The sequence below is a fragment of the Eulemur rufifrons genome, chromosome 2 (genome assembly GCF_041146395.1).
Source record: "Eulemur rufifrons isolate Redbay chromosome 2, OSU_ERuf_1, whole genome shotgun sequence".
Taxonomy (NCBI): Eukaryota; Metazoa; Chordata; class Mammalia; order Primates; family Lemuridae; genus Eulemur; species Eulemur rufifrons.
This window is the reverse complement of record NC_090984.1, coordinates 101,317,781-101,378,728: the sequence shown is the minus strand read 5'-3', so window position 1 is coordinate 101,378,728 and position 60,948 is coordinate 101,317,781. Positions and strand designations below refer to the sequence as shown.

At 47.4% G+C, this 60,948-nt stretch overlaps 3 protein-coding genes and 1 non-coding gene across 5 annotated transcripts; 2 read left to right on the top strand and 2 right to left on the bottom strand.

Moving 5' to 3' along the window:
- Window positions 1–993: 993 nt before the first annotated feature.
- RPS6KL1 (ribosomal protein S6 kinase like 1) lies at window positions 994–13,639 on the top strand. Of its 2 annotated transcripts, XM_069465121.1 has the most exons (10): window positions 994–1,258; window positions 2,651–2,775; window positions 3,550–3,642; window positions 8,837–8,884; window positions 9,295–9,427; window positions 10,265–10,876; window positions 11,279–11,368; window positions 11,533–11,615; window positions 12,872–12,967; window positions 13,291–13,639. In XM_069465121.1, exons 1-10 carry the CDS (start codon window positions 994–996, stop codon window positions 13,399–13,401), a joined length of 1,656 nt encoding a protein of 551 aa, XP_069321222.1. In that variant the 3' UTR covers window positions 13,402–13,639. The 2 variants fall into 2 exon arrangements, with proteins under 2 accessions (XP_069321222.1, XP_069321223.1); XM_069465122.1 differs by lacking the exons at window positions 10,265–10,876; window positions 11,279–11,368.
- A 2,373-nt stretch (window positions 13,640–16,012) lies between these two features.
- DLST (dihydrolipoamide S-succinyltransferase) lies at window positions 16,013–35,862 on the bottom strand. Its single transcript, XM_069465120.1, has 15 exons — window positions 35,776–35,862; window positions 35,171–35,204; window positions 32,489–32,537; window positions 29,672–29,727; window positions 29,468–29,542; window positions 29,226–29,281; window positions 28,561–28,672; window positions 27,124–27,276; window positions 26,676–26,752; window positions 25,685–25,782; window positions 21,930–22,060; window positions 20,422–20,495; window positions 19,766–19,849; window positions 19,175–19,342; window positions 16,013–17,584 (listed from the first exon to the last, which is right to left on the bottom strand). The coding sequence occupies exons 1-15, from the start codon at window positions 35,836–35,838 to the stop codon at window positions 17,450–17,452; spliced, it is 1,365 nt and encodes a 454-aa protein (XP_069321221.1). The 5' UTR covers window positions 35,839–35,862; the 3' UTR covers window positions 16,013–17,449.
- On the bottom strand, window positions 22,877–22,982 carry LOC138381063 (U6 spliceosomal RNA). The gene has a single exon (XR_011233012.1). It is a non-coding gene; the product is annotated as a U6 spliceosomal RNA (small nuclear RNA).
- A 12,947-nt stretch (window positions 35,863–48,809) lies between the features above and the next one.
- PROX2 (prospero homeobox 2) lies at window positions 48,810–57,595 on the top strand. Its single transcript, XM_069492980.1, has 4 exons — window positions 48,810–50,129; window positions 54,337–54,444; window positions 55,482–55,676; window positions 57,410–57,595. The coding sequence occupies exons 1-4, from the start codon at window positions 48,810–48,812 to the stop codon at window positions 57,593–57,595; spliced, it is 1,809 nt and encodes a 602-aa protein (XP_069349081.1).
- Window positions 57,596–60,948: the final 3,353 nt, after the last annotated feature.

Genomic DNA, 60,948 nt, shown 5'->3' with positions numbered 1-60,948 from the left:
AGCCCGCATCCTGTTCTCTCCTCGCTCTCTCCACAGAGGCTGAAATGGCCTGGGGTTGGAAGTTCCGGGCCCGGGCCCTGGCCCTTCCCAGTGGGACCTGAGAGAGCAGAGGTGGCCGCGAGCTGCAGTGAGGGCGGAGGCAGTTCTGCCAGCCTCTTTCGGCCCTTTCCTTTCCCACAGCCACTGCCCTTATCCCTCTGGCCATCTGTGTCACACATTGACCAGGGAGGAGACCACATGGCCTCCTGGTCTTCTCAAAGACAGGGCTGGGAGGACAGAGCCTTCCCCTCGCTGGGCCTGGGTCTCCCTGCCCTCTCTCATTTAACCCCATCCAGCGTGGCACCGAATCTGCCCCTCAGTCATTCTGTCAACAGGCCTGAAGGCCCAGCTCTGTGCCCAGCTTGCTGCTGGCTCCAAGGGGGGTCCTCACTCACTGACCACACTGACCTCAGGACCAAGGGAAACCAAACAAAGCAGGGACAATCCTTCCTGTCCAGGGAGAAGTGCCATTGAGCTGAACCCCGAAGGGTAAATGCAGTAGGAGCAGGGCAGGGAGAACAGGGAGAGTGAGGGGAACAGCATGGGGAACAGGCTTTGCGCCCAGAGCATGGCCTCCATGTGCTTAATGTGCACTACACACCAGCCTTGCTCTCTGGAGGCCCCGTGAAGGCGACTCTGGATCATAGACATCCTCAGCTCTCTCCAGTGCTCAACAGATAGTAGATGCTGAAGAGTTCCTGCTGAGCTGAATTTGAATGGAAAGGAAAACAGAGCCCTAAGCTGCCTTACTATTCTATCACTACCACCACTTAGGAAGGATCTGGATCAGTCAGTGAAGATACCTTTGGAAGCTCTGATCCCTCCAGCTTTTGGAGGTGAATATTAGTCTCCCCAGTATTCAGTGGAAGAAACTGGGTGCGGTTAGGGGTGCTGCTCCCAACTAGGTCCTCCCTAATGCATTTGCTCATTCCAGACCCCAGCCGCAGGGCAGCCATGAGCCTGGTCCTCTGCGAGCCGCTGCCCAGCCCCAGCCTGGAGGCTGAGCCCTGCTCACGAGCACGCTCCCAGGCCTGCGTGTACCTGGAGCAGATTCACAACCGGGTGGCTGTGGGGGCGCCTGACATGACCAAGCGTGACTACCTGGTGGATGCGGCCACACACATCCGGCTGGCCCTGGAGCGCGACGTTAGTGAGGACTATGAGGCGGCCTTCAATCACTACCAGAACGGCGTGGACATGCTGCTCCGTGGCGTACACGGTGAGGGCCAGGGCTGGGAAGGGACACGGCGAGTGGGGAAGGGCCACCATAGGGCTTGTCCTGTCATCCTTCTGTCCTGTCCTCTGTCCACCCATACTGGGTGAGCAGGGCACTGTGCTGGCCCTGCAGGGCCTCTGTGAAGGACAGTAATGACAGCTAGCATGTATTAAGCAGTTCCTATATGCCAGGCACCTCCCTAAGGGCTTTACCTAGATTAACTCATCTGAGCCTCATAGTAATAGAAGTTACTTGATATGGGTTGCATGTAGTTCCAAGTATATAGGAACCATTTTTTTGTCGTTGTTCTTTTTTTTTTTTTTTTAATATTTTTCTTTCTTTTTTTTTTCTTCTTAACAACAGTATTGTCTGATATAGGAACCATTTTTATTCCCGTTTTCTGGTTGAGAAAACTGAGGCCTGGGGCAGTTAAATAGCTTGCTCAAGGCTCCACAGCTGTCAAATGGCAGAGCTGGGCTTTAAACAGTTTTGTCTTCAAAGCCTGTGCACTTGGCCCTCTACACCTGAGTGTCCTTGGAGCTGGGCTGGGCTCCTGCCCTCGGGGGCTTGCATTCTAGTATCGGGGAGACCCATGAGTTGATGATAGATAACTATAGTCCCAGGTAGGAAGAGGAATGAGGGGAAAGTGAAGGGAGGGAAGAGGGAGACTGAGACCAGACTGGGCTGGCTAAAGGCATTTTCTAAAAGTTGCAACTGAAGAATGGTAGGCGTGTTGTCCAGCTGCAGGGCAGATGGCGTTCCAGAGAGAGAACAGCCAAGGCCTGGAGGTGAGAGCAGAGGCCTCTCCCAGGCACAGCGAGGCACTTCCATGCTGGAGGTGAGGCTGGTGCTGAGGCCAGTCTGAGACCCCTGAGGGCCTTGGTGGCCAGGCCAGGGGTAGGAGTGGGGCCCTGACTCACCCTTCCTACCATCCTGCTGGGCTTCCAGCCTACCCAGTGAATTCCTTTGCCCTCCGATGCTGGTCCCAACCCTGGCCTTTTTCACACTGGGTGTCCAAGAGGGAAGAAGCAGTGCTTTCTGGAACTTCTGTCTCCTCCTCTGAAAAAATGGACATGGAAATCCCCACCCTGTCCCTTCCCAGGGTGTGATGGTGACCAGTGAGGTGGTGGGTGCCAATTGTAAAGTACTGTTGGCTAAGGGGTGACCGTGGTTCCCAACCTTCCCCTGCCAGCTTCCTTCCTCCTCCCCTGCTGGTCTTCCACCCCCAGGAGGGGCTCGAGAACAGATCTGGGGGCAGAATCTGCTGAACTAGCCTCAGAAGCAGGAGCTCTCTGTTGCGGAGGCCAGAGGGCAGGCAATGGGAGCTGCAAGCCCAACCCCGCAAGGCCATGGTGGGGGGCAGGGGTGGGCCCTGGTGACCCTCATCCCCCACAGTCGACCCCAACAAGGAGCGATGTGAGGCTGTCAAGCTGAAAATTACCAAGTACCTGCGGCGGGCAGAGGAGATCTTCAACTGCCACCTTCAGCGGACGCTGGGCAGTGGAGCCAGCCCTGGCACGGTGAGGACACCCTCCCCAAAGGCCTGGTGGGGGGAAGGGGGAGAGGGCGGGCTGGACAGTAGAGAGTGCAAGTCGGGCTGGACAGTGCCAGGGCTGCCTACCCATCCTCCTCCTGGCCTCCTCTCTCCCACACCTCACGGTTCATTCACTTTCACACACGTACTGAGTCATCTCCTGTCCAGTCTGGCTCCTGCACAGAGCACTGGGCGTGTGTACGTACACATCTACCAACCTCCAAATGCAGGGAGCATTTGGAGCAGACGCCATCACCACGTGTGCACACGTGCATGCTTGCTGCACACAGGTGTCCAGAGACTCTCCCCACGTGGCTCTTGCTAAGCAAGTGAGCGCTCGGGAGGGGTTGAAAATGCCCGCACACTTCTCAGCCCACAGGCGGGCACAGGTGTCTCCTGTAAGGGCGCCTTTCCCGGAAGCAGGTGCTTGTCTTCAAGACAGGTTGTTTCCCTGCCCCCACCCCGTGGATGGGGCTTCGGAGAGGGGGCTTCTGGAGCCCTGAGAACTTCCCAGGCCTCGACAAGGGCTGAGAGGAGAGCTCGGCCTGGCCACCCTGGGGCCGTGTGGCCGCCTGCCAGTCAAGGCCAGCTCCTCTGCTCAGCCTGCCCCTGTGAGGTGGGGTCTGCTGTGCCGTCGGCCTGCCGTGGCCCCACTGCTCTGCTGGCAGCCAGAAGCCCCTGCCCTCGGCCTGGTGAGGGGGCCGTGGCTGAGGAGGGCTCGGCCCTGAGGCTGCAAGTGGCCTGTCTGCCTCCCCCGCAGGGTTTCAGCAGCCTGAGGCTCCGGCCCATCCGCACGCTGAGCTCTGCGCTGGAGCAGCTGAGGGGCTGCCGGGTGGTCGGGGTCCTTGAGAAGGTGAGTGAGTGGACCCCGTGCTGGGCGGGGGGGGGGGGGGCGTCGGGATGTGGTGGGAGCAGGTCTGCAGCCGCTGCCCTCGCTCCTTCGGTGGCTCCCACCTCTCCCCCACCCGTCACGCACTCCTGGAGAGGAAAACACGAGGCTAACAGACCCCTCGGCATAGCCCCCCCAGCTCAGACCCAGGAAACCTCCCCCTGGGAGAGTCCAGACAGAAACCACAGGCGGAGCTGTGCCCAGGGCGCCCTGCCAGCCCTCGCCACCCTGCCCACTCCCACTTCCCGCTTCCCACAGGCCCCCACCCACAGTCACTCCGCTCCCCAGGGCAGCAGCCAAGAGTCTCTCCCCACCGCGCACAGCTGGGAACCTCCTGCGGCTGGAATGCGCTCATCCCCAAAAACCTGTCTGGAGAGGGCCCACTCAGGCCTGCGCCTTGTCCAGGACCTTGGCCACCCTGCCTTTTCCTTCTCTCCTGTCCCAACTCTACCTTCACCCTGGTCCCGACCCCATTTTTACCCTTTCCCTTAATTCAGGGCAGACAGGAAGACAGGAGGTGGCATCCCACACTTACCCAGGGCACTGTTGTTAGAGGGGTCAGAAGAGCAAATGGCCAGGTCAAATGCCAGGAGCTGGTGTTAGAGCCCCTCTATCCCAACCCGGAGATACCCAAGTAGTTGCTAAAGCTGTTTATCAGAGTCTCCCAGGGCCGGGCGCGGTGGCTCACGCCTGTAATCCTTAGCACTCTGGGAGGCCAAGGCGGGCGGATCATTTGAGCTCAGGAGTTCGAGACCAGCCTGAGCAAGAGCAAGACCCCCGTCTCTACTAAAAAAAAAAAAAAAAAAAAAAATTAGCTGAACAACTAAAATATATAGAAAAAATTAGCCGGGCATGGTGGCACATGCCTATAGTCCCAACTACTCAGGAGACTGAGGCAGGAGGATTGCTTGAGCCCAGGAGTTTGAGGTTGCTGTGAGCTAGGCTGACGCCACGGCACTCTAGCCCAGGCAACAGAGTGAGACTCTGTCTCAGGAAAAAAAAATCGCCCAAGAAGCTCCCTAAAAATGCAGATGCCCAGGCCCTACCCCAGGCCCGTGGAATCAGAATTTCTAGAGCTGAGCTCAGGAATTTGTGACTCAAAATATTCAAGTCAGGTGATTTTGGCAGATTGAGGGGCCCATAGAGAAAAGGACACACGAGACAATGATGTGCCGCCTGGGGGGCCCGCCCTGTGCCTGGGCACTGCACAGGGCGGCCACAGGCAAGTCCCCTCAACCCCGAGCTTTGGCTTCGTCATCTGTAAAGTGATGTCAGAAATCTCCCCCACACGGTGATCTGGGAAGTAAAATGAGATAATTTTGGGAAAAGGCCTGGCACACACTAAGATGTTGAATACTTGTCTGATGGCTCTAAGTGCAAGTGACAAGAGTAAGTGGGGGGGGCACGCAGGCTCCCATCCCTGGGCCTTGCTCCAGCTGCTTCTCCTGGGCCCTGGAACGGGCCCCAGACTATCAGCTAAGGCCCAGCCAGCTCCCATCTGTGGCAGTCCCCTCCCACTGCGACAGTGTCAGTGGCCACAGCCTGCCTTTGGCCAAGCACAGCCGCTCCGTGGACAGGCTGGGGAGGTGACTGACACCGTTTCTCTGAGTGAGACTCCGCTGAACCACAGGTGTTACCATGAGAGGGGTTCCCAGTTGCATAGCTTTGGGAAACAGAGTTTCTTAATTATAGGAGTTCTGAGAGCTTTGAGGATGCAAATGTACACCAGGGGTCTCTAAAGAGGGTGATCTGTGACACACAATTCCCTGAATTTGTTTAGCCCCAGGAAAGCACTTTAGGAATCTAGTATTCCGAGGCCGTGCAGAACGAAAGCCCTTCTTTCCCTTGTCACCCTTTCTGGGGCACTCAACTATGGACTGCACCTCCCACCTGACACCCTGCTTCCTTCTCGTGTGACACCCACGCCAGGAACCGCACTCTCTCCTATTAGGAAAGGTGCTAGTTACAGCCACTGGGCCTGGACCCTGTGGCCAGCCCCAGTTCCAGTCCCCTGGCTCTGCCCAGGCAGATCCGGGCGGGAGGCAGTGCCGGCCAGCAGCTGCCCGCAGGCCCAGGGAGGGAGCAAAGGGCTTGCTCAGGATGATACCTGAGTGTCCCCAAAGGTGTCCAGCTGTTAGGGTTGACTGGGCTGGATAGGGGGTCTCCAGGGGCTGAAGACATGCTAGCAGGGGTGCAGGGTGGCAGGGAGCAGTGAGGTAGGTGGGGCAGGGACGAGGCAGGCAGCCGGAATGCCCAAGGGGCTGCTCTGGGGGGCTGGGGGGGGCGGGGCGGGAAGACATCCTGGGTGTTTGCTTGAGCCTTGTCAACGAGCCAGGCACTGAGTCCGTCCGGGATGGGAAGCAAAAGGTCATCCAAGTCACTTCTTGTTTTATTTGGCTGGAACACAGGGGTGTTTTAAAAAAAATTTTTTTACCAATATTTTTATAAAAGTCCAAATTTCCTGCTTCTCTTGAAAAATCAGATCTGGAGATGCTGGTTCACATTCCCATGTGGCCGCAGAGAGCGGGGGAGGGGCTGCCCGCTTTGCCCCCGTGGGCCCTGTGAGAACCTGTTTGAAGCTTTTGGACTTGTTTGTTCCATGAGAGATGCCTCCTGGGATTTTGATACTTTGTGCATCTTTAAAAAGAAAAGGTTTAACGATGTTTCGCCAAAGCTTTAATTGTTCCTGTGTCCCAAGAACTCCGTGGGTTTTAAAAAAAAAAAAAGATTTCCCTTTTTAAAAAGGCGAGAGCAGGCACCCGCTCTACCTGCCTTCCTCCCACAAGGAAGGCCCGCCTGACAGGTGAGGCGCGTTCCCGTTTACAGAGCTGTGGCGTTAAACCCTCACAGTCACCCTGGGTGCAAAAGCATTATCCTGTGCTGCCCAACACAGCAGGCAGTAGCCACACAGGACTGTGGACAGTACCGTTCATCAGAAGGAAGTCATGTGTGTCTCAGGTACACCAGCCACATCGCAAGGGTGCGGTGGCCTCATGTGGCTTGTGGCTTCCATATTAAATAGTGCGGATTTGTATTTCCATCATGACAGGAGGTTCTCTTGAACAGGGCTGCTCTTTAATAATTGTCCTACAGAGAATGAAACAGGTTTATTGAGGTCAAGTGACTAGACAGTGCTCTGTCCCCCAAACCACTGAGCAAAAGAACGAGGCTTTTTGTTTGATTGTATGGATGGGAAAATGCCCCCTCTGCTACCCTTCTGAGATAGAATAAAAGAGAAAGGAGTTTAAAACGGGGGGGGGGGGGGGAGGTCCCCTGCCATCCTACCGAACTCCAAGATAATCACTGTTGATACTTAGGTCTAATTCTTTCTAAATAAATAGATTGATTTTAATTATTTTTTAAAAACGCGGTTGTTTCCATGTACAGACCAGCTTTGATTTCTGGCCTCCTTGGGCTTCCCTGCTGGTTTTCTGGACTGTAGGTTCGAGGGCCCTGCCCAGGACAAGGCGAGGAATCCCACTTGGCAGGGGATGGTGGGGAATTATCTGGGGTGTCAGGGCTTGTGGGAAACTCTGCTCTCCTAAATGACTCCGGAGTTTTCTTCCTTTCTTATTCAAACGTTGCACAAGTGTGGCCAGGGAGCCAGGGCCAGGCCGGGCTTGGTCTCTGGCCACTGGAGGGAGCCCTCTGGCGGTCAGAAGGGACACCTCGCGCCTGCTGCAGAGAGGGCCCTGGGTGCTCATCTAGTCCGCAGCCTTCATTTTACTGATGATGGGGAAACTGAGGCCCAGAAGGGAAGGCACTTGCCAAGGTCACCGGGCTATGCCCTCGGTTGCAGTTAGGTCTGCAGGGCTCTGGCATCAGCCTGCCTGGATTCAAATCCTCACTCCACCACTTTTTAGCAAGTGGGAGCATCGGCAGCATAACCCCTCTGAACCCCAATATCCTCATCAATAAAATGGGTCGCTGATAACGCTCACCTGGTAGGGTTGTGGGAATAAAATCAAATAAGCTATGTAAGGGGCTTAGCACAGAGTAAGTGCTGTATCCCCAGCATGGGTTTCCCTGTGACAACACTGATGACAGTCACTGTGGGTTATTAGGTGATCGAGGGTGTGCTCTGCGGCAGGCGGCTGCTTCCGTACTTGAATTGTCGGCTTGTGTAGAATCTGCCTAGTGACCCTGTGAAGGAGGTGCTACTGTGACCCCGTTTTGCAGTTAAGAACAGCAAGGTTCCAAGAGGCGATGTGACTTGGCAGATGTTGTAACTGACGTTTTCACGGTCTTTACATTCACAGAGAGAGGCCTTTCCCACTTCTGGCTCAACAAACCGTGATGTAGGGAAGGTGGGCATTTGTAATTCCTCTTTGGTAGATGAGGAAATCAATTCACTTGCCTGAGATCTAAACCACGTGCCCTTGCCCCTACCCGGTCTAGGCTGCAGCCTTCACCATGGCCCACTTGCCTGGCCTCAGGCCTGGCTGCCCCACAACACCCCCCACGGTTGGCCAAGGCCCTCCCTGGGGAGTGTGTGCAGGGCAGGCTGAGGGCCAAGGAGTCCCAACATCAGGGTGCTGGTCTAGCCTCCCTGTGCCCCTCATCTGGGCCAAATCTTCCACGTTCCTGCCCTCAGTGTACCCGAGCGCCCCCTCCTACAGCTGAGGCCCAGGGTTTCCTCAACCCTCCCCTCAGGCTGCGTGGGGCCAGGCCCAGCCTGGGCAGGGAGAGAGAGGGGCATTCTTCCCAAATGCCCCCCAACTCGGGCTGAGCTGAGGCTCCGGGCCACTCCCCACACGTGTGTGAAGCACCTGCGACATCCCTGCGCTCTGCAGGGCTCTGGGAATGCAGAGCTGGACAGCGTGGCCCCTGTCCTCACGGAGCTCACAGGCCAGCGGGGAGACAGGAGATTAGACACGGTGTGCTAAGGCTCCCCTGAGGGTGAGCCCAGAGAGCACTGGACCCCACCCCCTAATCTTGGGAAGACTTCCTGGAGGAGGCAGCACCTGAGCTGAGACCTGCAGGTCTAGCAAGGGTACATGAGCAGGCAGGATGGCTCTCAGGTGGGGGAGGGGAATCTGCACCACCAAAGCCCACCCTGCACTGGGGTGAGTCTGCCTCGGTGAAGGAAACTGGGGGGCTAGAGCTGGGGTCATGGAACTAGTACATGCCTTGACCAGTGTCTCCTGGACTTTGGCAGGTGCAGCTGGTCCAGGACCCAGCAACTGGAGGGACCTTCGTGGTGAAGGCAGGTGCCACCCAGCCCCCTGCAGTTCTGCATTCCCCTTGGGACTTTCTCACAGCTCCTGGAAACCCCGACCCAGAACCCGCATCTGAAGCCTGTGTTCCCTCCAAATCCAAAAGCTGACTGCTCTGCCCAGAGCCTGCCCACTGCCTGCCAGACATCCTAGAGAGAGAGAGACAGACAGACACACACACACACACACACACACACACACACTCACACACTCACACACTGCCTCATCCTTGCCGGAGGGTGGAGGACCTGGATTCCAAGGGGGAAACAGGGGTGACGGCCAGGTCAGGAACTGGGGGAGGTGGCTGCTCCTCAGGGTGGCTCCCACCTCTCATCTAGACACCCCTGAAGCCAGGGCTAGGATGTCACCTAACAGCAGTCTCTGTCTTGTCCCCTCCCAGAGCCTCCCCAGGTGCCACGTGGTGAGCCGGGAGCGGCTGACCATCATCCCGCACGGAGTCCCCTACATGGCCAAGCTGCTGCGGTACTTCGTGAGCGAGGACTCCATCTTCCTGCACCTGGAGCATGTGCAAGGTGAGGGGGCCTGAGGGGCCCCTGCCAGGTCCTCAGGCCTTTGGGGTATTGTCATCACCTACCCCCTTAAAATGCTGAGCCTGGGGAGGGGCGTAGCTTGCACCAGACGTGCAGCAGAGCCCAGGGGACCCAGCCTTTCTGGAGGCCGGTGGCAGGTCAGGCTGTCATGAGCCTGTGTGTGGTGCTAAGGGGAAAGGCCACATCCTGGGGAGGATGTCCACACCCTAGGCGGGCCTGAGGGCATATATGCAGCTGTCTCCCCTGTCACCTGTTTCCTCTAGTCTTTTTTCATTTTTCTGGGTTGTGCCCATCCCTCAGGAGTGGCCGCATGGGACAGTGGTGACTGAAGCTATAAAGACAGGAACTGGGTCATGTAGCAGATATTTATTGATGATTATAGTGATTTTTTTAATGAGGTACAATATACATCCTTGGTCATGACATATAGTCATCACAGGTCTGTGCCTGGCCTTTAAATTTCATCATACCTGTCTCCCTTAAAAAAAAAAAAAAGGTATAATATGTTGAACACTGGTGAACCCACCACCCAAACCAAGGACATCGACAATACTTTACGCCTACTTGGGGTTAAGCATCTATGATGTGCCAGGTCGTGAGGCTGGGCCCACTTTAGGTGGGTGGAGAGGAGGAGAGAGAGGACATGCTAGGCTGAGGGGTGGCAGGGAGTGTAGGTGAGGAGACTGGACTAGGTCAAGACCCCCAGAAGGTGGAGGGTCCGTGCCCAAGACAGAGGGGAGGCGGGAGTGGGCAGGGACCTGGTGTCCACGCTCTTCTTCTCCCCGTCCCCATGCTCGCCGCTCCCTCTGCATGGCCCAGGAGGCACTCTCTGGTCCCACCTGCTCTCCCAGGCGCACCCCGGGCACTCTGGGCTCAGGTCGGGCTCCACCCAGGAGAGGATGAAGGTTCAGCTCAACTCCCACCTCAGCCTCCTGACCCCAGCGCGGCTCCCCCGGGGCCACACCCCCAGGCAGGACAGAATCTCCCTGGAGCCTCCTCGGACTTCTCAGAGCCTTCCCCCAGCCAAGGAGGTCCCATCCATCAGACCCCAGAGAGAGGCTGAAGATGAATCCACAGCCAGGACTAGCACTTCCTGCTCCTCGGACCTTCCAAAGGCCCCAGGTGGCCACCCGCACCTTCAAGCCAGGCGGGTGGGGCAGAGCTCGAACCCTAGGCCCCCTCGGGGGCTCCCTTGGGTTCGTGAGGGGGCTGACCGGGTGCTGGGGGGCTGTGGCCAAGGCAGGGGTCAGAGCCACCTGTCAATGCCAGTGGATGGGGCCAGCCAGGGGTGTGGCAGGGCCGCCAGGACCGTGAGGGAGGAGCAGGTGAAGCAGTGGGCGGCGGAGATGCTGGTGGCTCTGGAGGCACTGCACGAGCAGGGGGTGCTGTGCCGGGACCTCAACCCCCGGAACCTGCTCCTGGACCAGGCAGGTAGGTGCCCTGCCCCACCCCTCAGGTGGGAGGCCCTCAAAGCCTCCAGACAGAGAAGGAAAGTTCCCCAAAGTCAAGGGCCCTCCTGGGTTGTCTGCTTCTCCCCTGTCCCCGTCCAGCCTTTCACCTGGGACTCTCTGCCTGAGCCTAGTGGCCAAGGTGGAGCTTGGGAACAAGCCCTTTCTCCCTCACAAGCCCAGGCCAGCAGCTCCTAGGAGTACCCTGTGGTCTCTGGGCCTTAGGGGACTGTGCCCAGAGGGAGGCTCTGCCCAGCATGACATGGCTTCTGCCAAGTAACTGCTGGGGGAGGCCCTGGAACCCCCTTCCCCTTGCCAGCTGCTCAGTAGTGGCGACCCTCAATCTTTGTCCCCCCTTATTCCTCCCTATATACTGGATGATAAGGACACATCCGGCTTACCTATTTTGGCCAGTGGTCGGAAGTGGAGCCCCAGTGCTGCAGGGAGGCTGCGGACAACCTGTACAGTGCCCCAGGCAAGCAGCAGCGTGGGCCGGGGTGGCCCTAGACCTTGGGTGCCTTTGTGTGGGTTGAGGCTGGGGGCTGAGGATGACAGAGGGAGTGGGTGGTGTCTGGGTAGGATGAGGAGGGAGAAGACCCTCTTGGGTGAGGCTGGGACGTGTGTGTTCTTGTTCCACAGAGGTGGGTGGGATTGCTGAGCTGACAGAAGCCTGTGACTGGTGGAGCTTTGGGTCTCTACTGTACGAACTGCTGACGGGAACGGTGAGTGGCTGGACCGGATGTAGAGCCCTGGCGGGTGCCACTGAGTGTGGGTTAGACACGGCTCAGTCCATCCGACCAGTGTCTGGGCAGAGGCTGCCTGGTTCTCCAAGACCTGGCCATTGGGCTGGCTGTCCTGCCAGCACAGCCACACCCCCAAGCCATGGACACACTTAGCACCCTCACCACACTGGTGGCTACAGCTAATGAGACTGTCAACTTAGGTGAATGACAGCTGAGTTGAGATGGTCAGGGAAGGTGTCTAGAAGAAAGAGCCTGGGCCCAGGGTTGCAGGGAGTGTAGAATTTGACACAGCCCTTCTTCCCTGGGAGGCCACTGGATCCTCCCCACTGCTCACTCCTCCCACCCACACCCTCTGGGGCTGTAACCCCCAGACCTTAGCTGGAGGGCGGGAGACAGGGGCTCTTTCATCTAGGCCAGCAGCCATCCTGTCCAGCCTGGGTCAGCCAAGAGCTCAAAGCGCCCCCTGCAAACACCCTTGCACAGGATGACAACCCTGCCCTGTCTTCCCTGCCTGTGCCTGGCACCCCCCACAGGCTCAGTTAGCATCTGAAGCCAGTTATGTTAGGCAGCAAGGGAGAGGCCAAACTGCATTTGAGCAGGAAACAGCCAGCATGGATGCAGTGTGACCTGAAGTCCAGATCTGACCTGACCATCCTGGCTCCCTCCTGTTTTTGTCCCACAGCCCAGGGCCTCGGAGAGCCCTGGCTGCCAGTAACCCCAGAATGGCTCTGTTCCTGGTCTTCCACCACCTCCCCAGCCCACAGCTCCTGGCCTTTCTGGGAGTTCCCTGAAGCCCATACTTACCTCCAGACGGACCCTCTCTCTCCAAAGCTGTACCTTTCTGGGGTGTGGAGAGGTCCTACTTTCTTTCCTTGCCACGCCCCTGCCTTGACCCTGATGGTAGCATGCCATGGCCTGCTGTCAAGAGAGTAACCCCTGGGGATATTTTTTGTATGGAGAAAGGTTCCAGTGCTGTTCCCGAGAGTACCCACCCTAACTGCAACCCAAGACTGATGCTTCTAGCAAGTTTGGAGCCAGAGGGGCCTAAGTTCAAACCCTGAACTCAGCACAAGTTCCTTTACCTCTCTGAGCCTGCTTCTTGTCTTTAATGGCTAACGTATGTCAGGCGCACAGTAAATGCAAAGCAAAAGGCAACTATCGCCATCATCCAGGGGAGGGGTGCACAGACTTTCCTGGGGATGCCTCTTCAGAGGCCCTTCCCTGTGTCCTCCCAGGCACTGTCCCAGAGCCACCCCTCAGGAATCCAGGCCCACACCCAGCTGCAGCTGCCCGAGTGGCTCAGTGGCCCAGCAGCCTCCCTGCTGACTGAGGTGAGACGGGGCCCAGCCTAGAGGGGACAGCTTCTCGGCCTAAGGGTGGGGGCTGGAGGGGAGAACCGTGTGTGAACTGTGAGTGCTTCCTACTCAGCACCTGATACAGGTGCAGGAAGGCAACAGGGACAACAGATTTCTATGTGGTGGTGGTCAAATGCCACCATGTCCCGCAGGGTAAAAATGGGTGTTCTGTGGGCCGGGCTGGTAGGGAGCGAGCCCCCCAGGAGCCATGGTGATGGGTGTCCCTGGAGGTCAGCCATGCCTCAATGGTGGGAGGGGGGAAGGCCTGCCCGGAGAGCTGACCCGGCCTCTCTCTACAGCTGCTGCAGTTCGATCCCACCCGGCGCCTGGGCGCTGGAGGCAGTGGTGTCAGCAAGCTCAAGTCCCACCCCTTTTTCAGTGCTATCCAGTGGAGCAAACTGGTGGGGTAAGAGGGGCCGAATGGGTGATGGAAGCAGCTGGCCTGGTCTGGATCTCCCCTCTTCTGCCTGTCACCCAGGGCTCCCCCTGGGCCTGGGAAGGGCCAGCTCCTGGAGAAGCAGAGCGGGCAGGGCAGTGAGGCTCACCCTGCTAAGCAGCCTGCGCCTCCCACCCGCGGTCAGCAGACACCCGTCTCGCGCATGCCTTGCACCTTTAATGTGGACCTGCCATGTCAAAGGGTGCCTTGTGTGGCACTGGCTCTGAACTACTGACCACCTGCTGAGCCTGCCCCCAAGGTTTTGTGACTCACGCACTGCCATGTTGTGCCCCCCTTGGGTCACCTCTGGAGACTCATCTCAGGATACTGATGATCCATTGGCTCAGTGGACCCAAACCAGGCTGTCCCGGCTGGTCACCTTGCAACCAGTGTGTCTTCCACCAGAAGCTGTTCCTGTGGTGGTGGGTGGTGGGGGGTGGGGGGAGGCTGGGAAGGAATCTGCAGTGTGGGGTGGGGACAGGATGATCCACTCCCCACTCTTGAGGATGCCCCCTATCTTGTGATTTCACACTTTGGAAAGTAAAAGGAAGGGCGGTGAGGAAAACAGAGAAGGAATGGGGGGAAGGAGGGGAATGCACAGCTCTGCCACTTAGAATAAGTTTGAAAACAGAATAAAGAGGATTCCCCGCCCCCCAGCTGGCCCACCTGTGTCGGGAGGTGGGGAGCCTGCTTCAGGGGTCTGAGGGGACATGGCAACTCGGCCTCCAGGCCAAAGCAGCTGAGACGAGTCGTGCCCGTAAGGATTCCCTTCTCAGGCGCTGGCTCTGCGGACCATTCTGCACTTGGGTCTTGACGTTCCTCTAAATCACTGCCCACTGTGACTTCATACCCTTTAGGAATAAGAAATCACCAAACACATGGAACAATTACCCACTCAGCCTGAAATAAGATGTTTCTGGTCTCTGAAGAACTGGGGTGAGTGGCTGCCCCAAAGACAATCCCCTCAGCTTTGGGGGCTCCTCTCAGGACTCACTATCACTGGAGTATGGCACCCGAGAAACCTCCACTACACTGTTGCCCCCAGATCCTTTCCCGCCAGTCTGTCACCACAAGATGGCGCCTCTGACACTGTTCACCAGTCTGGCTCTGAAGGCCCAACTGTCGGGCCAGAAACTTGTGCCCTGGGGAGGCACCACAACAGCGCACCTCAGGCTCCTCAGGACGAACTCTGCGGGCAGAGGGGACATGGGAAAGCACAGCCCGTGTACGGTTTTCTGTGGTGCACGTGCTGGCTTTCCCTGGGATTTTCCTAGCCCCCTAGTAAAGCCTGCTCTTGCCTATGGTGTCCTCGGTCCATTAATGCAAGATTGGCAGGCTCTCCCGGAGAAGCTCCACCAGAGAGAGAGCTTGGAGGCTGCTAGGAAGTAGGAAGCAGGACTGGTGGCAAGTGGCATCCCCTACCCCTGCCGAGCAGCCCCAAGGCCTCAGGGGAAGTGGTGACTGGGTGTAGGGGTGAGGACTGGGCTCTGTGGAAGACAGGAAGAGAAGCCTTGGAAGGCAGCCATGGTGCCTGGGGGCAGTACTAGTTTAATCCTCACAGTGACCCCTTGAGATAGACACAGGCTCAAGGAGGTTACAGCTACAACCTAGTCCGAGCCTGGTAGAGCAGGTTCACAAGTTGGTGTTCCTTCAGCTACACTCCCTAAGTCCAGCCGGCCAGACCACTTCCGACCACTGCTTCATGAAGTGGAAGTCACTTCTGGAGCTTCTGGGCCTCATCCATCCCACACTGCACATCCAGCACTCTGTTAGGCTCCCAGTTCCGAATACTGTCCAGTTGGCTGACCTTTTGGAAAAAAATGGGACAAATACCTACTCTGTAGGTTTACTAGAGAAATTAAAGCTTCTAGCACCAACTCCTGGACCTGACAGAAAAATTCTAAAGTTCTTCCTTTCATTGAACTTAATTCTTTTTTCTACCTACTAGCTGTAAGTTCTACGCTCTGGGACCCACTTCTTTCCCGTGACAGACCTTCAATGAGGGACGGCCTCACTGCAAGTGAGATCAGCAGACAGAAACTGTGTGGAAAGCTAAGGCTGTGTTTCAAGTGCGACACCGTCATGCCTGTCACTTGCAGTGTCTAGGATAGCCAACAACCCTGTCCTTTTACTCACAGAACATTGCTCCAGAGGGAGCTGATCTACCCTCATTTGTTCACACAGACCTTGAGTATCTTGGTACACACGTGGCAGTCAAATCCAAATGAAATGAGATGCCCCCACACCTCCCCAGTCTATCCCAGAAATAAGGCAAGCCCCCCACAAAAATGCAAGTGTCTACTGGTGTTTTGGAGGGGCTTCACAAAGGTGGGCACCCCAATTTGTCTTCAAGAACATGGCTTGACAGGCTCAAGGGGCTCACTGGAAGGAAGCAGGGGACTGAGACTATTAAGCTTTCCTGGCTGCCGTCAGGGTTCAACTTTTGTCAAATTAGTACAGCACTTACTTCAAAAGTATGGGCTATCAGGATAATAGATGGGGCATTAAATGGCTTTCAATGCTAATGACAACCATCTGGAGCAACAGTGCCGGGGACTTAGATAAGCTTAGTAACCAAAAGGAACACAGATGCAGGAACCCTGTTTGAGAACATTTGCCCTTTAATTTGCATTTAAAATCAGTTTCTTTAAATATTTTAGTTACAAGTTCTGAATAGTGAAGACATAGCAGATGCTGCAGGCACTCAGTACTGGCTCCCCCCTCCCCCCTCCCAGGCCTTGCTCCTTGGCTCTAGATACAAAAGGGCACTCTCCAGTAACTAACTGGCCCCAGTGTCAAGTGTCAGCAGCCTCAGGCCTGGATGTGGTTGGATACAAAGCCACGAATCTCAGTAGCTTTCATGACAAGATACTTGCATTTAACCATCCTCCAAGGAATTCCAATGATTGTGCCCCAACCCAAGGGCAGTACCTTAGAGACCTAAAGCCATTTCACCACTGTGTACTAACACCTCGAGGCTGGTTTCTACCACAGTCCATCCTCCCCCAGACCTGTGTCCTGCAGAGGAAGAGCCAAGACTCTGCTCCCTACAGGCTAGAACGCAGGAGGGAACAGAACTGCCTCCTCAGTCCACATGCTTATACCAACTTGAATTTAAAAGCTCAAGTCAACCTGAGCCAGGCCAGAGGAGGCCTCCCCTCCCCAGTCTCTATACCAGGCTCCCCACGCTCGGTCCCACTGCCATGATATGCCAGAATCTGCTCTAAATGAGAACAATGTGCTAGAATGGTTCTTAGCAGCCCGGAAAGGGTTGGCACGACCATAGCAACGTGCGATTGTGCCAAACGCACCTTCCTGGCGTGAGCCTACGATGGAGAGTGTGAGGGCAGGCCTACTCTGCCCCATCTACGATTACAACGGATGACCTCAGGGGGCCTCTGCGCTCTCCCCCCACTCAACAATCCCCTGGCCTGTGCTTCCTGGAAGAGGTAGAAGAGGCATCTTGAAGTCAATGAAGCTGAGAATGAAGGTGCCGTTTAAGAAGCAAAGCAGCACCTCTTCACCTGTGTTCAATACCACCACACAGGTGAATCAAGTGAGAACGTGCACAGCCAGGACAGAGGCTGCTGTGAGCTTGGGAGGCACAGCATTCTCCTAGGCGTCTCTGGAGAGCAGGCTTTCAAAAGATAGAAACGTAATCACATGGTCCCGGTGGTTTCCCTATAGTGTACTGGTACTGGGGAGAAGCAAAATCACCTTTGCCGAGCGCTGACTGAGGAAAGGCAGGAATATAATGAGCATCCATTAAGGCGCTCTCTCTCTCTCTCAAGCCCAAGGAAATAAGATATTTGTGGGTAAGAGACGGCTACAGAGAGGGAGAGAGCCTGGCAGGAACACCAAGAAGACCTTCAACTGCTGGTTACATAGTGCCCTGCTTCCTTGCTTGAGGCCAACAGCATGTGCCTGCCTGTCACCAGGCTAACCTGGGACCCATGAAGGGACAGGGAGAAGACTGGTTTTCAGTTCCTGCATGACCGATTTGTAGGGCATGTGGCTTCCTCCTAAAGGTCCAAGAGGAGGACTCTGGGATCCTCTACTGCTGCCTTGATTTTGCGAAGGAAAGTCACGGCCTCTCTGCCATCAATCAGCCGGTGATCATAGGTCAGTGCCACGTACATCATGGGCCGAATCTCCACCTACAGGAAAGGAAAGGTGAATAGGTTTGTCTTCCGCAGGTCGGAGAAGGCCCTGCTGAAGGAGATGAGAAAGTATGGCCTGTAGGAAAGTTTCTAAGCTCCAGAGTCTTCCCTATTGATGTTGCCTCTGGATACTGATAACATTTTCAAACACCAAGCCTTACCCTCAGTGCAAAGCTCTACCGCTCAGAAAGTTTAATCAATGAAAGTCTCCTCACACCTCCCCACAACTGCCTTTAAAAAACAACAAAAAACTCGGCCCTCTAACTTATATGTTGCCTATAGGGAAGGTTTTTCCTTCAGTTCTGGCTGCATGCAGTTGTTTCTTTGGGGTTTATAATTAAAAAAAAAATGTGTGGCTGAGCATGATGGCTCACGCCTGTAATCCTAGCACTTTGGGAGGCCAAGGCGGGAGGATCACTTGAGCTGAGGAGTTTGAGAACAGCCTGAGCTACAGTGACACCATATCTCTACTAAAAATAGAAAAATTAGCCAGGAGTGGTGGCACACACCCGCAGTCCCAGTTACTTGGGAGGCTGAGACAGGAGGATCACTTGAGCCTAGGAGTTTGAGGCTGCACTGAGCTACAATGATGCCACTGCACTCTAACTGGGGTGAGAGACTCTGTCTCAAAAAAAAAAATTTAAATCTGGGGTGTACAAAATTCTGAAACTGTATGCAAACATGGGTACATGGGCATTTTCTGGGGAGATCTATGGATTTTTGGATTCACAAAGGAGGTAGTGACCCCAAAAGATTCTAAAGCCCAAAAGATTATAGCTCATGCCTATAATCCCAGCACTTTGGGAGGCTGAGGTGGGAGGATCACTTGAGGTTAGGAGTTTGAGACCAGCCTGGGCAACAAAGCAAGACCCTGTCTCTACAAAAAATTAGCAGGGTGTGGTAGTGCATGCCTGTGGTCCCAGCCACTCAGGAGGCTGAGGCAGGATCCCTTGAGCCCAGGAGTTCGAAATTTCAGTGAGCTGTGATCACACCACTGCATTCCAGCCTGGGTGACAGAGTGAGACCCTATCTCAGAAAAAACCACCAAAACACAGCCCCAGAAAACTTTTTCCTACCAGCGTAACTTCCAAGAGCCAGCTCAAGCCCCTTTGCCCCTTTCACATCATTCTCTCAATTCCCAGAGAGCCTCTAAGCTTTCCTATACAACTGGGCAGCTCGTAGACGGCTGTGCATTATTGTCCTGTTTCCCCCGGGGGAAGAAACCATGTCTAAATGGTATACCCCACTCCCTACGGCACCCAGACAATGAAGCTTGTTGACTGGTCCCAGATGAAGGAACATGCCTTCTCAGCTCAGCGGTTCTCAAACTTTAATGTACATCAGAATCATCCTAATTCTGCTTCTGCAAGTCTGGGACAGAGTCAGAGAATTTACATTTCTAACAAGTTTCTAATGATGCTTATCCACAGACCATCATTTGAGCATCAGTGCTTTAGTTATTAATTAGAAACTAAGAATTGGAACCAAGGCCTGAAAATTATAGTGAATGTTTTATAATTACCATTTAGTTCAATTTTCCTCTCATTATCACCTAGCCACTGGGACTTTAGAAGTGATGGTTCCTACCTTGCCTCCCAGGGCCACTGGCCTGTCAAAGATGGCGTGCATGCCCAGGATGGCAGACTGAGGGGGGTTGATAATGGGTGTTCCAAAGAGTGAGCCAAACACGCCTCCGTTGCTAATGGTGAAAGTACCACCGTCCATATCTTCAATGGCAAGTTCATTCTTTCGGGCCTAAAAACAGATTTCATAATTGAAATATTAAGCCAATCCAGCTTCTTTCACCCAAAGTCCAGAAAGTTTATATCAATGGCATAAGCTCTAGCTTTCACACGACACTTGTTCAGCAGAGGAGACTGACTAGTGCTCCACCAGAGAAAAGGCATAATTGCATAAAATTAAGGACTTCAAAGAGGACCTTTTCTTTTTCAGCAGGTCTCATTTGATGAGATTTCAGTCCCATGAGTGTGGTTAAGCTCTGCCAGGGATCTGTACGTAGCTCTTACAGGCCAGTGCCTTCCCCAGGGGCTGTGCACTCTTACAGGTCCAAGTGAGGCTCCAGTTCCGCGAGCACTGCTTACTGGCGAGTCCTGCTTTCCGTAGGCTCTCTTCCCTCACCTGCCCCGCTATTCAGACACAAGTTTCTTTCTACTTTACCTTCTCTCCCAGTTCATTGATGGTCCGTTCAATATCTGCATAATTCATAGCTTCTACATTCCTGATGACAGGAACCACCAGACCCTGAGGGGAGTGAAAAGACTGTTTCAGTTGCAAATTAATAGTATCCTTTATATCTAGAACACCCTTGATTCAAGCCAATGGTATCCTCTCCTTTGAATACTTTCATTACTCAATGTGATTAACAGAAAACCTAAAATATTTAGACCTGATGTTAAAAGAATGTAGCATGGTAAAAAAAAAAAAAAAAAAAAAAAAAAACCAGGTAACTTTTACTAACTCCCTTCTAAAAATTACAGAAATGCTTTCTCCTGCGTGATCTGCCTTTTTTATTTTTTCAAAGTGACACAGTTTCATTCTATTGCCCAGGCTGGAATGCAGTGGCCCAATCACAGTTTACTGTAACCTCAAATTCCTAGGCTCAAGTGATCCTCCCACCTCAGCCTTCCGAGTAGCTGGGACCACAGGTGTTTGCCACCATGCCTGGCTATGTTGCCCAGGCTGGTCTCAAACTCCTGTCCTCCCAAAGTGCTGTGATTACAGACGTGAGCCACTGCACCCGGCCTGGTCTGCTTCTTCACCTAGATATGGTGAGGGTCCAAGATCAATGCTCCCCACCTCGTGCACCAACATACCCGTGGAGTGGCCACCGCAACACTGATGTCAATATAATCCCTATACACCACCTCTTTGGTTGTATCGTCAATCACTGTGAGAGAGAAAACACATGTTATAACAACGCCCGAGGCTGAGGCTAATCAGGTAATATTTGTATTAACAGAGTAAAAATCTACAGTGTTTGAACAGTGTGGGCTGACCAACCAACATGCAAACCACTGCATTATGAATGGCAGTTGGCACTCCACTTACTCCCATCCCAAGTGTAGTATCTCCCAAGTCCTCTGCCTAAGCCCAAGCATAGGAGCATCTATTTCTTTGACAACCCTCAGAAGGGCTCAATACACTGGCTTACATAGGATAGGTATGCACTAAGCTCCTATTAACTAGCTTCTACTTAAGCCCTCCCTTAGCAGGGAAAGTCTAGGGTTAGCAAGTGCTCCTAAAGGACAAATTAGCAAAGGACAGGGGACATAAGGATGCTACCCATTCTGCTTCCCACTCTCAACAAGGGGAGGAGGGAAGGAGATTCAGGAGGAAGCAGGGTGGTCTGGCTTTAAGTATGTTTACCTTGAGAGACAGCAAACCAACAGCTGAAAATTTACATCTAGCACTTATGGGAAAATAAAGGCTTGGGAATCTTTTCCACAAAAAGAAAGTCTATGTTGTACTATTAAATAAGACACCCGGGGAAAGCATGTAAAGTGAAAGACAGACCAAGAGAACTTAGAGTGAGGCCTACAAGTATGGGTAAGGCAGAAGGGGGCCACTGAAAAAGACGGAGAGAGCCAGTCTGGAAGGCGTGAGGAGAACAGGAGGAACAAAGAGAGGTATACATTTGGGCAAAACAAAGACAGCCCTTCTATATACCTGGAGTACACAACTCAATGGGAGGAACTAGGACTTCTATTTCTAGATCTTTAGGGCCTTTGACAATGCTGAGGATTACAAAATTGCCACTGTCCCCTTTCCAATCTTCCAGGGAACAGAGAAGTATCTCAATAGGAAAAAGAGAAGTGTTTATTAGGTCAACACTTCAATGACCTAGGTGAGTAAAAGGAAAGAAAACAAGCACCAGGTCCACGAAAGAGAGGCCAAGCCCAAGGCTTCCCAATGAGGCCCACCAACCTGAGATCAAAGATCACCCTGGAGCTTACGCCAAGTGTGGAAGTTGGGCTCCAAGATAACACGGCCCAAGGGGTGGGGCTGGGGTGAAGGGCAGCTGGAATGTGAGCTTCCACCCTGACATGAGACAGCTGGAGAGCTGGGCTGCCCCAGAACTGCCTGCTGCCAGCACAGCTGCTAAGCTGTGCACTGGAAGAGAAACTATTCTGCCCAGCTAGCGGGGAAAAAGTAATCATGATGCCATTTCAGGAGGGTGAATCAAGAAATCCCTGAGGAAGATATTCGTATTTCCACAGGTATGAATAAACAGCCTTGGTCTGTTGACCTCCTGAATATGGAGGATCTGTGTTCATACACCTACCTCCCAGGACTTCTGCAACTCTGGCCACAAGAAACTCACCTGCATTTACAATAGGCTGCTCCTGCAAGGCAAAGGCTGAGGCCTTCACAAATGCCGACATGAAACCTAATTTGAAGTTATGTTTCTTCAGAAAAGCATCTTTGTGCCAAGTCCTCATCTCTTGGATGTTACTGTAAAAACATATTACAAAACAAACTGACCACAAAGCCTTAATTTTAACTTTCATACAGGTTTCTAACTCCATGTACACAATTGGGTAAGTTTCCCTTACTCTGTACCATCTACTTTAGTTCAAGTTTTGAAATAGTCCATTAGAGGTCAACACAATAACCTTGTTCTTTTACAAAAACTGGATATAAAGGAAATCAGGTCCAATCTGTCTTTAAACACATTAACTGCCACGTGAGTTGTATTTAACTCATGCTAGTTTTGAGCCCAGGGCCTAGCGAAGCATATGTAACTCATATCTCTTCATCTTGGGAGCTGCAAGAGCTATTTTTCAAGTTGCATATAACTCATGCACAGAAAACAATAAAAATACATTTTTCATTAAATTAGAAAGGATCATTTTGTTTTCAAAGTTTCATTCTATTTTCGTAATAGAACATCATGACCCCAAGGAAAAAATTTTTCTTCCCAGTGTGGCAGAGGATTGAGCCCTTTACAGGGCCTCCTTCATGTTTCAGAAGTCACAGATTTCAGTGACAGATATATGAACAAGAGATACAGCACATCATCCTTGCCCTGGATGAGAAAATTATGAGCTATCCATCCTGGGGGGAAAAAAATGTTTTGAAGTATAAAAGTCAAAAAAAAAAAAAAAAAGCAATATTCTTTTGTTAGAATTTTTTTTTTCTTTAAGCTATCAACAGAACTTTATTCATTGGAAACTGGGCCGGATGGATCCCTTAAGGAGCTGCAAAGCCCCTGTGCCCCAGCCTCTTCTCTGTTTGGACCCCAGTGAGATGTGCAGTCTGCCCACCCCAAAAAATATGGAACGCTTCACGAATTTGCATGCCTCCTTGCACAGAGGCCACACTAATCTTCTCTGTACTGTTCTAATTTTAGTATACGTGCTGCCGAAGTGAGCACTAGAATTATTTTCAAAAAACCACCAAACCTGATCATGACTTCCTTGTGACATTCCTATTTCCTGATAAGCAGAGATTAAAAGAAAAAAACAAAAACAAAAACAAAAAACCAAGGTATATGGGCTCCATTAGAGCAAAAGCAGTCATGACTACACATGGAAAGGTACAACCCAGTGTTCTTTCAGGCTCATGGGAGCGTCAATAGATTCATGCTTCATCTCTCCAGAGTCAGCAGTTCTGTCTACTTGTTCCTTCAAACAGGTAATAACACCCAACATATGTGAGCGTCAGGGCTGGGCACCAAGACACAAAAATAATCAAGACATAGCTCTTGCCCTTAAGGTTAGTTTAATGGATATGGTTTCCTTGGTATTTAGAAAAGTAGCCTCGTGTGGTTTAGGCTAGTCCCCTTCAGATTAAGCAGCCTTCTCAGTGAGAGAACAGCCTTTATCCTTTCGGCACAAGTTTTTATATACACACAATGCAGAGTTAGTGGGAAATGGCTTTCCCAACATTTTGCTGCAGAAACCTCAGTATTTACTGGAATAGAGTTCTGTGAAGAAAATCAAATTTGATTTTATCTCAGGCTGAAATGCTCAGTTCTCCCTTTCTCCCTATAATGGCCTAATTCAACATTAGCATGAAAGATAAGATGTCGTACAACTTTCACTGCCCCCTTCAGATCTTGTTTTTTTAAAAAGCAAGTTTTCCTAGGGGGACTGATTGGGTTTAAAATGCTTGTTTTCCTGAGTCTAACCTTATTTAGTGCTAGGATTACCACCCTAAAGACATTACTGGTTCCCAAGACACAAGAGCTGCAGAAGAGGGAAAGAGAAGTGATAAAACATCTCTGCTCTCAAACCTACCCAAATGCTATTGTCTAGTCAATTAAGTAATTTCTATTTCAGAGCTCTGCCCTTGGAGGCAGAGGCTGGGACAACAGGGGAAAGGAGGTCGTCTCAGAAAGGTCCCTCATCGGTTAGCTGATCAGCATGAGCCCCAAAGGGCACTCGATCTAAACGAAATTACTGGCAGCAGGGAGACTGCAGGCTATTGTTAGGTGACACCTCGATTAGCTGCTGAAAGGAGATCTAGCTATTACACTTCCTTTCCAATCAAAGCTGTTGGGCCAACTGCATCTTTCAAGGCCACAAATATTTACATGTTTTGTCTTAAGAAATTGGATAGAATTTCAAAGTCCAATTCAATTTGTGTAGAATTGGCCCTAATGCACTGAAACGTAAGCTGCAGCCTTCTGAGTCATTAGTCAAGGTCCTTCCCTACATCCTATGGACAGGAGACAAATCTTTGGCTTGAATGACATCCGGTCTTTTTAGAAAGCTTCCTAATGGAAGACAGCTAGTAAAACAGTCCCCCCCCCCCCCCCCCCCCCGCCGTGAACAATGTCACAGCACACTACCAAGAAACTACTCCTTTCTACTTTTTAGACCCCTTTCAAAGAAACACAAATTTCCCTAATGAAAAGTAGATTAGCAGACTAAACTCTCAGGACAAAAAGCAGCAAAGAGATGACCTGAAGACTTGATAATTTACCTCCTAAATTAAGTATAAAAAGTCTTATACTGGAATTCACAACATTCTGAAATATGAATCCAACCTTTACCATTCTTTCCTATACATATTCCTCACAGTGAAAATGATCTTTGACTATTTCTCAAACGTGTCTTCTTTCCTGCCTATATCACGGTCCATACTGTTAACATCGTCGGAATGACCTTTCTCCACAACACTACCTGACAAAATGCTAGTCACTCTTGAAGGCCTTTTAAAAGTCTTTTTTCCAAGAAATCTTTCCTGACCTTACCCCTTGCTACCGCTAACCCCAACCTCAAAATGATCTCGCTCTCTTCTCCATTTTATACTTTTATCCTTCCAATACTTATTTTTCTATAATACTGTGTTCATCCAAACCAGAAGATAAGCTCTAAGAGGCTAAGTGGCTGGCTCTTTTTCACGCATCTTTGTATCTCCCTTGTATACAGTAAGCATTCAAAACATGTTTGTCAAATTTCTCTTCCCTATAGTGCTGACATGTGAACACATCAAAATCTTGAAGAAAACAGGTGAGTTAACAATTAGCTCACTACAGAAATGGGTATATGCAGTGAATTAGACTCGTTGGTTAACATTCTAAGGTTTTCACTAAAAAGCACAACTTGCTTTCCATTTTCCTACTAATCCTGGGAAAAGCAAAAGATATGACAGGCCTATCTATGCCTTGTCACCTCCCCGATTCTGAGTCACCTAGGAACAAGCATGAGGAGCAGCCCCTGTGAGAAGAATCAGGTGCGGTGCTCCAGGTCAAGGGTGCTCCACCCCAACGGGTAGGCTTTGGCGTAAACCCTCTTGATCTGGTTGCCCCATCTCTGCTTGGCAACCTGACACTAGTCAGAGTGTAAAACTATTACCTCTGTCATTTATTGGAAATGACAAGATATAGGTTTAAAAGTCTGAAAAGTCTAAGTTTTTTAAGTCACAGAAGAGGCAGGCATACTAATCAGGAAAGTCAATTAAGAGATGAAGTCAATGGGTCACTCTGTGTAAGTCAACAACAAACAAAGCAAAGAAGTACCTCTTTCCTGTCAAGTTAAGTTTAGAATCAGCACTAGATTGGGACTGAGGCAAGTTCGAGTGTTCTCCAAGAAAAAAGGGAATGGGGGTATGAGGGACTGGAGACCCCACCTCATGTCAATCTCATTGAAAGTGGTCAGCATAGCACATGTATTCTGGGCCTCCTTCAGACGCTGAGCAATGCGCTGTCGCATCCTGTTCATTTTCTCCTGAAAGTGAAAGTGAAAGAAGTATTGACAATCTGGTCTCTCTCAGTCAAGCATTACCCCATGTAGTCAGAAAGAGTACTCACTCAGCTTGCCAGGAGTGGATGGCCAAGGACTACAACATCTAAGTACAACAATAGCTCCAGGCCTCCCTTTCCTGTGGTGGCCTTCCTCTTCTGAGCAAGAGCATGGAAACACAGGCCAAAACTACTCACTCAGATGTGTCTGAAGTTTGACCAAGAATGGAGTCCCGGGAATAGTTTGATTCAAAAAGCAAGAATGTGGCATAGGTCTAGCCAGTGTAAGATTCATAACATAAAGGGCAATTTCTATTGATAAAGACTTGCATGAGAATAGCTACTTGTGGAAGAGAAACCCATGAAAACCAAATTTTTGAAGCTATCCTATTTTTAGGAAGTATTCTCAAGGAGAGGAACCCATACTCTTGACCATATTTCCTTGAGGTTTTATGTCTGTACCCGACAGCTACTGTTACTGAGCAGTATCCCTTAGCTACAGCTAAGTATCTCGGAAGTCTAGGAATAGCGCTCTCTAAACCAGCTCTGAAGTGTGTGACACTGTGGGAGGGAGGGGGCGCGTTACTAAGCTACCATCCCTTGCAAATATTTTACTTACCCGAGGCATTTCATTGGTCAGCATAGTATAGTGGAAAAACCACAGGACACGTGTTCAGAAAACCTTAGGTCTTAATGGTATCACTTGATGGTTATGTGACTATGAACAAGTTACTTCCTAAACTTCACTTCTTTGTGTCAAGGCCAAGGAAATGAGCTGCCAGTGATTTAAAAGGTAGGCACACCACCACATCCACACTCCACTAATCTGAACACTGCTACCTCTAACTTCTTTCCTGGAAGAGGTCCTCAGAGGCTTACCCGATGTTCTGAACGCAGACCTTTGCCAGCTCCTGGCTCACCTAGTGGAGGGGCAGCAGCGAGTTTTACTGCAGACACTGAAAATGAAGACAGAGGGTATAGCTGCATCAGAGAAGGAAAGAAACATCTACTTAGTATGTGTCAGTGCTTTCGTACTGTACTGTCACTTAATCCTCAAGATATTCTGAAGTGTATTGGTATCATTCCAACTTCACTAATGAACAAACTGCTCAGAGAAGTAACTAGCCTAAAGTAACAAAGTTAGTAAACAGAAAGCTGGGATGCAAACCCAAGTCTTCAGATACAAGTCTAGAGTTTTTTCTACAAAAGCAGCCAACCTGGCCTGTTCAGGACCATGATTAGTCTCAGACTTTACCCAGTGAGGGAACATGATATTAGATGAGATGTTCTTCTTCCACATGAAGACACGTGGGACTTGAAGGTTTACCTGGTTTGCTAGAAGCAGGTTGTGAAGGCGAGGGCACCGGTGGCATCTGAGTGGGTATGGGTGCTGCAGGGGGAGGAGGAACTGCTGCTGTAGGCTCTGCTTTTGGGGCTGCGGCAGCAGGAGCTTCAGCTGGCTTGGCCTTAGCAGGAGCAGCTAGAAAAGAAGATAGATGCCATTGGCACTGTCTGGAATGAGAAGCAACCAAATCACAGATACTAAGCAAAATTTTGTGGCAAAAGCTATAATTCCAATCGACAAATGTCTGTTGGGTATCTGCTATATGCAAGGCACACAATGACAAAAGGCACTATTCTCTATTCCCCTGGGTCCCTAAATGTCCTATATCAGCTAACAGGATCAATTCAGCTGCCTTACTGATTTCACAGGTATCTAGATCACCAAATTCAGCATGTACTTTCAAAGGACCTACGCTAAGCTCAAGGAAATGTAAACTTCCAAGCAAAAAAAGCCCAGGCAATTTAAAATGTTAACACACATACAAATGTATTTCTAATTATGGTAATATGACACATCATATTGACGATACTTTAACATTACATATGGAAGAATACTCAACTGTATTAAAAATAAGTTTATTCAAGGGCTCACTTAGACATTAGTTTAAAGCATTTTATCCAGGATGACCCTCATAAAAATCAATGAGGTGGTCAAGTAATAAGTTCACAACTTTAAGTGAGATGTGTATTTCTATGTTTTTGACTCATTTTTTCATCACATCCAGTTTTAAAGTTAAGATGGACTTCCTTCCAAAGAAAGACTCACTCTTAATTCCTAGCCTTCTACTATACATTTTTTCCACTTGGAGCTTCTGGCCCTGATCAACCTCAATGATGCCACTAGCATCTTTCTGCTTGATTAGTTTAACAATGCAAAAGAAATAGACTTTAGTAGTTATAACATTTAACTAAGGGAAAAACAGTTATTTTCTTTTCTAATCTTTAATACTGACTATGAAGTCCAGTACAAATTCCTGTTGCTCATTTCTTCCCAAGAGAAATACCAACCTTTTCTAGAGATACAAAAGAATAGATGCGAAAAGAAACTACACTGAATTCCTCATAATAGGCAACAAGCATTTCCTTTGAGCATCATGTCAGTGATCAAAAAGTTTAGAACTCTGGAGTATTTAGGATCTTGGATTTTCAGATTAGTGATACTCAACCTATGTTTCTTTAAGAAAATGTCCAGCATAAGAAACATCCATGGAAAGAACAGATTATTATAAGATTAAAAAATAACCTTTTTAGAATTTGACATTTAAAGTTCACACTATATAAATATTACCCTTCTCATCCCTTCAACTAACGGCAGCTGGAATGCCAAAGGCTCTTTGAGGTATCAGGGAATTGGTACATCACGCTCAGCCCCAGCCCCAAGGGGGAACACTGGAGACCTTGACCACCAGGAGAACTTTACCATCAGTTTTCCTGAGCGTGAAAAGAGGAGTGCCTCCTTCGACTTTTCCCCCATCAGGTACCAAAAGAGCTTCAATCATGCCATTTGCTGGTGATGGAACCTGCACGGATGTCTGGAAAAGGAAGACAGATGGAGAAAGGGTCCAACTTTTTATCCAGCATTAGAAAATTGTATTGAATTAAGATGAGTCACAAGAGTCAAAAAACAGATATACAAGGCCTACACATAGAAACATCTAAGGCCACACTTTTAGAGTAAGAGTGATGACAAGTCATTGCTATTGTGAAGATTCACCCTTTCTGTCCTTTCTCTGAAACACCAGAGCAACATTCAGTTGATTTGTTTCCAAATGATACACAAAAAACTGGAAGTGGCTCATTCACCACACACGAAAAAAGCTATGAGACTAAAGCTACTAAATAAAGTACATCGTATAATATATATACACATGACAATCTAAAACTGAATTTTTTTTTCTTTTTAATGAGCTAATCTAGCACTTTTACAACCGAGATTAAAGCTAATTAAAAATGATCTTTGTTCCCTATGGTGAGTTATTAGAAAAAAATTATCTTTAAACAATAGTTAAGTACCTGTTTCTTTCATTAGGTTAAGAAACTAAGGGAAGACCATGAAAAATTGGCACTAATATAGGACAAGCCTACCTTGTCAGTTTCAATCTCACAAACCACTTCATCTTCTGCAACTGTGTCCCCAACAGCTGAAAAGATAATTACAGGCTACCTGTTAGGGGGAGCCTCTGGTAGCCACAAAACCCTTTTTGGCAGGTGTGTTATAAGACCCTTTCCTACCAGGGTAGAGCCATAAATTCCAGATTATCGTTGGGGGGAGGAAAGGCTTTTAGAAAGCATTTAAACTTAAGATGTGTGGGGAAACTAAATCTTACCTTTCTCCCACCTGACATCTCCTTCTGTGACAGATTCTGCAAACGCTGGGGTTTTGACTGTAATTAAATCATCCTCTAGAAAAAAAGCAAAAAAGAAAATCACAAGTAGTCCATTTTTCCTTTTTAATGTTTTTCTTTAATTAATTTAAGTCAATTGTTGCTCTTCCAAATTAAGACTCCATTCCCAAGAAGGCAGGTACTTACTGCACATAGCCGTAGTTCTGAAGAAGCGAACACTGAAGACACTACTGTTGTTAATGCTACAAAAGAAACATGAAAGTAACTCCTTTAGCAAGGGAAACACTCACAGCTTAGTCTAGTTAAGGCCCCATGGGTCACCTTCCCTTTAAATCAGTGATTTTTGTTTTTTTTGAAACAGTCTTGCTCTGTCATAGTGAGTGAAGTATAGTGGCATCATCAACCACAAGCAACCTCAAACTCCTGGGCTTAAGCGATCCTCCTGCCTCAGCCTCCCGAGTAGTTGGGATTACGTGCCTGTGCCACAATGCCAGGCCAATTTTTCTATTTTTAGTAGGGACGGAGTCTCTCTTGCTCAGGCTGCTCTCGAACTCCTGACCTCAAGCCATCCTTCCACCTCAGCCTCCCAGTCTGCTAGGATTACTGGTGCGAGCCACGGTGCCTGGCTAAATCAGTGATTCTTGACCAGGGATGCCCATCAGAGTCACTCAGGGGGAACTTTTTTCAAAGTTCACATGTCCAGGCCCCACCCCCAGAGATTCTGACTCAGCAAAGTCTGGCGTACAGCCTCATGACCCTGGTGACTCAAATAGTGAGCTCCTCCTGTGAGCACAGGATCCTGCACTGCAATGCATTGCCAGCTCTCACAAAACAGACTTACATTTGGTTCTTGGAGGGAAAAAATTCACACCATGGTCCTTTGCAGACCCACCAAATGGAATTAATTTCCTGTGTGGGTCTCTTTCTTAACTAAATCCAAGTAAGATATATGGTGTGCCCTCAGGGTACAAGCCGCTGTGCCAGGTAGAAAGGAATTTCTGTCCTCAGGATTATAGGTTTTAATACAGCAGCAAGATGAGATCAATAACTGGGAGGTAAAAGAAGGTGTTATGTCAAAAAAACAAAACAAAACAAACAAACAAAAAAAAAACACAAAGGGGAGAAAAAAACCCCAACAACCCATATGGTATCTCCTATCTCCTATTCTGTTCTCTTGCTAGGAGGCAGCACATCAGTCCATTCTGGACTCATTCGAAAGGAACCTCAAGGACCAGGCATTTTCTGATATGACATTTATATTAAATACTATAAACTGGAGAATAATATTACCTTGTATGCATAAAGCCATTAACAGTAGCTACCACTGGGGAGTGAGAAATGTAGCCATATTCTGTATCTATAATCACCTGTTACATACATATACAATCTGGAAGAATGATTTGGACTGATGGGGACCTTTCACTTTTTACACTTCAGGATTGTTTGACTATTCTAAAATCAGCACCTTTATAAAAGTAAAATAGATTTAAGTTGCCTTTTGATATTTTTACTTTTATAATGTCAAAATAACTATAAAGTCTATGTATAATCAAGGAAAAACGTAAGTTATTACAAAAACACAGAAGACAAAATGTTCTACATAAAGTTTGTAACCATGTAAAAATACATGCCCATGGGCAAGAACTAATAGGTTAACATGCAGGTGCAGAGACTGTTCTGTAAGACACCCAGGAACCTGGAGGACTGGCTGCCTCTAGGAAGAGGCTTTTGGTGGGGATAGAGGACAAGGATAAAAGTCTCGTCATGGATGACTTTTTTACTTTTTGAATTTTGAACCATGTAAATATATTACCTATTAAATAAAAAATAGAATCAAAAATAGTTTTATAATGAAAGATTTTAAAAATAAAGTGGGTACCTCATTCACCAAAAAAAAACCACACACAAAAACTTATTAGACTAGGGTGACACAATTAGGGGTGATCCCACCCAAAGTTTAGTTCTTCATTATTTACTTTCAAATAGTTATTTGTTGTATTTACTACACAGATATTCATGATTGCCCCAATTTTCATTTAATTGCATAGGGTAATACATTTTGAATCTAACTTTTTAAATTACAAAAGCACTAGATCTTCACTGTAGAATATTGAAAAAAGGTTGTTTATAATAAGAATACACGATAGATTTTAGAAAATGAAATCTTGTAATCTCCTTTTTTCTACTTCTCATAGTGTGGGCATGTTAACATGCCATAGTTTAACCAATCCCCTGTTTGCCATTTTGAGAGAAATCTAGGTATACTTCAGTATAGATTCCTAGAAATGGAATTGCTAGATCAAAAGGCACACACAATTCAAAGACTTATGATTGCCAAATTGCCCTCCAAAAACAACATAGGAATTCATACTTCTGGTACTGGAGTGCATCATTTTCTCAAGTTAAAAAAAAGAAAAAAAAAAACACCTCATTGTGATGCACGGTGAGGAAGAAGCTAATGTGCTGACCCTTCACTTTGAAGATTCTCCCTGTAGAGAAAGTAGCTTGATAAGCTGTTCAACAAGTTACTAAAGAGCATCCTCTTACCACCACCCAGAAAACACTTGGAATGCAAAATAGTATTTGAGGAACATTCATAAGCAGAAGTTAATCAGAAACACACATGGGTGGCTTCTCTCCAAACTCTGTATTATGTAATAGTATTCTGTCCAAACCAAAGTCCTAGGGCTCAACCAGCTTTATGCTTTCACTGTTGCACCCCTCTATGTCTATTCCCATAAAAAGACAGCTCCAACTTAACTTTCATTATACTCTAAACACCTGAGGAAACAGGCACACTCCTGGTCCAACAGCTGAATGGGGCTGATGCTCAAGGTGTATCATATAGAAAAAATGATCATCAAGGTTAGGTTTAGGAATTCAACAGAACTACTCAGATTTCTAGGTCTGGAGGCCAATGAAGAAATCAGATGGTCAAATTTACAACTGATGTTTTAATAAATACCTCATGGCCATGTATCTGTACTCCCCAGTGATACTTACACAATCTTCCTGTTTTCAGGGTAACCTGGTCCCTGGCATAAGGAGACCCCTGCAAGAAACAAAACACCTCAACCAACAACTCGAATCTTACACAGGATACATGCTGGGAATGGAAAAGAAGTCTGTCACCCTCTAACCCTGAGACAGAGCTGTCAACTGGAGGCAACAATATAATCTTTATCACACAGAGTCCTGCTTCGCAAACTTTTCCAAAGTAGCCTTAATGGCAGACAGCAATGGGTATATGGGGCTGAGAGTAGGTATATGTTGGGGAGAAAAGGGGAGAAATCTGATGGCACAGCCCAAAATAATTTTATAATCTTATTAACTTCGAAAATTCCTAAATTTTCATTATTCCTATATGCTTTCATAATACAATGTCTCTATTTCCAATTCTTCAAATACAACTGAAGCTTGAGAAAGACATGTGACGGCTTATCCTGTAACTACGTATAACCTAATTTGAGAAGCAAGGGAGCTGTTCAGTATGGGTTTGAGTGGATTGGGCTAGAAATCTTATTGCCTAAACCCTAGTAGCAAAGACTGGCTGCGTTAGGCCCAGGATCTCCAGCTTGTCCCAGGACTGAGAAAATCATTTCCCCACCTTCCCAGTTTATTGTCTTCCCATGCTCTTTCTGAAGTCTTCCACCCTGGTCACTCTCAACAAGGTGCAAACCCTTTTCTGCCCACCAGCTGTCCTTAACCATAGTTAATTGCATTTTCCCAACTGATGACTAGTAACTACAGCTGCCTACCCTGAATATATTCTTGGGTCTTATTTTTTTCAGATCAACAACTCTTTCTGAACCACAGACTCAGGAGATAGCAAATATGAGACAGCTCTCTTATGCCCACCGCCTCACAAACATCCCCACAGAAAAGCAAGCCAGTCACCTCTGTCCAGCAGCCAGTAACTGTGCGGTGCAAATTCTAAGCATGGCCATGTCTCTGAATGAGAACAGCCAGCAGCCCATGCTGATTTTTGAAAGCCTGAGTCTAATTCAGAGTCCATCCTACAGCAAGCTTCATTTGTATAGTGCTTTAGGGTTTATAAAAAGCTTTCACATAATGACCTCATTTTGATTTGAGTCTCACAACGACTCTCTGAAATGGAATCACCATCTGCCATTATTCCCATTTCATATAAAAATAGGGCTTCTGGAGATTAAGTGACTAGCCCAAGGTGAATCTCTGGGCCAAGATGCAAACCCCCAAGTGCAAGGCTCCTTCCACCATCCTGTTAGTCTACAAAGTGGAGAAAATATTTACTGACATTTTTCAGGATTCCCATTTGAAAAGAATGTCTATTACTGAGAGTCCACTACGAGCTGACACTGTGTTAGATGCCTTATGTTTTCATGACACTTAGGATAAAAATCCAAACACTTTATACAGTCCTGTACCATCAGCCCTCCCCCATCTTTCCAGCCAGACAGGCTTCCTTTCCAAATCTCTGACTGGTCAGGTCCCTTCCTGTCTGAAAACCTTTGCACAAGCAATTTCCTTTGCCTGAAATATGATTTTCTTGGCTTAGTCTTCTGTATTCTTCAAGTCTCTGCTTAAATGTCACTTCTTCAGGGAAGCCTTTACAGACATTCCCATGGCATTCCCTGTCTTCCCTAGCTGGACTACATCATCCCACTCTCTCATCACACCCTTCACTTCTCCCTCATAGTAATCACGATATAATTATGTCCCTATGTGTGCATAAATGTATATCTGCTTTCTCTCCAGCTAGCCCATAAGATTATTCAGGGTAAGACACCATCTATATCCCTGTCATCCAGCGCAGTGGATAGCATGTAGTAAGCACTCAATAAATGAGCTGTTGAGTAAGTGAGTAAATGAGAACATGGTGGGTTAGGAGTTCACGCTGAGTTAGGCAGACCTGGCTTGATCAATATTGGCTGAATGACCTTGACCAAGGCACTTAACTCTCTTGTCTTGGGTTATGCGTTTGTTAAACAGAGATAGTATCTCTGTTTTGCGACAATTAACTTGAGTTTAGAACAATGCTTGGCATAAAGAAAGCCTACAATAAGACTGACTTATTCAATAAGTATTTACGCCAGGCATATAATAAAAAATAAGCTACATAAGACACATTAATAATAATTTTTTAAAAAAAACCTATTGGGATAAAATCTATTCTCCTTCCAGTAGTCCACATCATCTTCTATGTCATGCCACTCTCTCCCTTAACCAAAATGCTCTGGCCAAATCACTTTTCCAGTTCCTAAATAGTGCCAATCTCTTTCCTCTGGGTCTTTGTACATGCTTTTCTTTCTTTCTCCTGTTTTTCACTGGGGTAGATCTGTCACATCCTCCAGGTCACAGCTCTAAGGTCACCTATTCAATGAGATCCCTTCTGTCCACCCTCATTTGTTTCCTTCTCAGCATTTACCAAAAATTGTGATTATTAACTTATTTAGCAAGTTACACTTTGTCTTTCCCACTAGCCTGTGAGCTCCATGAGGGCATGAATTGCTGTATCCTTTCTGAGTGCCCAGCACAGAGTATGACACACAGTAAAAACTCATTAACTACAAGCTGAATGACTAAAATGATAGTTGTTCCGATTAAGCAGCATTTTGTTTCGCTCCTCTCTGAAACCATGATCTCCTTACATACTGCTCTGCCCAGGAGGAGAGCATTTTAGGCGACGGCAAGGGCAGAACTTACCAGGCAGGGAACGTCTCCCTAGAGGGCAGTTCCCCTGTTGAGAAAAAAAGACATTATCGACGTCACCCAAGATGAAGAGAGAAAAGAAACCGCTTTTTAAGCACACATTCAAAGCTGTCCCACCGCTGGTGACAGGTGAATCTCCTAACTCCAAAGGTGAACGCAACACACCGGGCTCAGCAATCCGAATCAGCACACTAGGCCTGCCAAACTAGCTCAACCTCCCCACAGGACTGATGCCCACTGGTTTTAACAGAACAGAGGAGACAGGCCCCCGCATCCTGTCGGAGGACTCAGCCGCGCCTCCTCCCGAACTATGAGTCTAACACTGGGACGGGCGCGGCTCCTCAGCTCCGGAGCGGAGGGTGGGGTACAGCAGGAAACGGGCCGCGCGGGCTGCCTCGAGAAGGCAAGGGGCCGCCGGGCTCTGCAAGTCGGCCTGGAGAGCGACAGCGGCCTCGAGTCGCCCAGCCCGCGCGGCCTCCGCGTCCCGGTGCCCTTGGTGCCCGGCCTGGCCGGCGCGCCGCGCCCATGCCCTCCAGGCCGCCTGTCCGCCGGCCGGCAGGTTCCCCACCCGCTGGAGCCCCGGCTCGGCCAGACCGTACCTTCTGGAAGGCGGAGAGCGAGCGGATGAACGCCCGGGACACGCAACGGGACCGGGACAGCATCGCGGCGGCGGCGAAGCCGAGGGCGGGCGGACACCGGATATAGGGCCCGGCAACAACCGGAAGTGGGACGGGCCGCAGCACCTGCCGCGCGGCGAGGGGTGTTCGGAGCAAACCACAGGCAGGTGGCGGAGTCTGCTGCTCGTGAGCAGGCAACACGTGGGGCGTTCTTGGAGCCACCTGCGCTGCCTACCAGCCTGGGCTGGGTCTCCTCGTTCTGCCTACGACTGTCCGGCGACCAGATCGCCCCCAGGGTCAGGCCTTCCCCGACCTTTCCGCAGAGCCAGCTCTGAACTTGGCGCCTTTCTCTCCTGGGACCCGGGGCCACTGCGCCATTCTGCCTCTGTACCAAGGGAAGAGAGCGAAAGGCGGGCATGGGCTTTGAACTCCGACCTTGGCAGACATGCCTGCCTGATCTTAACACGTGTGTGGCCTTGGGCAGATGACACTGCCTCTTTGAGCCTCAGGTTCCTCAACTATAAAAAAAAGGCACTTGTCACTTCCTTGTCTCCCTAACCCTGAAACAGAAGAGTCCCGAAGAACCTCTAAAGGGCTCCCACTGCCCTTTTCCAAGCTGAATGTCTTTATCAACTATTCTTGCTTCTGCAACATCTGATCTTCCCGTCTCTACGCAAACTCTCTCCAGCCAAATTAATTGTTCCCCGTAAATCCTGTGCATTTTGGAAGTTGTTTGTCACCCTAGGCCTGGAATATAAACTCCTAATTCCATGGAGTTTATATATTCTGTCTTGTTCACCGTTTTCAGAGATTGGCGTAGTTTAGGTGTGCAATAAATATTTATGGACAGAGCCTGGGCCTCCCAGCTTTAAGCATACCATTCTGCCAGCTGCCTTGAAGTGAAAGCACGTGGCACCCCTCCCCCTCCTTAACTGCTGCCTTCCCTTCAATCTTCAGGCCCCTGAGAGTAGTCACCTTAATAGTTTACCTTTCTAATAGAAAAGGTGTTTTATTAACCTTTGGTTGAATTAATAACAAGTGACTGTATGAATGAATGACGTGGTGCCTGTTCATGATGGTTTCTTTATCTGAGTCATTTTGCCTTGTCCTAGGGACCTTTGTAGTGCCTTCACTCACCCAAACCCTGAAAGCCCTGCCACTAGAATTCTGGAATGATGGGCAAAAGCCCTAACTAGAAACAGAAAACATCTGTGCCCTGCTGCTGCTCATGATCAAGTCCTCAGTATCCTTCATTTGAATTGTTTTCAAAGTTTCCTAAGCAGCCCTAAGCCTCCTCTCACTTTCTCCAGCTCATCCTTCACACCTGTGTCAAAGATACTTCTGAAATGCAGACCTAATCCTGTCACTCCCCTGCTTAAAGTTTTTTCATTGCTTCTCCTCATCTGTGGGAGTAAGTCCAAACTCCTCAATTTGACCAGGCACCTGATAATCTGGCTTCTGATTGTGTTCCCATCCTCTCCCCCGATTGTCATGGATCCTGAGCTTTGGTCATACCACACTACTGGCCGTCCGCCCACTGTGCTATTTCACTCCTTCACATCTTTGCTTGGGCTGTTCCCTCCTCTTATTTGTCTAGGACTCCAGATCATCCTTTAAATCTCTTTCTGAATCCCTTCCTAATCCCCTCTGGCAAAGTTAACAGATACTTTTTCTGTGCTTCCAAAGCTTTGTGTCTGTACCTCTAGATCGCATTGTATTCTAATGTCCTGTTTACCTGTCTGTCTCCTCTATTGGGTAGAGCAGCAGGAGGAAAGAAACTGCTTTCTGTTTTCCTGAATCCTCCACACACAGCACAGTGCCTGGTACGCTGCAGGTATTCAGTAAATATTTATGGAATGATCAAATACTTCCATGCTTCCAGCGATGCTGGACATAGCTGGAGTCCAAGACAGTAATCAGAAGCTATGGTAATCTCTTGCTGAGGTTGCTGTTAATATTTCTTAGATAGCTGTTTATTTCTTTCACGGTTTTTAATAATTAATTTTTGAAATTCTAACCTAAGGTTTAGAAGTTCAAGCCTGGTTATAATGTGGCAAAGCATTTCTCCTGGAGTTTTAGTGATCACTCAAGTTAATCTCAGATATAGTCTTAGGCACCACGTGCACACACACACACTCATGCATGGTAGCATTCAAAGTCTTTCCCAGAGGATAAAGGTTGAATTAATTTCCTTGATCACATATGAGCTTCCATGGAGTCCAAGGTGCAACCCAATAAGCTAGCACTCCCTCCTTCGTTTAGAGCCTCCAAGGACACAGCGTCAGCTATTGGGACAGGAGTTTATGGATATAAGTTGTAGCAGGGTTGGAAAGAGAATTTTTAAAAAACATTCTCATTGTAAAAGATAGATTCAAGAGAATGTATAAATCTATGTGTACAGTTTTAAGAAAAATAATAAAACGAACTTCCATACTCTGTGGCCCCTCAATCATACTGAATTATATATTAACCATTCCCTGTTTTCATTATAGCTTCAATATGCATTGTCCTAAACTATACATGTTTTTGCCTATTTTTTAAATTAAGAAAAGGTGTTCACTTTCAAATTACAAAAGAAAAAATACGTGTTTTTAGAAAGGATTAAGTGGCTCAATTAGTGGGCAGCTCCCCTTGAATAATAGACATGCCATTTTTTTCCTTACCTCAAATCCCCTAGTATTTGTACGTGTGGTCTGAACCATACGCTCACATCCTTGCTTATGTATTTATGAATTTTATTGACCAGATGGTAGATGGGGCTATAGCCTATCCTTCCATGTCTGGGCTCCTTAAAATAGGAACTATGCCCTATATTCACTCTGTATTACCTATGACACCTAGACTCCATCTCTCTGTCTCTCCAATTATAATTTAAAATAATGGATAGATGAACACACAATGAAAATCTAGACTTTTTTTTGTTTTGGGGGGTTGGTCTATTTTTGAACTTAATAGAAATAGAATCACAATGCCTGTATCATTCTGTCACTGACTTCTCTCAGTGTGATGTTTTGAGGATTTCTGCGTGCTGATGAGTTGAGCTGTAGTTTATTGATTTTCATTGCTGTATTTCACAACATTTGCTCCACTTCCTAAGCTGAAAGAGGTGGAGATGGCAACATTTAGGAGGTTTGGGGGGTAGGTGGATTTGGCCAGTGAGTTCTCCCCAGTTTTTGCCCGGCAACCAGCCTCCCCAACAATGTTCAGACCTCTGCTGGAGAGAGGGGCCACACAGCCTTTCTTTCCTGCAGATCTCAGATGCCATACTTTGGTGCTGGGCCGATTCCAGTCTCCTCAGGATGCTTGAGGGACAGGGAAAAAGATGTTCACTTTGGAGCTGCCACGCTGGGGAATTTGGAAGCAGTGGTCAGGAGCTCCCTGTCCGAGGCCAGAACAATGGGAGATGCTGGGCAATTCAGTCCCCAAATTTTCAAAGGCTCTGTGGGGCCTTAGGCAAGGACAGAAGAGATGGCATTTCAGGAAAGTCCTCTCTGAACTGGCTTTTCTCGGCACCTGAGTTGGGGTAGGGTGGGAGATGGGAGGGAAGGGGTGGGCAGCCAACCAGCTCTGGCCTCTATTTACATATTCATATGCCACCCCCCCCCCACCTTGCTGGTTGGCTACGCCAAGCAGCCCCCACTGTCCCCAGAGTCAGCGGCTGCAGCAGGGCTGGGTCTGTCAGATGGTGCCTTGTGCTGAGAAGGGGCGGCAGGCTCCTCTCACCCGGCCAAGGGCACCAGGCCTGCCCCGGGAGGAAGCAGGAAAACCAAAATCACTTCCTGACCATGGCTCTGCCTGCTCCAGGCTGGCAGAGAGTGCGCTGCTCCAGCTCCTAGGCCCACCTGGCTGCAGAGCCCAGGACAAGGACCTCCCTGAGGACCTCTTCTCTGTGAGTAACACCATCCCTTCCATTTACCTGGCTAGAGTACCCTTTTTTAAATGATAGAATATTTATTATGAAAATTTTCAAGTGGATAGATTAGGGTCACAGTACTCATCCCTAAACCCGTCACCTACATTTGACAATTGTTAATATATTTACTTCATCTATTTTTGTTGGCTGAAATACTTTCAAGTAAATTACAGACATGGAGACATTTCACTCCCTATAGGGTATGCATCTCTGGAGCCTTTTTGACGCTCTTCTTTCATTAGGTTCTCGCATGAGTTCGGGGTGAGGGGGTGGTTATCGACCCCATTTTATAAAAGCTGAAGTGCAGAATGTGTGTCTCCAGGGCAAGTGGCTGGGAGGAGAGCCCAGACCTGCCACCTCCCAGCCCAGGCCCCTGGACAGCCACATGAAAGGATCTCTGATGTCCCGGGGTGTTTTCCTAGAGAGCAATGAGGCATCACAGCCGGTGTGTGACCTTGGGCATGTCACTTCACCTCTCTGGACTTCTATTTCCTCCTCCATAAAGTGAGGGCATGCCATCAAGATTCAAGCAGCCCTAACAGCAGTCATTGTTTTTCAGAAAAATGAGAAAAAACAGCTTAAAGAGTTTTTCACAAAGCAAATCTATTTGCATATTATGCCCTTACTTTCCTTGCTTTTTTTTTTTTTTTAAAAAGGGTGGTTAAGGTTCTTTTCTTTTATGAAATAAAAACGATAGTAGATTGCAGTCATACTTACGTTTGGTATCCTCACTTGCAAAATAAAATGTCCACAACTCTCAAGCTATTCCAATTTTTTTCTCTTTATTTTATTAATGGTTGAAATCTTAAAGCTGGGAAAGCACCCACTGTACCAGATGCTCCCAAAGCCCTTTCCAGCTCTCTGATGGCAAAGCCAGTGCAGCCAGGAGAGCTGCTCAGGGCTGGACCAGAGATGGATGGGGTAGCCTCCCGCCTGCAGCACAGTGAGGATGACACAGGGGGCCTCTCACCTTAGAGAATGAAACAGAGATGAGGTTGTATATAAAAACACCTTAGTAAAGCGTAAAAATGCTGTATGACTTTGAGATGTGCTACCCTGAACAAGTCTTACATTGGCAGCCAAAGTTAGCTGTGTCTGCTAAGAGAATGGGCAGCTGTTCAGGAGCACTGTGGGCGAGACAAAAATGTAATAATATATAAAAGTGATTAAGTGAGCATTATTACGAATCACCAGTGGTAGGCCCTTGGATCGCTGCATAGGAGAGGCTCTTTCAAGATAAGGCATTTTCTTCCATATCTCTCCAACTATATTGTCAGGCGGTCATCTACTAGACACAAGGCTGGTCCAATTAGAATCCGACCAAATCTAGGAAATGAACAAAATACTGCAAAAAAAACAAAAACAAAAACAAAAACAACAACAAAACACTAAGTTTTCCCAACAAAAACCTGGCAGGAAATTTATCAAGGATATAACAATAAAACAACTTCTATAAATCTGGATTGAGTTTCAGTGACACTGATGAGAATAAGTTAGCATCTCTTGGGCTTCATGTGGTGCCTTTTTTCTAAGGTCTCCCCATAGCCCACTTTGCTTTATTGATTGGTTCCCTGGTGACCCAGCTAGAGTGTGTCAGAGGTGTTTGCTGTTCCCTACGTGCGTACGGACCACAGAAGGGGAGACAGCTTGTGAGTTCTCATGTCAGCTGGCCCCGTAGGCAGCCCTCCCCTTCGCCCCACCAGGGATATCCCACGGAAGGGCACAGACTCACAGGGACAAAGGCTGCCATGCCAGGAGGTGACCTGTGCGGTTCATGATGCTGCAGCCACTGACTTTCCCTTTCCAGCTCCCCCGTTATGGGCATTATTTACTCGAAATTCAACCTCACCCTCATTTTACACTTTCTAGCTATAAAATCCTACATATAATAACTTTGCACTTATCTCATGAGCCCTTTCTCTGGGCTTGTGTTTGTAGCTAAATTTGCTTCTCCAGTGGGACTTTTTTTTTTTTTTTTTTTTTTGAGACAGAGTCTCGCTTTGTTGCTTGGGCTAGAGTGAGTGCCATGGCATCAGCCTAGCTCACAGCAACCTCAAACTCCTGGGCTTAAGCGATCCTACTGCCTCAGCCTCCCGAGTAGCTGGGACTACAGGCATGTGCCACCATGCCCGGCTAATTTTTTTCTATATATATATTTTTAGTTGGCCAGATAATTTCTTTCTATTTTTAGTAGAGACGGGGGTCTCACTCTTGCTCAGGCTGGTCTCGAACTCCTGACCTCGAGCGATCCACCGGCCTCGGCCTCCCAGAGTGCTAGGATTACAGGCGTGAGCCACTGCGCCTGGCCTCCAGTGGGACTTTTTATATCTAGTACCAGGAATGTATATCTTGGAAAGAGTCAATGAGAAAAAATACAGTTTCTTTTAATAGACTTTATTTTTTAGAGGGGTTTAAGGTTCACAGCAAAGTTGAATGGAAAGTAGAGACTTCCCATATATCCCCTGCCCTCAACGTGGATAGCCTCCCAGATAAACGCAAATCTTTTTATTAACAAAGGAAGGGCTGCCTTTAATTTTATTACAAAAGCGAAAACATATCCATTTAAAACATGGAAAATACAGAAAAATAAAAAGAAGAAATAGAGAAAAAAATTACCCATGGTTCCATCACCCATAAGTAGCTATTGCTAACATTTTGATGTACTTCTTTCTCATCTTTTTTCTTTGTATTTTTAATATCTAATGTTCTCTTATCCCTCATTATTATAAAATAATGTTACATAAACTCTGCTTAAATGTAATTTTTTAATGGTTACATAATATAGTGTCATGTATATGATACCATACTTTATAATTCATTTAGCCAGTCACTACTCTTATAGATAATACTGGGATGACTATCTGTGACATCAATTCATGGGTATAACCATCATTTTCTTGGCTTAACTACATAGACATAGAATCACTGACTAAAATGGTATAAACATTTTTAAGTTTCTTAATATTAGTATATACCACATATTTTCCCCAAAATATATGAAAAATGAGCAAGTTTACTGGGAATCAGAGAAATACACATAATGAGGTAACATTTCCCCCCACCATATTGGCAAAGATTTAAAAGACAAAGCTCAGCGTTGATGAAGATAAGGGGATATGTGTTCTTTCATAGAAATATTGGTAGGAGAGCAAATGGGCTACTTAAAAGTATATTTATATACAAGTAACACATGAATACATTCTTATAAAAATTCAATTAATACAGAAATATACAGAGTAAAAATTGAAATGTTTCCTTCAGCCCCTCGTCTCCACCCCCAGTCAGTTGGTACGTTTCTGGAAGGCATTAGGAAAGAAGTATAAAAGTTTTAGTCTTTGACTCAGTATTTCTACTTCTAGCAGTGTAGTTCCTAAAGATATATGTAGGAGAGTTAATTCCAGTATTATTCATAATAACAATAGCTACTACTTACCAGCAATAACTAACTGCCAGAAACTGTTCTAAAAATACAACATGTTAACTCATCAGATCCTTACAACAATCCTATAATAACAGTAGGTGTTATGGTTTCTCCCATTTTGCCGATGAGAAAAGGAAGGTACAGGGAGGTCACAAAGCCAGTTAAGTGTCTCTAGGGATTCAAATCTGGGCAGCGTGGCTCAGGGGCCCATGTTCCCACCCTCCATACTATATCGTCTACACTGCTATTATAGTGAAAATATAAGAAGGAATCTATCAACTATACTGCTACAATAGTGAAAATATAAGAAAGACTCTATCAAAGGGGAATTTATTAAATTATGGTGTATCTATACAATGAAGTATTACTAGCTTTTACAGTGTATAGAACTATACATCTCTAATACCATTTTTGTTTTTTTAAATTTACGTGAGAAATTATGTAAATTTCTCTGTACACAGAGAAAAGAGTTTGGAAAAAATGATAAACTCCAAAATGTTAACTGTGATTTTCTCTGGGAGGCAGCATTATAGTGTTTTTCTTTTCCTCTTAATACATTTCTATATTGGGGAAGTAAAATGATCCTATGTTACTTTCATAATTTAAGAAAAGCAATAAAGCTATTTTTAAAGGGTTGTGACAATTGCTACTTCTATCAGTGAATATGAGAGTGCTGCTAGTTAATCCTCAAACAGAAAGCATCACTGCTTCATACGGCTTCGCCAGATAGCGGGCTCCAGGCAGCATGCGGGCCTCAGCGCAGAGCTTTCCTGTTTCTCAGCAGCCCAGATGCGGAGTTCCATGACTGTGTGGGGGTAGACCTCTCTGGGCACCCGACCACAGGGCAGTCTGGCTGGATGTCCAGTTTCTGGCCTCAAGATATTTCTGCTCATTGTTGCCTCATTAAACACACTGGCTTTGTCTCTTACCTAGTATTCTATCTTCTGGAGCACGTGGACTACATGGAACCTCAGAAATAATACCTTAAATAATCCACTTGGGAGATTTGGCAAAGTTGGTGGTTCTATGCTTTTCCTTTCTATTCTTTTCTTTTTTAATGTCAGCAATGGGGAAATGGAGATGTTCTAATCTATGTCTGTCTGTCTATCTGTCTCCTCATTTGTCTGTGTGTATTGAGTTTTTCCCCCATGCACAAGGCTCCATGCTAGGTGCTAAAGGGTCTGAAATAAAGTATTGTCTATTGAGACAAAAATCACTATAAATATTCTCAGGTGAGAAGTGATAAAAAAAAAAAAAGAAGAAAAAATAAGTATAAATGAAGTAGTTTAGAACAAATTATTCAACAGAGTTAGCAAACCTCTATTGGTGACAATTGGCAGTCAGGCACTACATGGGGACACAAAGAGGGAACTCAGCCTAATGGGGAAGACACACTGATTGCTTCAGAGAGCAATCAGAGGGGGAGAGGAGATGAGGTTTCAGTTGGATTTTGACAGCGGAGTAGGGTCTGTCAGTGGAAAAGTGAGAGAAGCGCCACTGAAGCTGTGGGAACAGTAAACGCAAAGACACGGAGGCTTGAAGGAGCTTGGCCTGCTCAGGGAACAGCCCGAAGTCCAGGACAGCTCAACAGGAACAAGTGTTGAGGGTAGTGGCTCCAGAGGAGTTAGATCAAGACCACATTTACAAAGAGCTGAGACATCTGAACCCCAAAGTCAACAGGAAACAAGCAAAGACTGATTCCATGGAGGGGCCTAAGCAGATCTACGTTGTAGAAAATTAATGCCAGTGACAATGACACTGAGAAAACGGAAACAATCAAAAGGGAACTTCCACCAACTCGCATCACCACATTTACCCACCTGCCCGCACCTGTGCACAGCCACTGCCCTCCCTCCTGCCCGTAGATGAACTGAGCAACAGAATCACCTGGGTACTTTTTGAAAATAGCAAATTCAGTAGCCAGATCTGCTAAGTCGGATCCCCAGTGCTGGCACAGGAACCTGCATCTGAAGCACTGCTGTCCTGACTTCCCTGTCTAAAGTCAATCCCTGCCTGCATACACTAGAGCTCAGCCGCTCCTTCCCACCCGAGGACATAGCTCCAGAAATTCTCCCTCTCGTGCCCACATTAGCAGATTTTGTCTTTCTACGGCAGCATCAGCATCAGCCTACAAACATGCTGTTATTTATTCCTCGTCTTGACAAACTGTCTCTTGACCTCACTTCTCCTTCTAATCACTGCCCCATTTCTCTCTTTATAAAATTCCTTGAAAGAGCTGTCATATATAATGTCACCAACTTGTCCTCTCCCTCAAATCCACTCCAGTCAGGCTCTTCCTCTCTGCACTCCACCAAAACTGATCAGGACCCTTAATAACTCCATATCACTAACTCAAATGGTCAATCCCTTTTTGACTTGGCTGCTCCCTCCTCCTAGAAAACACTTTCTTCTCTTGCTCCCAGGACCTCACACACCCCTAGAAATCCTCCTACCTCCCTGCGCTCCTTCTCAGTTGCTTTGGTTGATCCTCCCTTGTCTCTAGCCTCTTCCTGTCCCTATGTCCCAGGACTCAGACTATCTCTATGTACAGTCACTCCCTTAATGATCTTATCCAGCAACATGCTGACAAGTCCCAAAGTTATATTTTTAGCTCAGATCTCCCCCACTGAGCTCCAGGCATATTTATCCAACTGCTTTCTTGACATCTTCAGTTAAATGTCTAATAGTTATCTCAAATTTAACATGTCCAAAACTGAGCTCCCAATATTCCCCTGCTCCTTCTGCAGTTCTCCCCATCTCGATTCATGCAACTCCATCCTTCCAGCTGCTCTGGCCAAGAACTTTGGAGTCACAATGATGCTTCTTTTTCTCTTGCACCCCACATCCAAACTGTTAGCAAATCCTATTGCCTCCCGCTCTAACATATCTGAGACCTGACATGACTTCCCACTTCCATTGCTACGTCCTGGCCTGAGCCATCATCGTCTCTCACCTAAGTTATGGCAATAGCCTTCTAAGTCGTCTCCCTGTTTCATCTCTTGTCCCTCCGCCCAAGTCTATTCCCAACCCAGTAAAGAATGATCCTTTTAAAACTAAATCAGATCATATCTCTTGTAACCCTCTAATAGGTCCTCATTTATCTCAGAGGAAAGGCCAACTTTTTTCAGTGGTCAACAAGACCCTACATAATGGCCTTCCATTACTTACTTAGTATGTTATTACATCTGTCTCCCTCTGGACGAATGCTAGCTCCACATGGGCAGAGGATGTTGTTGGTGTCAGCACTCAATCCATGTTTGTTGAATGGATGAATGAGTATAGCAGAAAGATCAGAGCAAAGAAAGGCTAGAAAATGGGAGACCAGTCATGAGGTATTGGAATCATCCAGAGGAAAAATTATGAGACCCTGAATCAGGACAGTGGTAATGGGAATGGCATGGCAGAATGTAGTTCAGAGCTGTTTTTGCCATAAATTTATCAGCCATGGTGACCACATCAATGTTGAGGATGAGGAGTTGGGCAGGAGGCGAAGAGACTCCCCAGATTCCAGCTTAAACAACAAGATGCGTAGTGGGAGAGGTGAAGCAGATGAAGGGGCAGCTATGAAGTTTGGGTTTGAACACGTTGAGTTGGAACAGGAAATGTTCAGTTCGCGGTCAGAATAACCAACCCCCTCTTCTTTTTGGAGGCTACTTAACTGAAAATATATTATGTCATTTGTGTCATTGTTGTACCATCCCTCTTGGTTAAGTATCAATTCTGCCAGTTTAATGATCATTCTTATTTTAGTTAGAAAGCAGGTAATGTAAGCTTAGTGATCCAGTCAAGCTTATCAGATGATAAGATCTGTTTTAAAAATAATTTTTTCCTGTTATACAAATAATAGTTGTCATTGTCAAATTATCATAGGAAGTTAAGAAATGTTTCTCTCTCCAACAAGTGGTAAGCCATCTAAACTGCTGGTACCGTATAAATATGGCGATTAACAAATTCTGTAATTTAGATTAATTTGGTAAGTCATCCATTTTCATTTTAGTAATTTACAAATATCTTACTCAAAGCAAGAATCTTCTAATTATTCTGACCCAAGAACCTAGCCTTCCTTCAGCAGCATTTGTCCCAGGATGGCAGTGCAGCCGCCACCACTGCCTGCCCTCCACCCTCGTCCTTGGTGTGACATTGCTAGAGACTGTAACACAGGGAACAAACGTGTCAGGGTCCCCTGCCGGTCACCCAGCAGCTCCAGGTGGAGGCTGTGGCCCAGCCTGCAGACACCTACAGTGGGCCTGAAACCCACTGGCTGCAGCCGAGCTGAGAGGATTCCAAGCAAGCTTTAGGATGGAAGTGGGTAGAAGAAAGTCAGCTCTCTCCTGCCAGCATTTGTGCCAGAGAAGCAAAGGAGAGTGGAAATCTGTAGAGGAAAAAAGTTCATTGACCTCCTCTAGGAAAGGATGAATCGGCTTCATGGACACAGAGGTCGGTCTCGGTGTGGCTGGAGTCAGAAGATTGCAGTCTTAGTAACTGAGAGTTACTCTTGGCCTCACAGAGCCTCAATTTACTCCTCTGTGAAATGGGAGAATGACACTGACTCTCAAGGTTGGTGTGGTAACATGCAGTGAGGTAACATGTAAGGACGTTCTGTAAACTCCAAGTGCCTCATGACTGCTATGGGTCACTTCTTAGGTGTCAAAAGCCCCTGGTTAAGGGTACAGTGTAATTTGATACTTTGTGGGAGAAAAACGGCTTCAGGCAACCTTTCCTGAAATAGTTCCCTCTTCCCTCCATTCCCTCTCCTCATTTCCAACCTCTTATTGTGCTTTTTGTTCATAGCAGGTATCACTCCCTAAAAACATACTTGTTTGTTCGTTCTCTGCTTCCCTTGCCAGACTGCCAGCTCCATGAGAACAGACCCTGCTGATCTTGCTCACCACTGCCTTGCCAAGTGTCCAGAAGAAGGCCTGGCATGTAGTAAGTGCTCAGTAAACAGTTATTCAATAAATAGCTGAGTGATGAATAAATAATCTGACCTTTCCAGGAGTCAGGACAGCAGTGCTTCAAATGCAGGTTCCTGTGCCAGTACTGAGGGTCCGACTTAGCAGATCTGGCCGAGCCTACTGAATTTCCTATTTTTTAAAAGTACCCAGGTGATTCTGTTGCTCTTAACTCACTAAAAAAGTTACTCTGAATCAGACAAATCTTGGTTTGACCCCAGCCTGTAACTTACTAGACGCATGACCTCAAGGAGTAACTTCTTAACTTCTCTGAGCCTGGTTCCTTATTTGTCAATAACAGGAATGATAACATTCTCAGGGAGTTGTTATGAGAATTAAATTAGATAGTAGATGTAAGCTTGGCCGTTGCCTAGGAGCTGGTTAGAGATGCAGACGCCCCACCCCAGAGACACTGAATTGAAATGTGCATTTTAGCAAGATCTCAAGGTGATTCATTTGCACAATCAAGTGTGAAAAGCACTGTTCAAAGTCACACGTACTGTTTTCTTCCTGTCTCTGATTTCAGGAGTCTTCCCAGAAGGTTTTTAAGTCCTGGCACCCCAGAATCTGACTCCTTCTTCTGCGACAGCAGCTTTTCACCCTCCTATGTGCAGAGGAGGAACCCAGCTCGTTCTGGGTGCACGTCCAGCTGCGGAGATTACGGGGAGGGATTCCTGAAGTCCTTTGGCCCCTTCACGGAACTCTGAACAAGTGCCTGGGGAGCCAGGGGATGGACCCAAACTCCATCTTGCTTTCTCCTCAGTCCCGGACCTGCTCCCACCTGGCAGAACCGTGTATGGAAGGGGAGAGAGGCCCATCCCCCCAAGAGCTGGGTAGAGACTCCCCCTTTCCCTGGAACCAGGTCCCCAACTCCAGCCTCGCCGACCCCACCTGGTTTGGGGATGAGCATGTCCAGGCAAAGAGGGCCAGAGTGGAGACCATCATCCGAGGCATGTGTCTCTCCCCTGGCCCTCCGGTGCCAGGCAACGCCCGAGCCAGGGACAGCCCGTGCTGCCTAGAGAAGGCCCGAGAGCGGAAGAGGAAGCAGAGCCTTCCCATGCAGCAAGGCCCCCTGAAGCCAGGCCCTGCCTGGGGCGGGAGCAACAGGAAAGGGGGCCCTTGGGTGAGAGAACAACTTCACCTGCTGAAGCAACAGCTAAGACATCTGCAAGCGCACATCCTGCAGGCTGCTGAGCCCCGGGACACAGCTCAGGGCCCAGGAGTGGCTGACAAGGGGAAAGCCCCGCTGAGTGTGAAGCAGAGGAATGGCTGTGGGTCCGGCCCCTGGGCTATGGACAAGGACCACCACCAGGGTTCCATTAAGGACCTCGCTGGGGCAGAAAAACATAGAGTGTCTGAGGTTGAATACCAGTCTGGGGAGCCCAGGTTCCTTCCTTCCGGAGCACCGGCTTTGCTGGAGGTTCTGAGGAAAGAACTGACCGGGGCAGTGTCCCAGGCTGTGGACTCAGTATTACAAAAGGTGCTGTTGGATCCTCCAGGCCACCTGGCTCCGCTGGGCAGAAGCTCCCAGGGGCTAGTGCCAGAGGGTAAAAGCGAGCCCTCACCTCCCAGGGAAGGCACCTATAAAGGTCCATTTGCTCTGGCCGCCTTGCCCAGAAGGGTCCAGCCACAAGGTGGGGTCCCATTGGGAAACTTACCACTGGCTAAGCCTCCAGATTCTCCTAGGTACCCCATCTCTCCAAGAATGATCTCCAAATCCTATCAGGGTCCCCCAGCAAACCGTCCCTTGACTGTGCCTTCCCACGTCCAGGAAAATCAGATTCTTAGCCATCTGCTGGGTCATGGACCCAATGGCCATTGGAGCGGCGGTCCTCCCCAGGACTCATCTTCCCAAAGTCACCCCTCACCAGAGTCTGCCCCACGGCCTTGGGGAGCTTCCAAACTGCGACCATCAGTGTTGAGCCAGCAGCAGTGCCCGCTGCCTTTTACCTCCGCCCATCTGGAAAGCCTGCCCCTTCTTCCCGTGGTGAAGATGGAGCAGGGCGGCCTGCACGCTGTCTCGGAGGCACTTCCTTTCTCTTCCGTCCACATATCCTTTACTAGTGATTGAAGTTCTCATTGGCACTGTCCAGAGAAACAGGAACACCGGAAGCTGAGGAGGAGGGGGACAAATAACCATACTGCAAACGGAATAGCTTTGCTTTCCCAAGTCTTCCCACAGGGCATTCATTCCCTGTGGCTCACAGCTTATTAGTTTTAAAGTGATGCCTACATTCTGGAATTTAAGGATCCTGGGAAGGTTCATTTACCTTCTTTTGTGACCTATGAGATACTGCCACCATTGACTTAATTCCTTTGGGTCTGAAAGGGTTTTGTTTGTTTTTAAACTCAAATGGGCTTCCAAAATACGATAAATACCCTATGGAAGGAAGAACCCCATACTTTGTCAGCTGCCCAGACACCTAGGCAGAGGGTCAAGGCAATGACCTCATCTGAGGTATGGCTTCCCCAACCCCACGACTCTCCAGGCAAAAAGGCCGCACGGTCTAGATAATTCATGGGGAACATACGAGGGACCAGGAACTGCTGGGGCAGATGGGAAAGGAGTTTTCCTCAAGGACTAGACCCGGAGAGGCAGCTGGAAGGGGTCAGAGCTCTTCGGTTTAAGGAGCAGCTTCCAAGCTGCAGCTAAGTGGGCTGGAGATGGGAGGCTGGGCACATGGAGGAAGAGGAGGCCCCCATGAGGAAGCCTGAGAGGCCCAGGCTGATCTGCAGGCGTCTGGATCTCATTGCATCATCTTTGCAACCCTTAGGCTGACCCCATTTTCTTAAAGCATTTCCCAGAGTATTATATCACCCTCAGGATATTAATAGTTGTTAAGTTAGAAGAAAAAGCAGCTTGGGCAAATACTGGGTGAGCTTCTTTGCTGGGGGACTTCTCAGAGCCTTTAACATGCTGAAGTCCAATGGAAGCTCTAAGAGGAAAATGTATTCAGCCCCAAACTCATATGACAAAGAACCCTTTTGTTATAGCCTATGATGCGAGAAATGACCACCTAAAGACCGAATTGAGCCAAATTAGGAGTCTTTATTAGCTGGCCAGCGACCACTCCTGTTCTGGGAAAGTCCAGAGACAGAGAATGGCCCCGATCTTAAAGTGGGCAGGGGTTATATACTTTCACCACTAACAATACTAACAATACACATACAGCTCAGAACATGTTGATTACAATAATTCATAAGCAAGCAGCCTTACAAAAGCAAATAGCATCTGTTAAATCAAGGAACATTTCTTTGAGGAACATCCAAGGAACATTTTTCCAAGGAACAGCCAAGCGTAGTACAATGTAACTATACACACCTAATGATTTTAAACAATCACTTACAAGTTAATCACTGTATAACTTTTTTTTCTGCTATTCACGTATTCTTCTCTCAACTTCACACAACAGTGAGTCCGTACACCAGATGCCTGCACTAGCCTGCATACAAGATGGCTTCCCTTAAGCTCATAAAACTATAGTGAGTACCGCGCTTCATCACACCTCTTCCAACAAGCATCTTGCAAGACTGAAGTTCCTGAGAACATATTTTGGATGTTGCTTTTTTAGAGATGTGCTCACGCTGCTGCTTCCCGTGGGCAGCCTTGAGCTGAGTCTCCAGAGGTTGATATATCTGTGGAGTAGCGTAACCCAGCGTGGAGAGTCCTGTCCTCTGCCTGGCAACGGCAGAGAGAGTGGCAGGATCCAGCGGGGCCAGCTCACCCCCACGCCATAGCCCGCCCTTGTGTCCTAAATGCTACGAGCGCCCCCTGCTGGCCGAATGTGCTGGACACACGCGGAAGCTTTCCTGGAAGGCAGTGAGCGACCATAAAACCCAGGCTAAGAACACTTCACTTGCCACCACTGCTAGGGAATCTTCTTGGAGGTAGAGAGACACCAGCACAGATAGATTTTCTGTATGTGAAAGTTTACCTGTCTGGGCCCTTGGTAAGCACTGGTTAAGATTCCTCATTACATTCAGGCAGCGGCCAAAGAAGCTCAGGAAGACTCAATCCCCAAAGGTTTGCTGGTATTTGTTGAGCCTGTCCCTACATGTGCCTGTCCCTGCCACATAAAATGGGGATTGGGCTCACAGAGCTTCAGGAGGTTTCAGGGCCCATCCTAAGAAAGACCTAAACCTGGCCTGGCTGTGCGGGTGAAGCTCTAGGCAGCATCCTGGCCCCCAACTCTTCCCTCATCCCTACTGCCTGTATTCCAGCCTTAGAGATTTATTCCTGCGGGCCATGGAAGCCACCTAAGAGCAAGCTGCTCTAAAGTGCTAAAAGACCTTTCACAGTCACATGCCATCCCTGTGACCAGTAGGGCAGGTGTGAAGATCACAATCAGGGTAACATTTACTGAGCACTTCCTTGTGGCAGGCACTGCTACTAGCAGTTCACATGTACACGTCCACCACCACTTAGCCACAATTCTGAAATCCAAAAAGCTCTGAAAAGCCCTATGATTTTTCCCCCTAAGATTCATGCAATCTTTTTTGGTGGCAAAACCTGACTTGCACTGATTGGATGCTATTTATAGACTTTATCCCACATAGTAGTCATACGTGTTGCCGTAGAAATATCAGTGCATTGGATTACAGGCTGCCTCTGCTGTGGATGTTAATGAACATATGGTATAAACATCATATTACCTTTATAAGTTAACAGAAATTCTGAAATCTTAACTCTATTTGGCAATGCCATATCTCAGATAAGGGGTTGTGGGCCTGTATTGTCTCACAATCTCCAGCATCCACTCTAGGATCATCTGGAAAGGCAGGGACAGAGCAGTGAACTAACTTGCCCAAAGTCACAAGATAGGTAAGTGAGGAACCAGAATTCAAATCCAGGATCTGACAGCCACACACAAGCTTAACCACTATACTATATATAGAAATGAGGCCCAGAGCAGTTAATTGTCTTGCCCAGGGTCACACAGCTCACAGATGACTCAGTGTCTGAAACTGGGTCTTTGGACTCCCAAATCCAGGATTCTTTTCACATTTATGAACCTGCAGGAAGGATTAGTAGGGCCAATAGGGCAGGAGTCAGGGGTCCATGCACAACAGGCTGGGTGCCTGGGCCAGCTATAATCATAGTTGGTTGGTTTGGGTTTTTTGTGGCTAAAGTGATGTATTCTATGGGGAAGTTTTAATTGTCCTAAGTTACAGCTCTCAGACCAGAGATCCAGGTTACTCTGTGAAATGCTTCTCACCCAACCCGAGGACTGTCCCTGGGAATGCTAAGCGTACTTGTGTAAGACTCTTTATTTCCCTCCCACCCTTGTGCTAGGCAGTCACACCACAGATCCTCTGTTCTTGTTAAATGGGGAGGACTCTGTTCCCTGAGCGAGGTGTGGTTTGGAATATAATATCCATACATGTGTATGGATTAAGGTTGATTGTTCACTCACTCATTCTTTCATCCAACAAACATTTATTGAGCACCTACTATGTTCCTAGCACTGGGCTAGGCACGTGAAACTACAGAGATGAAAAGGTCCTTGCTCTCAAGGAGCTCACAGTCTAAATCGGGAGACAAACATGCAGTAAAAATTCCAGTAAGGTCATTGCCACAACACAGGTTTGTACAAAGGGTCTTGGTAGCCCAGGGTAAGGAAGGCCTAATTTGGCAAGGAAAGGTTTCACAGAGAGGAGCTTCTGAGCTGAGACTTGAAGGATGAGGGAAAGTTCTGTCAGGCACATGGAGAGCAGATGCAGCCCAACAGTTGAAGCTTCTTGAGCAAGAGCAGAATGTGAGCTGGTACTCAGTCTGGGTAGGTGCTTGCTGGCTTACCCACTGTAAAGGCAGTTACAAGAATGAGAGCCAGAATGGGGACCATCTAGTTGACTCCTCTCATTTTATAGATGAAGAAACTGAGGCAGAGAGGGGAAGTAAATCTCTATGTGGGGTTTCAAAATGGTTTATCTGGGATAGAACTGCCATCTCTTCCCATCCTATTCTGACAGCACGCACACATGCACAAAGCGCAACAAATTGTATTTGATATCATATATGCCTTTACACATCAACATTTCTGGAATCCTGTAACTTAACTGTGCATATATGGTATCCAGTTTAACTGATCAGAGTTTCCAGAGACACAAAAATGGAGCAAGTATACCATTCAACCAGAAAAAAAAAAAGATAAAATAGAAATCACAAGGAACAGGACAATCCACTATTTGGATGAGCTGATAAAACCGTTTGATAAACTTGTGTTTTAAATTGTGAATTTTCCTTGACACTGAGATAAATCCAGGAGGGTCTAAACCCTGGTCATTTGAAGAAGGCCAAACTAATGTTCTTCTTCACACGATACCCCAGCTCCAGCCTCCTGAAGGCATGTTTCCCCGATGTTCAGGTAAAGTCACTCAACCAAGTTCAGCCTCTGCAGTGTTTTGCCTGGGGTGAGGCAAGTCCTCGGGCATCGTCCGTGCACTTCACGCTCCCCTTTGTGTTGCTGGTGGAATCAGTGCACTGTCCAGTTCTGGGATGTGACTCTGCCCAAATAATCGTGACAAATTTTAGGCTAGGCAGGTTTGGTATCTGAATTTTTAAGCTTTTGAGCTGTAGATAAACCCAGAAACACATTAGAAGGGAAAGTAGAGAGAGAAATGCTAGTAAAGTGGCATTTTTGGCCTGGTTCTCTGTCTTTGCTAGGGACATTATAAAAAAGAATATATAGTCAGACACTGTCAAATTTACATTCAAATTGCTGTTTCAAAACTGAAAGTACACACAGATCAAATGTGACATTAAGGAAAGTCAAACTGATTGTTGGAACCAGACCTCGCTTGTTACCCAAAAAAGTTTCTGAGGGCCTCCTTTACCCTGGGTGTTAGGTTAGGGGCTGTTAATACTTTGGATGTGTATCACTCAAGTTTTTCAGGTCTTTCCCTTATAATCAGTTGCTTGGTTGATCTCTGCAGCAAACTCCAATTTCAACTCATTCTGCAACTCCAAGTTGCCAGTTAACTGCTCTGTGACTTGCACCCTTCCCCCACTTCCCTTGGCCGTTTACCCAGGCAGGAGGCTCTAGGGCTGCCATGTAGTCGTCTGGATGCAGCAAAAGCTGGCACCACACTGGCCTTGGCCCTGCACCCTCCCTAAGTCACATTTAGACACCATGAAAACCTTTTCATGGGTGAAAAACCTGCATAAACTAGCATATCAAAAAACATTTATTTTCTAATGGGTATTGTAGCTAATTCAGATTTCTTTTTTGAGTATAACTGAATAGGCTTAGAAAATAGCTGGGATTTCTTTTTTTTAATGGAAGCCCTTGCTAACGTTGGCTGAAGCCATTCATCTTAACCCTCATGTTGAACTGGAAGTGGACAGTCTAATTCTGAGCACTGATGGTAAATGTCTGACTTGACGGACCCCTTGTTTGTACAGTTCAACCGCTGCATTACTTCCCAGATGATCAAGTGGTTCAGCAACTTTCGTGAGTTTTATTACATCCAAATGGAAAAATATGCCCGGCAAGCAATTTCAGATGGTGTTACAAATCCCAAAATGCTGGTGGTTCTCCGAGATTCAGAACTTTTCCGAGCTCTCAATATGCACTATAACAAGGGAAATGACTTTGAGGTAAGACCATGTATGGGGGTCTGATGCGTGTCTTCCCCATGTGACTGGAGCTCTAGAAAGATCCTCTTCTGTGTGTCCTTAAGTTACTGAGAGCTAGGGCAGCCTGGGGCCAATCTCTGTATCATCCACCTCAACATCTTTTAGGCAAATGTGGATGCAGCAAACCGAATAGATAGCCAGTCTTCATTCTGAAACTTAAGCAGAGGTCTGCCAGGTGTTATGCCACTTTAGACTTACTACTCTGAAATTATCACGTTTTATAATTTATTGACCTTTTTGCCTTAGTGCCAGGAGACTCAGGAATGAATGCTGGGCTCCGTTGTAGCACCTAGTTTTGGCCTAGGTTTTCTGAAGAATTTCTGTTCATTATGTGGTGGGTTTTTTTTTTTTTTTTTTTTGAGACAGAGTCTCACTCTGTTGCCTGGGCTAGAGTGAGTGCCGTGGCGTCAGCCTAGCTCACAGCAACCTCAAACTTCCGGGCTCAAGCGATCCTCCTGTCTCAGCCTCCCGAGTAGCTGGGACTACAGACATGCGCCACCATGCCCGGCTAATTTTTTTTTTTCTATCCTGACCTCGAGCGATCCACCTGCCTCGGCCTCCCAGAGTGCTAGGATTACAGGCGTGAGCCATCGCGCCCGCCTTATGTGGTTTTTATCCGTATTCTCACTTGACCAGTTTTATTTATGGGCCTTCTATCGCAAGTCCCCTTAGATCATTTCTAGAAAGGACAAACTATACTCAAGCTTCTCAGTACGTTGGGGATCTCTATGAAGGCACACTGGTGGCATCTTAGAGGTTAAGTGTCAGTGAAGGGTGACTCTAAGTGTCACTGGTGCAAATTCCTAATCAAGAACACACGTTGCCTCATGCACAGGCGTCAGCTGTTAGGCTGGCATCTTATTCTGCAGGTGCCAGTTGTGTCTGGTCACTGATTACACTTCCCTTTTCTTGCCTTTCTCACCTGACTGTGATCACAAAGAGCAGTTTATTGATACCTCCAAGAAATACAAGAACTATTGGCATCCACTGGTTGAATGCTCAGTCAGAATGTTTGGAAAGCTAAGCCTATCTGTGGGGAACATGGACCATGCCTCCTTTCTGAGGCTTGAGAGGTCAGGGCCAGTATAGGGTGGGTGGCACTGCCACATCTTTCCACACGGGGACAGTCGTTTGGCATGCAATGGCAGCTAGCCCCAAGCCAAGCGGGATGTGGAGAGCCTGTAGGACACTGCCTCATTCATGGTGCCAGTATAGATAAGGGTCCTGGAATAGCCCCCCTCAACTGGCTTTGAAAACAGGAACATTAAGCCCTTCAGATCCAGCCCTAAAAGGTGGTGGCATGAGGAATGATAGTTCCAAGCTTTTTTCCTTTCCACAATAGGTACTAAGGGAAAGAATCTGAAAACCACTTTGAGCCACAGATTTAATTTCAGTAAGATTTTCCTACTTACTTACTAAAAAGTCACCCACTGGTAGAATCAGCAACTCCTAAAAAGGGAGTGTCCCTCATTCACTTTCTCCCAGGGCTGTCTCATTGAACTGTCATATTTCAAGTTTGTGTTTGATGGGGAACAGGGGATTCCTAGGGCTGCAGAAATCAGGGGCCAGTAGAGCAGGGATGCTCTCAGCCCCCTACCGGGGGAACAGGCAGCATCCGCTAGTGAGGTCTCTGCGGCACCAGTGCTTCCCAGCCTCACGTCTTTTCTTTCTTGTGGGTCTCTTTGGGAATGCAGGTCCCAGATTCCTTCTTGGAAATCGCCAGCTTGACATTGCAGGAGTTCTTCAGGGCTGTCTCCGCAGGGAAAGACTCAGATCCTTCCTGGAAGAAACCCATTTATAAAATTATTTCGAAACTGGACAGTGACATCCCAGAGATATTTAAATCTTCCAGCTGTTCTCAGGAGCTGTTGCAGAGTTAAGATCCCACAAAATGAGGAGTGACTGGCCAGGGTTTCCTGGGTTTGTCTTAAATGGCAGGTTAGCTGTAGTCATATTAAAAAAAAAAAAAAAAAAAAAAAAAAAAAGCACAAGGAACCCCCTCCCCAGCATACACACCAAATAGGTACTGTTGTGATAATTTATTTTCTTTTCCAGAATCATCAGAAATTTAACCTTAGCTACAAAATATATCAACTAAATATATTGGTGTGTTGGTAGCATATTGTAAAAGGAACACAAGTTTGGAACCACAAGGCTTGAATCTCAACTCCATTGCTTCCAGATGTTGTGACCCTGGGAACTTCCTGGTATCTCTGCATCTATAAAACAAGGATGTGATGATCAAAAGATAGGATGTCCTAAAGTGCTATGTAACATTTCTCACTCACTACACAAATGTTGTTTTTCCCCCTTGGCTTTGAGATAAGGTTACCTTATTTGGGGTTTTTATAAACTGCTGTTTTGATGTTAGTTACCGCTTTACCATCTATTTGCTAGACACTTTCACATACATCATCTTTAAGCTGTTCACCCTGAAAAGTAGTTATTATCTTTGTTTTTAAAAATGACCAAAGAGAAGTTTTAGAACTGTGAGGTAACTCGCCAAAGGCCGTGAGACTAAGACAGCTGGGTGAGTAGGGGCAGCCAGGTGCTGGAGGAACCAAGACCTTCTGATACCAGACTGCACGCTGGACCAGCTCATGCTGCCACTCAGGATCTCAAACACGACCCACTATCAGTAAGCATCCAGCACTGATGGGGCACTGTCATCTGACAACCCCACGCGGAACTCAGGAGCACTTCCTCACTCAAGATTTCCACGGATCATTTCAACAAGCCCAACACAAACTTTCTGCAGGACTTGAGTGTTGCATTCACATTACTCTGCTGGTAGAGTTTATCAGCTGGACAACCCAGTCTCTAGTTGACCAATACAATTGATACTCCAACCTCATATGTGCAGAAGAAACTGAACTTCAGACTGTGAAAGCTAGAAAGGGCCTTAGGAGATCATCTGGCCCACCCTGCTTAAATTAGGGAGGAAGAAACTGAGGCCCAGACAGGGGGCTTGCTCAGGCTGTGCACAGCCTCACAGACCGTGAACTGTGTAACCGGGACAAAGGCAGCATCTCAGAGAAATGGAAATTTTCCCGCTCCATGACAAAATTATAGTCCATGGATGATGAACTATAATTTCACATCTGTGAAATTCCTTCACAGATGAAGGAATTTGTGAAATCAGCACTTTTGTTTTTCCTACTGGCCCAACACAAATTGTGACTCACTCTGAGCATACAGGTGAGACACGTGCAAAGCTGAGTAAGTGCGTCTATCTTCCAAGCTGATCAGAATCAAGTCTTTGTAGGCACTGCCAAAGGTGCGAGAGGCAGGCGGATATGTAGCTCAGACTTTGTAGTTCTGATCAGGGGTGTCTGTGACTTCATTAGTTTACTTCTTCCTCATCTACATAAAACAAGTTTCCATATTCAGCTGCCCTACTTTCATGACTTTTCGGGTGAGATGCTAGCCGCAGCAGATGAGATTAAATCCCTAAACTATTGCTAGATATATCATAAAAAGGTATGAAAGATGACTTTCCTTTGAATTTTTTTTTTTTACTTCAGACAGCTGAGAGGAGAAACAAAAACACACTTAAAGCCCAAATCCATCTTTACAGGTTATTTAAAGGTTATTTTTATGTGTCCTGTAATACAACCCGTTGCACTCAGATGATCTTTGCCCTATTTTCTCTCACAAAGTTCCCTTCACAAAAATGAAGGAATCTGCCAAACCTAAGTTTTAAACACAGGCAAGCACTGAGTACCCTGAGCAAGGACAAGCAGCTCTCTGTGTCTGGAGAAGTGTAAGAACCCACTCTGCAGAGTGACATTACATAGCTATTTAAGACAAACACGGAAAACAACTCCAAGTTCACATGATTGTCCAATATGGAGCAGTCCTCTTTTCTGTCCCAAACCTGAAATTTATTAGTGTGTGTTTTAAAGACTGAGCCAAGCCACCTCCAGGGCAGTGAACCTTGTCTCAGGGACCAATTAGATGAAATGTACAAGCTCAAATTGAAAACATTTGTGTATTGTAGTCTTTCCAGGAAGTGTTCTCTAACCACTGAGCTAAACACAGAAGAATGTATAAATATATATGCTCTGCCAACAGAAGAATTCTATTTTATTATAATTTTCTGTTTCTACGAAGTATATCTCTTTCTCTACTGGAAACACATTCGGAGTGTAAGCTGAGCTGGTTATTATGTTCTTTTAGCAGTCAAACTTTGCCAAAGATCTGGTCATTCTTTCCATTAAGGTATATGTGGGTGCTATTCTCTTCCAAATTAGACACGTTCATAGTCTGGTCAAATATTGCATAATTGTCTAATCTTTCAATGGTGGACTATAGGGTCTGGACTGTGGTTTATGATGACAGCATTACTGAGGAGTTAATGTCCAATTATCAATTAAAAGCAGGCAGAAAAGTGGCATTCTGTGCAGGAAACTGTTCATTAGGAAGCTTTGCTTCAAACATGGTTTCACTCAGCATATACAACTCCAAACCAGACTCAAATAGGGAGAAGCCAAAGGCATCTCCTAGGCATATAAAGGGTGCCAGAACCATTTCTTTTCCAACAGAGAAAGGGCAAAGTATAAATGGCAGAGACAACATGGCACTCTTTAAAGCTCTACACCCCAGCCCCATTGTGGAGGTCCACTTTGAAAATACTGTCTTTGTTTCCAATGACAAAATACGGAATTCTTGGAAAAAATAATTTTAAATTGCACTTCCGTAACCTAATTTTACAAGTCTTTTGAAAATATTTCCCTTAAAAAATCCTCACAAAGTTAGCTAAAATTTTGGTAACCAGTTTCCTGGATGAAGTCCGATATATTCTAAATTTTCATTGTCATTGATTCCAGCCCTTTTCTTTATAGTTTCAACTCTGTTCTATACAGTAGATTAAACATAGTTTGACGTATACATTCAAAACAAAACAGAAATTTTAAAAATCCTGTTGTTTTTACACAAACTCTGTTTTTCTAAGCATTTACACAGATTTCAGGACTAAGAAAATCAGAAAGATAATGAAATAGAGTGATGGGTGAAAAAGAGATAATGAACACTTTAGCTAAAATAAGTTACAGCTCTATCAGGCCGATGATTACATTATAGACATACGAATTTGAAACGTACTCTACAAGTCTTAATTGCTGCGGGCTTTGATGCTTTTGGGGGGGAAAAGATGAGCTTGTGACAACATGGCAAATATAATATTTCTCATGAAAGTATTGTATAAAAATATTCTCGTTCAGATTTACCTTAA

Coding starts and splice junctions, on each gene's coding strand:
- RPS6KL1 (XM_069465121.1), top strand. CDS start 994: ATGAGCCTGGTCCTCTGCGAGCCGCTGCCCAGCCCCAGCCTGGAGGCT. Junction 2,776..3,549: donor GTGGAGCCAGCCCTGGCACG/GTGAGGACACCC, acceptor CCTCCCCCGCAG/GGTTTCAGCAGCCTGAGGCT. Junction 11,616..12,871: donor ACGAACTGCTGACGGGAACG/GTGAGTGGCTGG, acceptor GTGTCCTCCCAG/GCACTGTCCCAGAGCCACCC.
- DLST (XM_069465120.1), bottom strand. CDS start 35,838: ATGCTGTCCCGGTCCCGTTGCGTGTCCCGGGCGTTCATCCGCTCGCTC. Junction 29,282..29,467: donor AGATGTCAGGTGGGAGAAAG/GTAAGATTTAGT, acceptor TTATCTTTTCAG/CTGTTGGGGACACAGTTGCA. Junction 19,850..20,421: donor TTGCGGTGGCCACTCCACGG/GTATGTTGGTGC, acceptor CACTCCCCTCAG/GGTCTGGTGGTTCCTGTCAT.
- PROX2 (XM_069492980.1), top strand. CDS start 48,810: ATGGACCCAAACTCCATCTTGCTTTCTCCTCAGTCCCGGACCTGCTCC. Junction 54,445..55,481: donor CATGTTTCCCCGATGTTCAG/GTAAAGTCACTC, acceptor TTGTTTGTACAG/TTCAACCGCTGCATTACTTC. Junction 55,677..57,409: donor ACAAGGGAAATGACTTTGAG/GTAAGACCATGT, acceptor TTGGGAATGCAG/GTCCCAGATTCCTTCTTGGA.